Here is a 71,480-nt window from a genome sequence, read left to right as displayed (position 1 = left end):
AGTCATTTAGTGCAACGTCCCCAAACATCATTAATTGCTTCCTCCTCCTCACGCAAGTAAAGATTAAGCTTAGATTTAATTATTTTAGACCAATGATTTAAAATTAATAGATTAATTATACAATAATTGATGTCAAAGTCGATTTAGTGCTGATCACAATGAGTAATTCAAGTAGAAAAAGATTATTCGACTTAATATTAATTAGATGAAAGATCAGAATAAGAAAAGGTCACTCATTCAAGCAAACCTAATATTCTGTCATAGAAAAGGATCACTCGAGACTAAAAACAGGTCACAGCGTCCGGTTAACTTGCTAGTTGCTTGGAACGTAATAGAGATGTCATCCCAACTACACAAGTTAAAGCTTCTCAAGTTGCAAGTTAAAGCTTCTCATGTTTTTTTTCTCTTCCTAAGTAATTATAAGTAGCAACTATACACGTACATATTTCAAAATAATTATACTTTACATTTTATCTTTTATAGAATTTTGCTTTTGCCTTGTGGACTATAGGATATCTAATTCCATTCAAAAATGATCCTACATATCTTTTGCTTTCGTCTCTCAGTGTAGATATCTGTATAGAGTTGCTTCTTGGGATTTGACAGCATAGAATGCAATGAGACAGATCAAGTAAGAAAAGACAGAGAAACGTATTAAGTTTTCTGCTTATATGCAGTCACATACACCATCTCCTCCCACTCTTACCACCTCCTTTAGGACTCATCACGTATCACATTCTAACAGGATAAATTTTTCCTCGAAGATGGAGGGATGATGACGCAATATCTTCCTCTCAGGAGCCGGTCATTTGAGAAGTGAGAGTAGCGAAGTCATCTTCGTCGCATGGAACTCTGAGCATGCCTCTCGGGTGCTCGAATCCATACTCCTCTTCGGCCTTATGAAGCAAGGTTTGGAAGGAAGGGTGGTGCAGATAGCAGATAGGGACGACGAACCGCTTCTCCATCTCGCCGACGTATACCGCAAAGTGGCCCTTCGGGACATCCGCCGACGCCGTCGCCCTCTGCTGGTTCCGGAAAGATTGTTGAAGGATGTGCTTCATGCGTACAACTCCTGCCAAGCGAACTCCCATGGCCAAGCTTTTCTCTCTTCTTCCCGACAAGTATTTGTTGTTTGAGGGTATGTATGAAGGGATACAAGACATTTATAGGGGACTCGAGAGGAGGTGCAGTGGGCACCACAAACTACTTGTTCAAGTCGATAAACTCGATCCCAAGTTCAAACCCATGAACGGAGAAAAGTTGGGTATCGATCTGCTACGCTGCATGTCTGCAGGTCATGTGATCTATGTTGTCATGTCCCTGTCAAGCTGCTGAGCTACTCACGAGTAAGTCGTGCGTGAGGGAGCCCTTCCTTACATGCACAATGGCTCCCCTCTCTGTTGATAGCTTTGGAGAAACAGATGGCTAGAACCTGGTGGGTTGAAGACCCGCAAGGTAATAATGCTTCATCTATGAGTTATCATTTTCCTCGCATGCTATGATCATCTATCAATTATCATTTTGTGTGCAGTGATTTTTGTTCAATTATCCATCATTTTAATTCGATTATCTTTCTTCGGTTGAAGCAAGTTGTAGGGATCATTTTAGTTCCTTCTCTATTCAGTCAGTAATCAGGCATTCAATAGAAAAATGACAAGGATGAACATGAAAAGCATAACTTAATTGTTTGAAGTACTATTTGCGTTTGTTGCTCTCTCACAAAGACACGAAGGTTTTTATTTACTAAGTAGAAAGTTCAAAAAATATGACCTATTCTTCAAGGCATAGTATGTAAATTAGAGGGGAAGCTTTCCTTCCAAAAATAGACAGATTAATAATGTTACACTATCTCTATTCGCATGCCAATGTGATGTTCTATTATATTCCTTGAAATAGTAAAAAACAGTCAAAGGTTTGAAACTTCAAGATAAAAGCAGAGTAACGTCTAATAAGATATTCCAAATCTCCCATTTGAGTAATAAAAAAATCATTTCAAGGATAATTATATTGAAACCCTCTCGTCAAGCATGAAAAAAATCTCTTCGTCGTCGTAGCTTCTTCTTCTTCTTCGCATTGTACAATTGATAAGTTGAAGAAGAATCCTCGATGCCCAACAAAAATATAAACTCCATTAGCATCTCTGGCCATGAAACCTATGCCTCCCATCTGCAAAAAAAAAAAAAAAAAAAAAGAATCCATCAGTGTTTAATTTAATAACACCATTAGGAGGTGGTCTCCACACAAAAGTTTGTATCACCCAAAGCTTTAGCTCATATGGAATTACCACTAGGCCTACTGTTTTGACAAAAAAAAAAAAAATCATTTCTGAGCTTCCAAAAACTCTCACATGAGGCAATCTTTCCCCTCCTTCATCTAGGAACCATTAATCCAATCAAAATAGTAGTCCAATTAAAGATTCGAGTGTCCATACTGAAATGATAAAATGACATTAAAAAAAAGAAAATATATTCAATAGATTTGATTGATCTTAAAATAGGACAATCAGTGATCATGATATTAAGTCAGTCTATGATGGATGAGCTTCCAAATGTCATGCCATCTATCCTTCTTCACAAGTGTGTTTAGGACTTGGAATAGCTAAGAAAAGGATAACAGATTTAGTAGCCAAAATTTTAATTGAGGACCTATAGGAACTAAAATACAAAAAAGGTAAAAACAAACGCACCGCCTCTCTCTCCCTTATACGAAAGAGGGGCTTCCGGTGAGGTGAAATCGAGAGCAAGTAAAGGAAGAGAAGGGAAAGAATAAGAAGAAGGAAAGATAGAAGATGGAGGCTATCTGGCTGTGAGATCAGTAGAAGAATAGAGGGGAAAAAAAGAAATAGAAGAAGAAGAAGGAAAGAAGAGGCAATCAGCGAAGAAGAAGAGGATGGGCAGAGACTGAGGTGGTTGGGGAAAGACCTCCGAAAGGAAGAGAAAGAACGAGAAGAAGGGAAAAATAATAAAAAGAAAAAAAGAAAGGAAAAAAAAATAGAACGAAAAATAAGAGAAAACTATGGGTGATTCGATTTGACAGAGAATGGATTCAAATAAGTTCATGAAAATTATATGAGGTATGATTTTAAATTTTCTTATAATCTTATTAATCTAGATATTTTTTTAAATTAATTAGATATTTATGTGGGAAAGAAAGTAAGAAGAAGAAAAATGATGATATTTATTGAAAGAATAAAGAAGAAAATATGCGAAAGTATCTAATAACTCTATCTAACCTATTTTTGAAAGTATTAATACATACGTTTGAAATTGATAAATGCATATGATTTACATGATCTTTTAAGTCTTTGTTATTTAAAAGTATTAAAAAAATAAATATTTATATTGTTTTATAAGTATTTTTAAATTATCTTATCAGAATTTATATTTTAATATCTATCCAACATTATATTTGAAAATGATTGAAAAATGTTTTATTTTTATTTATTTCAAATAATATATGATCGCATCATATTTTAAAATGATTTAAAAAGGATTTGTTAAAACTTCTAGTTTTGTAAAAGTCATTGATATATTATTTTAAGTAACATGATAATTATTTGATCAGTATGGTTATGATCTAAGCCACACAAATGGAAGTTATACATTATAATATGTTTTAGAAATTAGTTATTTATGAGTTCTAACATAAGAAAATATGTTTTATTCGTACAATGAGAGTTAAATATGATTATGAGCTTTAACATTAGAATATAACGTGGTCATAGCCATTGATACTATTACGGTTTCGCATGAACATCATAGCTATATTTATGTTTATTTGTGAAAAATTAATGATATTCTTTGCGTTATAATGTTTATGCCTTGATATTTGACATTAGTTATACTTATATTTGCATTATGAAAATATATTTAAATATATTTTTCTTTGAAAAATATTGTTAAGAAGACATGATTTAAAGTGCATATGAAACTGATATCTAATAAACTATATAATAATGATGAAGAATTTGATATTTAAGCATTTATGTTCACAAGTCACGATTTTGAAATGCATATAAAGTTTAAGTTTTTGGTATAAGCATAAGAAAAATATTTTATATTCATTCATATTTCGAAACTATGTTTTGAATCATATAGAATTCATATATTTTTATAATTATTTATGATAAATTTTGTTAGCAAGTGAATCATGATGTTTTTTAAGTTATGCTTTTCTCATATCATTATCCTTCAATTTTTCAAAGCTACACAGCAAAAACATGGTGAATGAACCAATGATTTAGTTAATCTACCGAGGTTATCTCTTTTGCATGAATCAGAACCTTCTTATTCCCGATTTGCAATGAGTAAAATAGTAGAATCTGCTGGTGGGTTTTATCAGCCCATAGCCCACCTTCTCATTTAACTTAATCCTAATTCATATTAGAGGGTGTGTGATGGTTATAAAAATAGGCATAAAAGGACAGCAACTAGGGTAGATCTTGATAGCAAGGAGGAGAAGACAGAAATCTAAAGAGAAAGAAAGGGAATAAAACAATGACAATATAGAGAGACTATTCTCAATCATCCAACAGTGTTTTCATCTTAGGTTAGATCAAATCTACAGTGATTACTTGAGGAGAATTAGGGAGGATTTAGATATTGTGCACAGTGACGTAATCCTTGTATCCTGATTATTCTCTTGTGATTATTATTAGGGTTTTGGACAAAAGATTGAGATTTGTATATTCATTATTATTATAGTGGATTATCTTTTGTTTGTCCCGTGGTTTTTACCCTTCACAATGAAGGGGTTTTCTACGTATATCTTGGTGCTATATTTGATTGTGGTTCCATTTAATTCCATTGTATGTTATAGCCTGCTAGTATTTGTTTATATACAAAAGTTTATTTTTCTTTATATCCTATTAACTGGTATCAGAGCAGAGTTGTGGTGATTTAATTTTTGTATTTGAACATGGAGGCCAGTAGTGTTTCTCGTATGATTAGTTTGAATGGAAACAATTGGATGATATGGAAACCAAGAATGGAAAATCTCTTATATTGCAAAGATTTGTATAGATCTTTGTAGAGGGATAGTGCAAAACCCATAACTATGACAGGTGATGAGTGGAAGAGGTTAGATCGAAAAATAGTTAGGTTTATTCGACAATGGCTTGATGATAGTGTTTTTTACTATGTTTCTACTGAAATTTCTGCATATTCTCTTTGGAAAAAGTTAGAAAGTCTCTATGAAAGAAAAAAAGCTAGCAACAAAGTTTTTTTAATCAAAAAACTTGTGAACCTAAAATATAGAGAGGGTACTTCTATTGCTACGCATTTGAATGAAATACAGAGTATCACTAACCAGTTATCCTCTATGAAAATGTCTCTTGATGATGAGTTGCAAGCATTATTACTACTCAGTTCATTACCAAAAAGTTGGGAGACACCGATGGTTTCTCTTAGCAATTCTGCACCAGATGGTGTTGTCACCATGAGTCAAGTAACAAGCAGTTTATTGAATGAGGAGTTGAAAAGAAAAAATTCAGCAACATCTCAGAATGATTCACAGGCACTTATCTCAGAGAACAAAGGAAGGTCAAAGTCTAGAAGTAGTTCACGCATGGGTAGAAACAAGTCAAGATCAAGAAAAGATATTGTTTGCTATAACTATGGTGAGAAAGGACATAACAAGAATTAATGTAAGCAACCTAAGAAGAATAAGAAAATGAAAAAAAAGTAGAGTCTATATAGTCAAAGGATAATACTACAACTATAGTGCAGGGTGGTGATTATTTGATTTTGTCTCATTCTGATGATATTTTTTCTTTTGTATGTTAGGATCTTGAGTGGGTGATTGATACAAGTGCTTCTTATCATGCTATACCACGGAGGGAGTTTTTCATTACATACAGGTTTGAAAATTTTAGAGTTGTTAAGATAGGCAATTATAGCATGGCAGACATCATTGGCATGGGTGATATCAATATAAAGATCAACCTTGGCTGCAAGTTGGTGCTTAAGGATATGAGACATGTGGTTGACTTAAGACTGAATTTAATTTCAGTTGGAAGGCTAGATGATGAAGACTATGATAGTAGATTTTACAATGGGCAATGAAAGCTCAGTAAAGGTTCTCTTATTATAGCTAGTGGAAAGAAATGTCATACTTTGTATAGGTTGCAGGCTAAAGCTTATGGTGAGCAGTTAAATGCTACAGAGAAAGACTTCAGCATGGAGTTGTGGCATAGGCAATTGGGACACATGAGCGAGAAAGGGCTGCAAGCTCTTTCCAAAAGAGTAGTATTGCCAGACCTCAGAGGTACACATTTGAACCATTGTATTAATTATTTGGCTAGTAAACAACATATAGTTTCATTTGCTAGTCCTGCTTTGTCTAGAAAAATACATGGCTTAGACCGTGTTTATATAGATGTATGTGGTTCTTTGAGGACAAAAACTCCTGGTGGATCTGTTGATGTTCCTGGTATAAGTGATGCACTTTATTTTATCACTTTTATAGATGATTTTTCTAGAAAAGTTTGGGCCTATGCTGTGAAGAAAGATTAGGTTATTAATGTCTTCAAAGAGTTTCATGGGTTTAAAAAGAGACAGAAAGACAATTGAAATGCATTAGATCAGATAATGATAGTGAGTATACAAGATTGTTTAATGATTATTGTAAGTCACATAAGATCCAACATGAGATAATAGTTCCTGGTACACCTCAGCATAATGCTATTGCAGAGAGGATGAACCGCACCATCATGAAAAAGATCAGATATATGCTTTCACAAGCGAAGCTACCCAAAATGTTTTGGGATGAGGCTTTGAGGACTGCAGTTGATGTGATCAACTTGTCACCATGCATAACCTTAGATGGTGATGTTGCAGAGCATGTATGGTCAGGGAAAGATGTTTCCTACAAGCATTTGAGAGCGTTTGGTTGTCGTGCATTTACACATGTTCCAGACAATGAGAGGTCCAAGCTGGATGGTAAAACTAAAGAATGTATTTTTCTTAGTTACTCACATGATCAGTTTGGTTACAAGCTTTGGAATTCAGAAAAGCAGAAGGCGTTTAGAAGAAGAGATGTAGTCTTCTTTGAGGATCAAACCTTTGAAGATTTGAAGAAGAAGACACCGGTCAAGACTTTTGTAGAAAGATTAGCAGATTATGACCCAGTTACTCCTCCAATATATCAGGGTGATGGTGGAGATGTGCAGGAAGATGGTGTAGAGCCTATTGTTGATATACCTGCAGGATATATTGAGAAAGAAGAAGTTAGAGAGCAACTTCCCCCAGAACCTTAGTTGAAAAGATCTTCTAGACAATGTCAACCTTCTAGAAGATACTCTATAGATTAGTATGTGATGCTTAGTGATGTAGGTGAATCACACTTATGATTTAGTACTACTACCAAATGGAATGAAGGCCTTAAAGAACAAGTGAATTTTTAGGTTGAAGACTCAAGAATATTACTCTCAACCAAAGTACAAAGCTATATTAGTTGTGAAAGGCTTAGGTCAAAAGAAAGGTATTGACTTTGAAGAGATATTTTCTCCTGTTATTAAAATGTCTTCTATTGTGTTGCTTTTAGTATTGCTACTAGCCAGGACTTAAAGGTTGAGCAACTAGATGGGAAGACAGCTTTCCTTCGTGATTTGGAAGAGGAAATTTATGTAGAACAATCACAAGGCTTCAAAGTCAAAGGTAAAGAGAACTTTGTTTGCAAGTTAAAGAAGAGCTTGTATAGACTAAAGCAAGCTCTAAGACAGTGGTACAAAAAGTTTGATTTATTTATGACAGAAAAAGGATACAAAAGAATGGCTTCAGATTATTGTGTGTACATCAAATGGTTTGATGAGAATTTTATTATTCTCTTAGTTTATGATGATGACATGCTTATTCTTGGGAAAGATATGTCTAAAATTGATAAGTTGAAGAAGGAATTAAGTGAGTTTTTTGTAATGAAGGGCATGGGGCCAGCAAAACAAATATTGGGAATGCAAATTTTCCGTGATAGAAAAACCAAGCTGATTTGGTTATCATAGGAGAAATGTATCGATAAGGTGTTAGAAAGGTTCAGTATGAGCAATGCAAAGCCAATTGGTTCTCCTCTTTCAGGTCACTTCAAGTTGTGCTCAGAACAAAATCCATCAAGTGATGAGAAGAAGAAGAAAATGCAAAAGGTTCCTTATGCCTCAGCAGCTGGAAGTTTAATATATGCGATGGTATATACGAGGCCGGACATCACATATGTAGTGGGTGTTACCAGTAGATTTCTAGCAAATCAAAGCAAAGAGTATTGGGCAGTAGTGAAGTGGATTTTAGATATCTCAGATGGAGCTCTAAGGTTTGTTTAAACTTTGGAGGTGGACCACCTATGTTGATAGGTTACACAAATATAGATATGACAAGAGATATAAATACAAGGAAGTCCACATCAGGTTATGTACTTACTTTTACAGGGAGAGCTATGTCATGGCAATCTAGATTGCAAAGGTATATTGCTCTCTCCACCATAGAGACAGAATATATTGCTGCTATAGAAGTTTGCAAAGAAATATTATGGATGGATGAATTTTTACAAGAATTGGGGCTGAAATAAAAAAATTATGTGGTACATTATGACAGCCAGAGTGTCATCCATTTGTGTAAGAACCTAATGTTTCATTTCAAGTCAAAGCATATAGATGTCAGATACCACTGGAATCGAAATATATTTGAAGAGAAGTAGTTGCAACTTCAGAAAATTCACACAGATGATATTGGAGCAGACATATTGACAAAGACTTTATTAAAAAAAAGACGAGATATACTGACAACTAGTCGGTATGGTTTCACATTGAGGAGTCATAGGATAGCCTCCCTTATGAGCTGAAAGGGGAGGTTGTTGGGCTGACAGCCCACATTCAACCCATGGTGGGCTTTATCAACCCATAGCCCACCTCCTCACTCAACCTAACCCTAATTCATATTAGGAGGGTATATGGTGGTTGCGAAAATAGGCATAAAAGGGCAGCAACAAGGGTAGCAGGGCAGATCTTGGTAGCAGCAAAAAGGAGAAGAAAAAGACAAAAATCCAAAGAGAAAGAAAGGGAATAAAACAAGGACAACGCAGAGAGACTGTTCTTAATCATCCAACAGTGTTCGACGTGATCCTTGTATCATAGTTATTTTATTGTGATTGTTGTTATGGTTTTGGACAAGAGATTGAGATTTGTATATTTATTATTATTATAGTAGATTATCTCTAGTTTGTTATGGTTTTTACTCTTTATATTGAAGGGATTTTTCAGATATATCTTGGTGTTCTATTTGATTATGGTTTTGGACAAGAGATTGAGATTTGTATATTCATTATTATTATAGTAGATTATCTCTAGTTTGTTATGGTTTTTACTTTTTATATTGAAGGGATTTTTCAGATATATCTTGGTGTTATATTTGATTATGGTTTCATTTAATTCCGCTGTGTGTTATAACCTGTTAGTATTTGTTCATATTCAAAAATTTATTTCACTTTATTTCTCTAAATAATTATTTTTAGTCTCGTTTAGAGAACATACATTATACGACAATCTATCCTATGAAAATTGGAAAAACAAGAAATTGCCAGCTTTATGAGTTTGATCACTTGCAAGACTTGAAGTGGGAAGAAGTTCAATTCTTTAAACATATTATTTTGTTAGTGTAATTGACAAGTTAATGATAAGTATCAAAGGGAGACTTCCTTTATTTTAGCTTTACTATTTTTTACGGTCCAATAAAATTACTGAAATGCACAAAGAGATATATATGAAGATTTATTTTATCTATATAATAATAGTTCGATTTACATACGTGTAAGAAATGTGCACTGTGCTTCTTGGAGGTGTAGATGACGGGGGAAGTGGATTCTGGTTGAAGATGTCGGTGTCGATGCCAGAGTACTCTGCAGATAGCATTGCAAGCCGCTTCTTTCAGCGTATGGACTGAATCCAGGAAGATGATCTAACAAAGATAGCTTCTTTCATGGAAACGATCGGTTTAATGCATCTATACACAGAGTCGGATCAGACAATGTCTGATCGCCTCCTTACAACTCGGTACTAATTGGTCAGCCACGACTAATGCTTGATTTCTTCCTCTCACGAGCTGCTCATTCTTGAAGTGAGAGAGGCGAAGGCATCTTCGTTGCACGGAACCCTAAGCATGCCTCGGGGGTGCTCGAAGCCATATTCTTCTGCAGCCTTGTGGAGCAAGCTCTGGAACAAAGGATGCTGCAGGTAGGAGAGAGGGACGACGAACCGCTTCTCCATGTCGCCGACGTACACCGCGAAGTGCCCCTTCGGCACATCCGGCGCCAACGAGTGGTGCTTCCTGAAGGACCGTTGAAGCGTCTCCTTCATGCGGATCATTCCTGCCAATCGAACTCCCATGGCTCTCTCTTCTTCTTCTTCTTCTTCTTCTTCTTCTTCTTTCCGAGAGCTGGTGACTGCCTGTGGAGGTCGAGTGAGTGCGTCCAAGACATACATATAGAGAGAGAGAGAGAGAGGGAGAGGGGAGTGAAGTGAAGTAAATTGTTGGGCACGTACATGTTACTGAATTCCACGAATCGAGACAGTGCATGTCCCAGGATCATGTGATCTTTGATGTTACCTCCCTCTCAAGCTGCTCGCTGCATGAGGGTGCCTTCACAGAGATCATGTTTCCCAATACCCTCGTGGTTTCAGCAAAACTGAGGGCAGAGTCTACTGGTTTGAGGAGGGGTGATCATCATCTCCGAAGCATCCTTTGTCGATTCTTCACGTGTGTTCCCCCTCATCGACCTGTTCATCCTGCTATGTTCCAGTGGATACCATCATCATCTCCGATGCAGCGTTCCCATAAAGCAAAGATAATATAGAAAAATGCAAGTCTGAAGGGATGAATGTGTGCATTCGGATAGAAATTAAATGGTAAAATTAAGATACTGGATTTTTCTGTATTACTTTGGTTGGAAAAAATTGCTGAACATACACTGTCACTGTAGATTATGCTAGAAATCAGTTCATATTTCGCTGGGAAAGTACTGAAAAAGAAAGATCAGTTAGTTCATTTAGTGTTGATTTGGATGACTTTTATCTGTACACAAATACTAAAATAGTTCAATGAGATCTTCAGATTGTGTGGAAATTAAATGGATTAGGGTTTGTCGTGTTGACAGAAACATGACATGTTTGGCACGGACGGGAGCTAAAGCCAATCTTTTATGTCCCATTATTCTGCATACCAAGTCTTCCGAACATCCATAGATACAGAATGGACATAAGATCTAAGTTTCCATGACAGAGGACCCTTTGCGCTTGTCCGAGACACAACAATGACTACATTAAAGAGGCAACCAACACTTGTGCCGGTGAACACGAATGATCTGTTGATCTATGAATAATTAATTATGTTTCGCATAATTGCTAACATATGGGGAAGAAAAAGTTATTGAGTGCTGTCATTTTTCCCATCCATCTCATCTATCCTCCATTTCACCAAGTTCTTCACCATCCTTGTTCTCAGTGATTGTACCTTCCTTCTCATCTTTGGATCGGTAATTTGAATGCCATGCCTAGTTAAGCACCATAATTCATGGGTATTTATTTTCTGCATTAGTATTTTTATTTTCTGTATAGCATAAACACTAAAGAAAAGAAGAATGTGGAATGGACCACCCTTGGTGTCTTTCCAGGGGCTGCCTTGGACAAGTTTGTCTCTTTCTCGAGATCCACCAGTGCGCCCATAAAATCATTTATCAAGTACAATGACAGATCAGTGGGACAGCCACGGAAACATGGGGATAGCAGCAGCTCATGTGAACTTTTCTCTTGGTCATGTACAGATGAATAAGATGATAAAAGTTCCTACTCGAAGGCAATTTATGGCTCTATTAGCTGGAATAGCTTGAGAGAGAGAGAGAGAGAGAGGCTCTTTTTACAAACACTTTTTTGTCAGACACGAAGATCATATGTATTTATTATTTTGAGCTTACATTATTGTTCTATCAAAATCTTCCTTGTCTGATAAATTGGATCGATTCAAGAAAATGATTTTTTTTTATACTCAGCCTAAGAAAATTGAAAGTGGGACTCTCGATCGATTTAAAATATATATTTTTTTGTTTTTCTCGGTCTGACCATAATATCTACAATGGGTTACTAAATGAGAAAACAAAAAATATCTTCAATTTAATCTATTAGTGTGCAATCGATGTAAATTCACTTGGTGAAGCAATGCACCACATTACCTGGTAACAGTTCGCTAAGCAATAGTCACAAAGAGCAGATTCGACACCTACACCATTCACAACAGTACAGGAATATAGACAGACATCGTACTTCATTCACAACAGGTATCCCTCATCAGAGAGAGAGATGAAGCATGCACTAACACAAGCAAAGTTGAGTAAAATATCAGCTTATGCAGACACCATTTATTCCTTTACGGACAAATTAACTCCGACACCGAAGGCAGACATCGATCACTTTCACGGGGTGGCCATGTTTTCCATTGCGAGAGGAGCTATTTCCTCCCCATCAATGCCGGGCTCGCTACCGGTGGCTCCTAAGCTCATGAGAAACTGCTCCCACTTCTTGGCAGGTCCCTGCGGCAATCAACCGACCTATCGGTCAATGCTGATGTATAGATTTGCATCAGAGAAAGGGAATCACTTCATCGTTATCGTCGCTCACCTTCCAGGAGAGGTCCTGTTTCATGCAGTTCTGAATCATCTGGGCGAAGGCCGGAGTACGGTAGACATTAATGGCCCTTTTCACAGTTTTCACAACTTTTTCTATGTCCTCCTTGTCAACGACATTGCACTGCGAAGACACATTCGGAACCGGTGCTTGATCGAATGGTGCCCGATGCATTAAAAGGAGATCTGACGAGAAAAGAAGGATCCTTACATTGGCACTGAAGCGACCCATATGAAACCCGGTGATGCCTTCCTTGACAGTGTCAACAAGTCCACCAGTCGTGCTGCACACGGCGGGCTGCAGTAGATATTAACAACGATCAGGCTTTCCATCCATTCTAGTGCAAACGATTAGATTAGATAGATGGCGACGAGATACCCAAGGCAAGATTGGCAACGTACAATTCCATATCGCATGCCCTGAAGCTGGATGAGGCCACACGGTTCGAATCTGCTGGTAACAGCTAGAAGATCTGCTCCTCCCATGATCGCATGAGCCAAAGGTACATTGAACTTCAAGTGTGCTCTCAATTTATCCGGAAACATGTCTTCGAGCTCTGCAAGCTGACGCTCCAGCTTCTTCTTCCCAGTGCCCTGCGGGTGACGAATCAAGGCTTTTTATGCTGAGCAAATAGGCAGCAAGATGCTAACTGTGGAGCTTCTTCATGCTTACCAGCACTATCACTTGGACATTCTCGTCCATGAATTCTGGAATAGCTTTGGCAAAAATATCTGAGCCTTTCTGCTCTTCCAATCTGCCGAGAAAGGCTACAACAGGGATGTTTCGGTCGACGGGCAAACCAACTTCAGCTTGTAAAGCTTCCTTATTCAGAGGTTTTGCATCCATCACCTGAAATCAACTTCAGTTAGATCAAAATTCAATATGAAGGAAGTAAGACAAGAAGTTTGGAAAGCTCCGATCCCCCACGGTTGCTGTGTCATAATTGGTAGATATGTATTTGTCCGTCGATGGATTCCATTCGCTAACGTCCATCCCATTCACGATTCCAGTGACACCAGTCATGCGCAGGACGCCGTCCAACTCGACCCCAGTTTCTTCCCCTACAAGTTCTAGTGCATAATGCGGACTCACTGTGACGACCCTATCCGATTCTATAATACCAGCCTTCATCCAATTTATTTTCCTTCCTTTCACGGGCTCGTCGTACCTGCATGGAACACATCATATGAGTTTTCATCAAGAGAATCTTCATCGATGGCCAATCGGATTAGTATGTCCGTAGGATAAACACGATAGCATACCCGTCGGTGAAATCGAGAGAAGATTTAAATTCATCAGGAAGATTAAGCAGTGCAAAGTCCGACAAGGCAAATCGGCCCTGGTAGACGATGTTATGAATGCAGAAGGCAACCTGACAATCGAGTAGAATCCACTCAGTCATACTAACTAACAAAGGACGAACGAAACCGAATTACCAAAGACCTTTTACCTTTGCGTTCCTGTAAATCCCGCGTGATCGGTGCATGCTCTTCAAGTAGCATGGAAGAAGACCAGTGTGCCAATCGTTCGCGATGAACACAACATCCTCCCCTGCTCGTAAGATGCAATGTTAACGACATAAGCCATCGGGAGAAGCAAACAAATAAGAATCGTACCATATGGCCCGGAATAGTATTCACTGTTGTTGAGATGTAGAACCCTTGGAGCTTCTAAAGCTGCCTGGAAAGGTCATCCATGATTTTGTCAAAGGCAGAGAGATCCATAAGAGCAGTAGATGTAGGTTTCACTAATTGCTTCGCAGTGTAACTTAGAAATCGAGGATGAATTTGGTTTAGTAATAAACAATCACTGACCTGACAGAAAAGGCTGAATCTTTGCTGGTTGTCTTCGTAATCTGTTCCTGTGACAGGACCATATATCTTTCCTCCGGTCTTTCCCCACACCTTACCTTACACGAACAGATCCGTGGTAAGCTTTATGCCACTCGAAATGTTATCTGAAGTCGGCATCAGATATAAAATAGTTCGAACCTTGGCGAGAAACATAGGGTGATCAACGAAGACCCTGTCGACTCCCCTTTTGTAGCAGTGGAAGAAGCGAACTGTTTCGACTCTGTTCCCAACTTTCAACTGCACATAACCACAAACTTCAAAATGCAGCAGGATGCTTTGTGTTGCAATCGAGCTAGCAAGCTGCCCAGCAATACCTCAACCTGCACGCTTGTATCCCATCCGTCCTTGTACTGATCATAGCGTGGAGCTATAGTCATGACTCTGTGTCCATTTGCCTCGAGAAGGATCGATACCACAGAATTCAGTCACGCATCAACAGAATTATACAACAATAAAACAGGAAATAAATCTTTATGCGCCAGCATGTTGAAGTTTACCGCCATGGCTGGTGGCAGTCCTCCGAGAACGTCGCCGAGTCCTCCGGTTTTACTCCAGGGAGCCATCTCGGCACCGACAAAGACCAAGTTCATCCCTTTTCCGCATACGACGACAGCCAAAGGTCTACGGCTGGCACGCCGAGTGGCCGTCTTCGCTTGGGTTGAGGTCGCCTTGGCGTTGGACTGCAGCCGAAGCGAATCAACTATGTTTTCAGATCTCAATCCTTTGTAAGCAGTAATTTGGTTCCTCGAGTTTGGAATTCTTCTGCCCTGGAAGGACCTTGGCTCGGAATCAACGAAACCCCCAGCACTGGTGCAGGAGCCTTTGGAGAAGTGCAACACCGTCACAGTCGCCATCGAGGTATGCTCACTGCAGTAAAAGCCCGACGCGCATAGAATAAACTTCAATCTGCACGCGCACACAGTTCACAGATGTTGTTGATGAGCAGTAAAACTATCATCTGTATACCTCCACAAGAGTCTTCGCGATTCATTTCTAGAAAAGCCTTTGCAGAAATAACTTAACTGAAGGTAAAAAGAAGTGGATGTAGAAACAATTACATCACCACACAGTCTACACCAATCTATTTGCGGTGTGGTATTTGTTTCAATTTCTTGTTGTGCTCTGTGTGTAATCTTGACCTAAAACTTCATGCAAAATCAAATAAAAAGGAAGAAAAAAATTCAAAGATCATTAGTCGATGTGTTGAAACAAGAAAACCATCAAAAAGTGTTTGTCATGTTCGATGATTTAGACAAACTTCACAAAACCATAACCAAATCATCTGCCGGACGTTCTCCTCCGACGATCTAAACCTGACGGCCCACAAATTACATGAATCGCGTGAAAGGGTGACACTATATCTCTTTTAAATTTCAGGAAAACTAAGATTACCTCTCTTTGATCGACCGTGATCAAACCTCTCTCTCGCTCTCTGCTCTTGAGGCTTGCAGGTTGAGCAAACGGGAGCGCGTGGTATTTGTACCCACGGCCTCCTGGGAGATCGCCTCGAAGAAGGCATGTGCACGAGATGGTGGCGGGTGTACACGCAGTGGACGTACACGGAGGGGGAAGGAGAACGCGGGCGGGATCGTAAAGAGGGTGACTGTAACTGCCAACCGGGCGACCCCTTTGGGAGGTTGGGGAAGAGGACGACGGCCCGGAACGGCCGCTGCTGAGGAGACACGACGCAGAGCGTAAAACTACCGTATAGCCCACGTTCACCAAGACGAATTCGGGACATTTTGGTAATTATGGAAGAGCAAAAGACCAAACAGCGCACGAGAACGGCGCAACGAGGAAGACGGTCCCTGAGGCGGGGCACGAGAACCGTGCAAGAGAACGTTCACGCAACCCAGGCGGAGAAGCAACCAACAGGATCAAACGTCAGGAAACACACAAACAAGGAGCAGTAGCGCCTGATACGCCACCGTCCTGATAGATGTAACGATGCTTATGTGAGACCGGCCATGAAGCAAATCATGTCATCGATCGAAGTTTCTTCGTTGAGCAGCTACGGACAAAAGGATGGCGGAGGCGTCGAGCTCGGGCTTGCTGTAATAGTCGCTGTTTCTTCTGATCTTAAATGCCTGCAATCTTTGAGAAGCCTAACTTCTCGCACGCAGCTGCACAGAGTTCTTCTGTTCACTACCATCTCTAAGAAGGAACTAAATAAAAATATGAAAGAAGTTGACATCATTTTAGCAAAATCTATTATGAAAAATATGTCGACATAAATAAATAATATAAAAATCATGGTACGCTTAATAATGAGCACCAGTTTCTCATTTAGAGTTAATTGAGACTGTTAGGATAAATGTTTTTTATGATATTTATTATGCGTGTTCTACACATGTTAACTCCGAACTCCATACTCCTCGACATAAACTTCTGCATCAAACATAGAAGACGTTTACAGTCACCAGTAGCCTCTAAATCCTTCAGCTTCTGCTATGATTTAAGCTTCGAGCATCGCTGTCAGAGAAAGCGAGGAAGGGGCCATACTAATTCAAGGGGTTTTATTCTTAAAATCCTTTACCAATACTGCATGCCCTGAACAGCTTCTATTAACACCATCAGCTGCCTCTAAATACTTGAAATTATTGACTGTGGCAACAACAGCTGCTAGCTACAAAGCCATATCATTAGAACATCACTACCAGCTGATTAGATTGGAGAATGAGTTCATCTCAGATTTCACCTATTCATTTAATAAGATTCTCGAGTTATTCACACTCGAGAGAAGACAAAAAGGATACCACAATCAGCACTAAAACATGCAGTGTCAGCTTTTCCACCATGGAAAGTTCTGTAATTATCTGGAATCTGGGCATTGGAACCAGGATCAAATACAAACTATCAAGCTTTTCATCAGATGCATAGCAAGTAGATGCATTAAGCATTGCACAGTTGCAAAGAATTCTATCTTTTTTTCCTTTCTTTCGGTTTGAAACATGGATCCAAGTATAAATTGGCAGAGAATAAACTAGGAAGAGCCCAAGTTTGTGATTCAACAGTAAAATCTGAGAAAGAATGATCAGAGAGCTTTATCCGGAGTAAATAATCTCCAAACTTTTGTTTGGCTGCAATTTCCATCCAAGTGACTGAGGCCTTAGCTTTAATCAGTAGCACCTGCCATTCAAAAAATCAAGCATGTTGCCATAAAAGTCATTTGGTAAAGTTTCATGCATGATGCACTTCCACCACCAGACCAATATGAAATGAAAAATCATTATCAAATGTTAGATTTTCAAAATATATACCACAAATAACTGAAAGTAACAAAGGAAATCCCATATTAGGGGCTAACTAATCATTCTTTTACCTATATTCAAACCTCTAAGTAATTATCTTTACCATTGCAATTCAGTTTGAGCATAAGAAAGCAAATCAAAGATTCAAGCAATTATTCAACAGCAACTTAAATAGGACAATCAAATGGTCACTTGGGCTTGTGAAATCCCAAGCTTTTGGAGAATCCATATTACATTCCCAAGCTCGTCATTCTGACTTCAATTCCATAGTGTTTTTTTGTTCCAAACGAGCTGTTTGATTTTTGAAGAGTTTGCTTCTTGCCTAAACTTATCTTTGTTGTGATTACACCATGACAACGACTGTACTTTTACACCAATATAACCCCCTTACTAATTAGGATCCAAAAAAATGGATCACTATGATGATTTTTATTATTTTGGAGAAGAAAAAGGCATTACTATACAACTAAGCAACAATGTAAAGGTTTGTCTATCTAAATTGAATTAGCATGTCATACAAAACTTCCGAGTCTAAAGAGTTTTAACTATAGACACTTAAATTTATGAACCAAATTTAGTAAAATTGGACGTACTATCTCCTAGAAATCAAGCCAGCCCCAGAAGACCTGCCAAAATATAAGTAGCCACATTCATTATATCATCTAGATTGAAAACCAGAAATTTACATCATTGGAATACTTGAGCATATATTTATTTATATCTATATATCAGGACAAATTGATAGTACCTCTCTTGCTGGTTCCCTCCAAAATTCTGCATTCCATCACTCAGCTATTTGATCTGCAAAGAAGATAAACTGTTCTATCAAGGTTTGTTGCATTTCCGACCGTAAAATGAACAGACGAATGGCCAGTTTTGAAATCAGACGGTATACCATTAGCTTCTTGGACATTCTTTAATTTACTTGAAATTTTGACATCTGAAAGTCCCTGAATAATGTTAAAACTGACACCATTTGGTTTTTGGTCCTGTCTTATTAATATCTGGGTGCAGTCGTCACTTGAATCTCCAGCATCAATCACAGAAGCACCATCTGCAAAAGTCTTACTGTTTACAACCTCTGATTCAAGTGATTGTACCCTTTTCCGGCGGCTGATTTGAGCAACTGGAGTAACAGCAACCGAAGGAAACAATGATACATAAGGAACAGAAGATGCAGAAGCAGCAGCAACTTTGGCAACAGCTGCAGTTGCAGATATAATTTGTTGTGCTCCTTCACGAAGGTGGATGAAGTCCCCCTCAATAACAAATAACTGGAATTGCAAAGATAGAATTTTTTTTCACTTAATATAATAGTTAACATTGCCATTAATAGTTCAAATATAAAAGGCTAAAAACCTACTTCAGGATGATGAGCAACGAAATCATCAAGCTTTCCATAATGCTTCTTGTAATGGTGCCAGCGAAGGGGTGCAAGCATTCTCCCAAGCCTATTCGGTAGCTAAAACAATAGTAGCAAACAAGCTTAATAGGGAAATAGATTATACCAATTAGTAAATTCATTATACAGTTTGCATTAAATTGTTGTACTCACTGTTGTACTGATTCTGATTCTACCATCTGATCCAGCAGGAATTGCACGGACAATGCAAGCCAAAAGTGATCTTTCATCTAAAAGATTGGGCTCCAATGGTGGTTTACCAGGCATCGAAATACTTGAAACAAGTGCAGCCGTAACAGCAGATTCTTTTGTGTCATTTAAACTGACAGAGGAGCTGCTTTGCCTAGTGGATAACATGATGCTAGAAGTTGGCCATTGCTTTCCAGATTCCAGAACTTGCTCTTGTGATTGGTTCCCTGCAGCTGTAAGGTCCTTAACCTGCACAAGCGAAGAATCAACAATACTAGAGAAACTATCTTAATAATTGTAGACAACAGGATGTCAGTGTTCATTAAGATTCATTTTAGCAGTTCTGTTCTTTCAACTTTAATATCCATAAAGTGGCTTAAAAAGAGTACGAACCCTTGGTTCATTCTTCATTTCCGGAGGGTCGAATTCTTTTGCAAAATCCAGGTGAGAAGGTGCATCTGAGGTCCCTTGTGTTTGTTGGGTAGCTAAGTACTGATCACTGTTTGATTCAAGCACCTAGCAATAAAAAGTTAGCACAAACATAACACTTACCTAAGAGACATCAGACAAACAGATCAAGATAAAGGAAAAACTGTTTCTTATTTAACAACCTGAACTTCTTCACTTGAGACATTGCATGAAAGGCCAGACATCTGTTGCAGGTCTCTGTGGCTATTAAGATAGTCTGGATGGACCATTTGTATTTCACCAGGTAGATTGGAGCTATAGTGGATATCTGATCTTAAAAGATCCTGCTCTGTCTGGGATTGCGGATGCTTGCTCTGATTAGGCATCTCTGAGATATCTGGTACAATCTAAAGTGGACCAGAAATATAAATTGATATTGAAAATGGCATAAAATAATGAATAACAAGCCTTCCAAATTTCATGCTTCCGGTACCTGCTGATTTTGCCAGTGCTGCTGAGTTGGAACAATTGGCACTGATTGTAAATGGCCCATGTGAGATTGCAGAAAAGGTGAATTGGTGACAGCTACAGGCTGTTGAACACTTTGTGGAGTCATTGCATAAGTATGCATTGTAGTCATTTGGCCAGGAGGAATAAAGGCATTCATGCTAACTATAGATGATGGCACTACTGGAACACCAGGGGCATGATCAATCTGACAAGAAAAACTTAACATCAAAAAAGAGGACAATCTAATCGTACATGATACAGGTAAATATTTATCCTTAATTGTCTTTGCACAGTTATATGGAACAGGATAATGAATGTAGCCTCATATAATTTATATTTGGTTTTTATTGAATAACCCTTATATTGATCTACCTAACATTTTTTTTGACATAGGATTTGGGGATGGTAGTAACTTCTATGAACACTGTTTCAGGATGGTAGTAACTTCTATGAGCACTGTTTCAACTAGTACAAAATCAATGTGTAGTTGTAAAATTTCTTTGACAAGTTCTAGTCCACTGGCACAGGCCAAATATGTGTTCTGTGTAACTTGAGACAGCATGTGATCATCAGAATCCAATCCTCTATTCCACTAATACTGGTAAAAGGTGTAAGTAATTGTTCACTGAAACAAGGTACAATGTGTATAAGATATCTCTAGTATGACATACTCTCTGTTTAAGTTTGGGACAACCAAATGTATTTGTCATAAAGAATAGGAAAGTTCATGATTACAGGAAGCCCACACAAGCAAATGACTGAGTGAATGCAGGATAAATTAAGAAAAGGTGCTCTGACATTTTCTTAAGCATATTAGAATCCCCAATGTGAATGTATGCAAGTAATGAGAAAATATTTTATTTGAGATTATTTTTGTACAAAACTGATGGGCTGGAATCAAGTTTGTAACCAACAACTATGCCATCCATATTTATCATCTCCTTTTAAACATGAAATTAACAAATGAATAATAGGATTGTATTAGATTAGTTGGATATGTTTCATACACTGAGGCCTTTACCACTGTCATCCTTATGCCCTACAATCTTCAAGTCTTCTTCTTCCCTAATACAATTATGCATTTCACCTCTAACACTCATATTTATATTACGCATGTTTGTCGTGCATATGGTCATTTAAACTGTAAGTTAACAAATAGATAAAGTAGTCCAAAAGACTTGTAACATACAGAGAAATCAAGTTTTGAAACTTCCAATTAGTTCAGCAATAACCTTTTCCAGTTCTTCCTATAAGATGGTAACATAAAGCATTTTCCAAGAAATGTTACACTAATGCATCTAAAAAGGGTGGCCCAGCGCACAGGGTTCCCGCCAATGCGAGAAATAAATTGGACAAAGCAATTAGGAATACTGATGTGAGAGGATATAGCAGAGGACCTAAAGAACTTCATCATAAATGTAAAAGGGAATTGATGACTCTCTGACTAGATGTTGCCCTGAACAAGACTAAGGGGAAGATGGTATTCATGCAAGAAATTAATTGATGAGACTTATGGCTTGTCATTGCATCTACAAGCAAAAACTAGTTCTACAACATCCTCAAAATGGCATGCTATCTATAAAAATGGGCCAACTACATATTTGGATTCTTCCTACAGACAATGACAGTGACATTATCACATTCCACATCAAGATATCAAGTGAACTACTATGAGCAACTGATGCAGCAAAGTATTTTTCTTCCTCGGTTCTTGACAGATAAAAGAGAAATGTCAGTTGCTATCTTGCATATGAGGAAAGATATCTAGTATGAACAAAAAAATAAAAGAGCTTTAGTAAATGATCCCACCTTAGTAGAAAGATTGGCAGCTGAAACAAAAGATGAACTCCTGTCTTCACCTCCATTAGATGTAAATTCCAGGTGACCATTTGATTTGCCACCATCTTTCACATTGATCAGATTTCCATTATATAAAGATGAGTATGTTGAATTTTCATAAGTAGGACATGACCCATCTTTATGCATTCCATTCTTCTCCTTTACCTCAGCCAACTCTTGCTGAAGCTGCTGTATGGTTTTCCTGTGATGGTGCTCCATTTCAACAAACTAGCAAAAGAAGAAAACAGTGAACAACAGAAAGGAAAAGAAGCCAAATCAAAATATTATCATGGCAGGATATGATAACCAATTTAAATATTATTGTAACAAACAAGCAATTGATGCGTAGATTGCTCTGGCAGAACAGATAAAGCAATTGCAATTGAACCTGCCGCTGAAAACCAATCCAGTACTGGTTGAACTGCTCAATGCATTGTCGTAGCTCAGTTTGTAATGACTGGTTAGTGGATGACTGCAAAGCATCCATTTCTTGAACACGTGAAACCCAAGCTTGTGTCTCCCTTAGTTGTTCATCCTTGAAGAGGATAGTTTCTTGTGCAACTCTATTCTGAAAGGAAGATTTTGTTGAAAAAATTATTTTATATGTTTGCAAATTGATGAAACTAAATGATGATCTTTATTGCACAAAAATATAAATAGACAAACATTATAGAAATGTGCGTTGGAGCACAATAAACAGAAATATTAACGAGATCAGCACAGAAAATATTAATAAAAAATACCTTATAACCTTTTCCTAGTACTCTAGATTTACAACCACAAGCATCCCTGAGTTTGCAGCTTTTGTATTATCTACTCACAATTGTTTTGACCTAATCAAACAGAAGGATAATGACAAAAAAGATAAGAATATCCTATGTAACGTAGTAAATGACCCATGCAGCTTAACATATATCACAACCTAAAGAGCGAACAATGTAACCCTATTTCACACATGCCACAAACCAAGATAAGTGGATTATTCCTGCAACTGTAGATGTTGCATGTTTAAAAGAACTGTGCAAAGCATCCATATAATAAGGTATAGATGTAGAATAAAGAAATTTGAATTCATCAACGTCATGGTTCAATTTGATATGCACTAATCAGCCAAATCACAAGTTGACTCACACGATTCAAATATTTTAAGGTGGTCTATTGAGTCCAACCACCTAATTCCCTAATATTATATACATATTCAATCCTTTAAACACATGCAAGTAGGTTTTGGAAGCTTAAAGCATGAACAAATGTGCAGAAATTTGGCAACTGCATGACAAAGTGACAATAAAAAAGGCCTTATGTTGTCCAAATGCCAAGAAGAATGCCAAATATATGAATCACTATTTGGTTGTTGCTTTCCAATAACATAATTATTGGCTACTGAATAATTGTTCCGTTTGTGCAAAGTCATTTTGTTCCATATGACCTGCATGTAATATGGATTCCCAATGGAATAGTAAACAATCTAAAACACACTGTATGTTCAAGTTTGAATCCGTGGCCCAACTTCTTAAAAGCTAACAATTACTAATAGTCATTTGTAACCAAAATTAAATAAGTGCAATGTAGATGACTCTAGATCATTGTCAATCAGCATATACAAAAATGAACTCCAATAACAATAGAATATATTTCTACAGCCAGAAAAAAAAAACATTGAATATTGATTGACTAATTCTTGAATAGTGTCATTGCAATGTTAACACCCATAAATCTCAGTTGGGTTTCAACTACATGATGCATAGGATGGATTTGAAATCATGAACATGCACTTAAATAAGGCAGGGCAAATTTGAGGCATCAACCTGCTCTTGAAATGCACAAAACTGAAACTAATGCTTGATGAGTGGCATTGAGATGTTGACAGTGTCATTGAAATGTTAACGCCCTAAATATCACTACAGTAGATTAAGTTTAAATGCAATAAGACAGAGGGTAGATTGTGATAACAGACAAATGTAAATAAAGTAGGCAAAGAAGGATCAACCTGCTCTTGTAATGCAAGAATCTGATTATCCTTCTCTTGAATATGATCATGGAGATCACGAATTTGATTCAGAAGTTGTGCTTTTTCTGCTGCCGAGTTATCACGCTCCCTTCTGCATAAGAATAGTTCAAGATTCTGATAGGAGTTTTGTCAATAAGAATATTAATTCCGGGTGCAAAAGATCATTCATTCAAATAATATATTGAATACGATAGGCCACAAATATGCTTTAAAGAGAAGCAGAGCCCACTACCAAAACCTTTGTTGCAGAAAGCAAGGAGAAGATTCAATTGGACTCCCAAATTTTGCTCCTATCATTTACTTAATAAGACAGTCTATAAAACAAAGTTCTAGTTAACAAGTTTATAAATCAAAGTTGATGTTGATTTCTAAGTTTAAAGTTTAAACTACTTGCAAAATAAAGATTCTCTAATTTATTGGACAAATAAATGCTGGGTGCAACTTTACTTCAACAAGTAGTCAATGAAAGAGAACCCCAATTGATAAGTTCCCTGCTAATATGGAACTATAGTAAAGGATATTAAGATAATATAGCATATCTGTAAATATTAATCATTTAAATAATTATATGAGGACAAATGCAGAAGAAAAAACAACTAAAACACTTAAGGGAAAGCTTGCCAGTTGTTTAACTGATTAGGCATATGTCAGCAATTCATTAATTCATTACAAACAGAAACAGAATGGAAATGTTGAATGTCAGAAAATTTATGCAGAATAATATAATAGCCAAAGCAGGGCCAGCATCAGTAGATAACAATTCAGAAATGGTTAAAGAGATCCAACTACAAGTTCAGAAAATTGATTTTGGAAAAGAAATTTAACAAACCATAGAATATTACACTTTTAGTGAAGGCACGACCATTATTATTTTTTGAGTGGAAACTCACATACCTGAAGGTGGCTAGCTCCTTGTTTTGTTCTCTAAGAAGGTCATCTTTAGCCCATGCCTAAATGAAAGCAAAGGCATAAAACAAATCCTTGGAAAGAAATATATATATATATATATATAAGAAAAAGATATGCAAAACAAACTGCTTCAGTGTCAAATTTTATAGCATCTAGCTCCCTATCGGACTCTCTTAGTTTCATCTCCAGCTCATGTATGTGCTTTTCCCGTTTGTGTAGTTTCTCCTGTTCAAAGAGTACAACTAATAGATAAAAAGCACAACAGTTCACATGAAACAGTTCTTGGACATAAGTGGAATTATTACAAACAGAAAAGCACATAAGACAAAAGATTATGAATAATGTTTAGTGCAAATTATAACAAAAATTTGTGTCCATGCTTAGGGCAATTTAATTACTTGGATTTAAAATAGTAAGACAAGTTATTTCAAGGGGATTCATGAAATTTTGCACATAAATTCACCAAACTCTTGCACTTGGCCATCGTATTACAAGTAGACTTGTCCACTATGGAACCAAGCATGAGAGTAAAAAGTAGCATCAAGGTCCATAACAACTGAAAGTTTATTGTTGATTACCAACCAAGAAAGATTTGTCATATGATATATATCATCTGAAACACAGAGCTTTATTTATGAAGAAATGATACAAGAATATTGACTAGCAAAGAAGAAGTGATACAAGGCTCTGGAAACATTTTAAAGCATCATTCTCATGAAGAAAACTATAGACAAATTACGAAGAAATATCAATCAGAAGTGGTCAATGCAGTAAATGCATAGTCATGCACTGCATGATGACCTACTGCCAGTTACACACGCATGACAAAGACACATGCCATGTTGCACTGATGATGGTATCTAAATTGTGTGGTCAAGATATTATGTAAAACGAAGACACGTTGCATATTGCACTGATAATGGTATTCAAACTGTACGGTCAAGATATTAGGTAACTTGCAACAGATCACATTCAAAAAGCCAAATCAATGGTGAAAGAAACATTTAGAATCTAATCGATCAAGCTTAGATTTTGTATCATAAATGATAAAACTGAGCATGTCAAGAACCTTTAGGTTAGCATTCATATCTCTGTGTTCCTTGAGCTGCACTTCAAAACTATTCTGCACCTTCAACATATCTGATCTGCCAATCGCCTTAGCTCGTAGATCAATTTCCATTTGTTGAAGCCCTTCTCTCTGCTTCGTGATTTCTTGCAGCTTCTGGTGCAAGATTTTATTATTCAACTCACCAACACCTTCAATTGTGATCGAACGCAAGTCCCCATCCAGTGGGCTGGTACCCTCCTTCTTCACATCACACGTGTGAACCCAAAAGATTAATCCCTTGTCCCCAAAAGCACATCCTTGTATTACATCTTTTGCTTCTCACACAACAACTTAAAAGAATATATACCTCATATACTGTTCTCTCAGCTGATTGCTCCGATTTAACCTGCAGAACATAAAAATTTTAGAGAAGATACAAAAACCAATCGCAAGAAACAAGGAGAACAATAAATGAATCGCTTTTTGACTTCACCTCGCCTCCATTGTTCCCAAAGGAGTGCTCGATGACTGCCTGCCACTCCTTTCTGGCAGCCTGGGAGGAGGGCACTCCGTCGATGCCGGCGGCGGCATCCATGTGGTCTCACAGGACGATTGCAAACCCCGGGCAGGCCGATCGAGCTCGGCCCCAACACGAAGCGGGGAGCTCGGCCCAAGAAAAGGAAAGGCCTTTAGAACCAAAAAGATGACACTCGGGCCTCTAAGTACGGATCTATGAACAAGAAATGATGCGACGCCGATAAGAATCGGACAGGAAACCCTAATTTCTGAAGCGATTTGGGAAGATGAGCGAAGAAGGGATTCAAGGGCGAAGCGAAGGTGAATTGGGGAGAGATAGAACTCGATCGAGGGTGAACGGGGAATGTGGAGGGGGTGTGGGAATTCGGTGGGAGGAGAAGAGATTGGAGAGGAGGAGGAGGTTGACGGGGGTTTGGGGAGACGCAGAGGAGGAGACGAGGGGAGAGCGCCCGCCAATTTGTGCGGGTCGGATCGTGGGAACCGCGGGAGGTAAGCGGGTCGGATTACCGCCGGGTGGGGGCCCTCTGCTGGTCCACAAGGGTATGAGGCGTTTGATTGATGATCCAAGTTTTGACCCATGGAGTCAACTTGAGTTGAATCCGATCCGATCTTAATCTGGGCTGGATTTTGTGACTTTGGAATGGGAAAATATTATTTAGTAGCATATAATTAGCCCTGTGAAATACTATTTTTCATGCACAAAATATTAGTCTCATGAAATTATTTATATACAATCTATCCAATCTAATTATATATAATAAATACCCTCTGGATTTTCACCTTAAATCCACTTAATCTAATTGAGGACTACCAAACACAAAGCCCACACTAAGCTCTAACTTTAAACAACTGGATTAAAATTGGAGGCCAAACTAGAAAAAATAGCTACGTCGATTGGCCCAAATAGCATATTTGCACCATAAAAGCCCAAATGTATAGAGTCGAGAAGGCCCAAACAATATATTTTATTCAAGTGCCACATTTCTTCCTTGTTGTGATGATAAATACTATTTTGTGGTTTTCTATTTGATATTTATTTATTGGACAAAAAGATATTATAGTGTATAACATAAATCCGGTAAGTTTAATGATTTTTATGAAATAAACCTTAATTGAAAACATATTTCCGTTCATTTAACAGACCTGCCGACGCAATGCACAGAATGTATATACTCTTTCAGTTAACACATTAATTTATGACAGATACATATTCTATTAGAAAGAGACATCTATCCGTGAATCACATTCTTAATGAATATTATAATGATTTAATTTATGTTCTGTATTGATTAATAATATTTAATCAATTTATTAAATTATCATCAAATATCACATGAGATTTTAATATTGCATCACATTAAATCTACCATGATGATGTAAAAAACAAAAAGCACTATTTATATAATTAGACAAATTCCTAAAAAAAAAATTTATGGTCTTGATAATTTCTCGTAGAGTGTTCTAACTCTAAAAATTTTTCCAGAGAGTTTTAACTTTTCAAAATGGTAAAATGAACTCTCAATCTTTTTGATGAGCCAACCCATACAATTCAACCAGTTGAATCAATTTAAAATTTGAACCATTTTAAAATAATATCAAGTTATATTATTAAAAATAATGAATATGAACATAAAAAATATATATAATTATTTTTAAAAATAATAAATTTAAAACTATTTTTCAACTATAAAGTCAAGAGTAATATAATAATATTATTAATATATTTAAAAAAAAATTAAAAATATTGAAGAAACATAAAACTAAATTTGAAAGATCTATATGATAATTATTTTTTTATTTTTAAGTTTTAAAATTAATTTGTTTACTAATTTTGACTAGTATAAAGTTAAATTTATACAAAAATATCATATATATGTATATATATCATCTTAATATAAAAATAAATTAAATTAAATAATTTACTGATATATATATATATCAATTTATATTATAAAAAATAATAAATATAACAGTAAATTATTCAGCAAAACAATAAAAAATAAATATAACTGTAAATTTAAAAAAAGATTCCATTGACTATAAACTAAAGAATACTATATAATATTTATAAAATTGAAGAATAAAAATATATTATAAATTTGTTGATATTTTCAATGTTTGAATAGTTTATATTTTTTCTAATTTTTATTTTTATTAGAATATAATGGATTATTTTATTTTATTTTTTATATTTGAGCATCTAAATAACCAAGAAACCTAAAGTAAACTTTTGGCCCACAAAAGACAAGGCTGATATCTAATAAAATATTTTCTGGACGGAATAAAAAATACAATATATGATACAAGGGCTAGTTAAAATACTATAATTTTTGTATGAAAGCTTTGCATTGAACCAAATAGATATCTATGACACTTTTATTGTTTTATAATTTTTTTGATTTATTCAGCATTTAAACTTTATGTCATTTTCCTATTTTCTCCAAGTTTTTTCTACTTCCACCAAATAGACGATGGATTCATGCAATATTTTTTTTTGCATTTCAGCTTCCAAATATGTGAGAAATCTAGGGTAAAAATTTGATCCACAAAAGGAATGTCCTGGATATCCGATATACTATTTTTGGAATGAGATAAAAAATAATATATATGATATAATAACTGATCAAAATACTATAAAATTTTTGTATTACACCCAGATGGACATCTATAACACTTTTTTTTTTTTCTATTTTATAGAATTTTTTTATTATTTTTTAAAATTTATTTAGCTTTGGAAGATGTGTGTTTTTTTTTCTATATTCTTTATTTTTTTATTTCTACCAAAATATGATGAATGCTTGTAATATTTTTTGGAATTTTGTGAGGTAAAAAGTCTATGATAAAAATCGATTCACAAAACCTAAGCCCTGATGTTAGATACATCATTTTTGGATAAAAAATAATACATCATCTAATATAAGAACTAGTCAAAAATACTATGAAACTTTTATGAAACCTTCAAACGGCACCCAAATTAAATATTTTTCTATTTTATAGAATTTTTTGAAACTTTTCTGATATTTTCAGCATCCGAATAGTTTTTTTTTTAATTTCTTAATTTTAATTTTTTTATAAAAATATAATGGATTCATGCAATATTTTTAATATTTGATCTTTTAAATAGGTGGAAAACCTATCCTAAAAATTTGGTTCACAAAATCCAAGCCCTTTATTTTTTTTTCTATTTCTAAATATATTATTATTATTATTTACTAAATATATATTTATTATTATTATTATTATTTTCAATAATATGAATTGATATATATGAATAAATTATTAAATATAACTTATTTTGAACCGATTCGGGCTTTAGATTGGTTGAACCCATTTTGATTATAATATATATGAATTGTTTCATTAAAAAATAAAATATTTTAAGGGGAAAAATATAAAGTTCCCGACAGATGTGTCGGTAAATGCACAAGTATTGCCCCCTTCGTGACTGACGTCTTGAAACACCATCACGCCCGTTTGCTCCGACCATCCTCTGTACTTACTACAGGAACCTCTCCTCGAGGCTGTGGCTGAACCAAGTCGAACAGAACCTGCGGCCCGCCAGTTTGACCCCGCCCGCCGTGGTGAACCATCGCCGGACGTGTGGCGTCAGACCATGCCGTACTGAGTTGTAAATGCAGTCGGCCATTGGAGGTGAGATACAAGACATGGAGTAGATGGTTACTGTCCTCGATGTCGGGGATGAGAGACCAGGCGTCGAACAGGTGGCCTACGACCTCAATCTTCGGCTACTTGATAGTTGCTTGTCTCAGCAAGCAGATGCCGGGATTAGACACGATTTTGGAATGCAACGCAAAAACGAACACCACCTGCTGGATGAAAAAGAAGAAGAAGAAGAAGGCAGTATAAGTCATCGACTCAATATGTTGATTTAGGACATGAGAGTTTCCATTGTTTATTTATTTATTATATATATATGATTTATATTATCAATTATAATGTTTTTGGATAGACATATAGTTTTTTTTTTATACGGTGATCAAAATATTATAAATACATTCACAAAAATTATAGTTGAGGCAAACACAATAGCAACTATCCCATGTAAAAAAAAAAGGTTCAAAAAGATATTCTCATTGGTTTAGGAATAAAAACGATGAAAGATTTCTACATAGCAAGTCTCTTCAAAAAATACTATAATTGAGAAATTGATTGATTCACTATAATACTATAAATTGATTGTTTTGGCATATGCATGCAGATGGCTCACTCGACGGGTGGGTTTCATGTCGCAATAATCAATGTGAAGTATTATTATTATTATTATTAAATAAGCCATGCATGTGTTACAGTGAATCAAATAAGAAGCTTTAGTGGAGGAGAAATATAGTACATAATAAACATACATCGTGGTGGTTTGGTGGATGGCATTTGTTTCACGTGGACTTGTATGGAGGATATGGGAATCTCCAGCTCAACTTGGCCGATGTTGTCAATCGTGGCAATCAATTCGCCTCACGTGAAGCCATACGTTCTGTTGACCGCGTGTCCGGGCATTGATTGAATGTCATTTAAGCTTACTTCTCGTTCATCATGATAATAAAAATAATAATAATTTTTTTTTCTTTTTTATGATAAGAAAGATATTTTTAAAATTTTTTATTTTAAATATATATAATAATTTTTCTTTTCTTTCTTCAAAATATAGAAACACATCTTAAACAGAAAATAAAGGAAGAAGAGGGATTCACACCTTTTGAGCTATTTAAACCCATATTTAGATTACTAACTTAAGTGTCGAATGGATCAAAACGAGAAATCTCCTACCATTGATCACTTGTGTAGGTCTTCGACGTGTCCAAGGAGCACTTTGGGATGATCCAAAGCTATCTTCAGTAGATAAACTATACCTTGGGACGATCCCGAGTTCACTTCAACAGTCAAGTTGCACCTAGGGATGACCCCAAGCTCCCTTCAACAAACATGTCATACGTTGGGACGATCATAGGATCGTCATCGTGGGCTAGCAATATATCGAGAGTCCGCTTGCCATCTTAACCCCTCGTTCGAGTCGCTCCCTCGCAAGCCCCTCGGATTAATCTTTTGATGGGATATAAAGAAGAACTACTTTTTTATATGAATAAATACTAACAGGCTATAACACGTAGCGGAATTAAATGGAAATCATAATTAAATATAACACCAAGATTTACATGAAAAACCTCTCCAATGTGAAGGGTAAAAACCACGGGGCAAACCAAAGATAATTCACTATAAGAATAATAAATATACAAATCTCAAAGTTTTTTGCCCAAAACCCAAGCAACAATCTCAAGAGAATAATTGGGATACAAGGATTACGTCACTGTGCATAATATCCAAATTCTTCCCGAGTAATCACAACAATAATCTACTATAAATCTGATCTAACCTGAGATGAGAACACTATAGAACAGAGTTTTATGTAGTTTTTCTTCTCTCAATTTCATAACCCCACTCTCCCCTAATTAAAGAGGGGTGGGGTGTGGGCTATTAAAGCCCACTATTGGTTGAACTTATGGGCTGACAGCCCAACATCTTTACCTTTGGGATCGAATCAAGCTATTTTGACTCTCTAATTAACGACATCAAGATAATAATATTTTCAGTTATGATAAAATGTAACTTATCGATTATCAATTAGATCAAAAAAATAAATTGAATAGACATATATGCATAATTTTATTTTATTTTGCCCATATTAACTGATATAACAGGTTGGATGTTTTTTTTTTTTTTTTGTGACTAGTGCACGATCCATCAATCTACTCAAGGTGAGTTTTAATATCGATAACAGGGTTTTAACATATAGACAATTCGATCATCTCGCATACTATCATGTCTACATCAACATGGACTCAGATATCTAGATCCTTTCTTGTTTATTCGAGCTCAACGGTGATAACATCCGATGATTTGTTAGATGCCTCTATGATCCATTAATCACCGAAAATTTCACATAATTATTTTTTAGATAGATTGGTCACTTAATCCCAAATGGTAATCATAGCTCCTCCTCCCATAAGTTCCTTGGTGTGTTATTTGAAACCCTCAAACAATTTTAGTATATTATTATTTTTTTCTTTAATCCCCTAATTGTTTTACCAAACTTAAGTATGAAAGAAATATTTGTCAACAGGCACACTTAATGTAGTTTTATAGAATATCCCATCGAACCAATTCACTTTAACTTGTAAACTCACAATAAGATTAGATGCTAGTATACTCTAATCCCTGACATATCGAACAATCAGAATCAATTATTATAAATTTCGTTTAAGAAACCCAATATATGATATGTGTAACTCGCTTGTAAGATCAAATACCATAAACATAGGAAACACCCCCCCCCCCCCCCCCCCCCCCCCCCCCACATGTACGGACGGTATCAATTACTGTAAGAAGTACCTTACAATTTTATAAACATTAAATATATATTATCTTTACGATGTATTTTATTGTTTTTTCCTGCTATATTCTTTCTATAAGTGAGTGAGTCCAAAAGCCGTGCAACAATACATTATCCTCGATATAACAATTCCCATGTTGATGACATGGTTATATTAGATTACGTGACTATTAAACTAAACCATTGATTAGTAGTACATTATTGAAGTGAGAGAAAGAAAGATGTACAAGAATATTTATTTGTCACAATTATTTAGCTTCTCACAGGAATCAAATGTCTCATTTCACATGCTAACTCTTCCAAGTAGACAATCAATCTCTCTATATTTTATTTTAGCATATATGATTTTTTTTATTTTTTTAAAAAAACTTGCACATATATTATTTTAATAATCTTCGTATAAGGAAAAGTTAAATCTTAGATGAATATCTAATTTACATTAAGAATACTTAGTTTTATTATTTTAAAATATAAGCTATATCTCGAAACAGTTAAACTCAGTTATTTAGATGAATATTAACGACGATGACATATGTGACAAGCTAAAATTTTTAATCAACCATGAAGAAATAATAACATCATGATATTTAAAGAGTTATTACGATTATACAAATTTTAGATAATAAAAATTGTTTTGACCTCTCATACTATTTTGACTACTGCAATAAAAACATAGTAAAACTTACTTGAAGACACCATAAATAAATTAAATAAAATCAAAATATACTAGAAATCATTTGATATATTATACTATGATTTAAATAGGTATTTGCAATGGTTTAGGCATAACATCACTCGAATAAAATTTAAGATTGATTTGTTACAGTGTTTTAACTACCATAATAAAAATATTATAAGTTATACACGAAAACATATAAATTATATAGATAGACTCAGCTTAATCAAACTAACTATAAGCCTAAAAATATAACATCGGATTAGTCTATGAGTAATGACAACTAAAGAAATACAATATGATGTCACTTATAGTATTTTTTAATAGTATTTATATTTTTTAATACCTTAATAAAATATTATAAATGATATTATAAAACACTATAAATGAGTCAAATAAAAATACTATAACAGTTTAAAATTGATAAAAAAAATGAGAAAAAATTGATGAAAAGATTTTTTAGAGGTATTTTGAGTTTTTAATTAAAAATATTATATGAGAAAAAAAAAAGAGGTGCGCTTTTGGAAAATATTCAAAATAAAGATTTTTTAGAAAGAAATCGCTATATATATACACATGAAAAAATTCATGTTTCCCAATGAGCATTTCTAACAGTCAAAATTTCTGAAATATCTCCAGGCAAGATAAATATGCTATATATAAATCAGTTCAATCCCTCATGTATAAGATTTATAGTGTTAGGGTTTTTAATAGGTTTACAGTGATAAAATAAACTCAAAATCCAACTGAAATCAACTCAACTCAAATATAAAAAAAAAGTATCCCAAGAACAACCAAAGAGGGAGAGTTCCATATCAATTATATCAATTATAGTGTTTTTGAATATACTTATATTATCCTTAAAATAATATAAATCTAATTAAAAAAATACCTATAATAAAATATTAGACTAGTACATCATATGGATCAACTCATAAGGTGCAAACAATACTCCTTTAATTTTCTTATTAGGGGACATTCCAAGAATTATAATAAATTGGGAAACACCCTTTGAAAAATATGAAAAGGAAGCATCTATCGAGAAAAGTCAACAAAGAAACTTTTTTTATGATAATATATATATATATATATATATAATTAATTTAGATTAATGAATGTATTTTCTTGAAGTGCTAAAATTAGCTAAGATGCTATGTTACCCACATCTCATAGGATGAGAAGATGGCTCAGAAAAGGACGATGAAAGCTCCCTTTCAATTGTATTAACTGCATTTTCTTCAGAATAGATGGCAGCAATTCATTGTCTATGAGACCAGGAGATAAATCCCATGCAATTTATATCGTAGCTACCTCTATTCCTTGTCTCCTGGTCTCTTGGAGTATGTTTCCAGGCTTGCACTCTATTCCATCTCCTACCTGCCTCATCTCAATCATATCATTCTGATCGAGTTAGACATTGCATGCAGCTTTTCCTATCAATTCTCCTTGCTGTGATGGATTCTCTATCGTGTGTCGTGTTCGGAAGCTCTCTCTTATTCACGAATCAGTGTTGCCTACTTCAACTTTGACCAATCATCTAATGCGACAAAAGAATATAAGGTCAGTTTAGAATTCATAATTTTAATATATTAGTTATCTCTTAGATTGTGACAAATGATACAAATATCGAGGTAATGTGACAGGTTTGCTTTATGCAGAACTTAAATAATAGAAAAAAAAACGAAAAAGTACTTTCAATTTATCATATTTTAGATTTATCTTAAACGATATATTTATATTAGTTAAAATGATAAAGTATAAATTTTTTAAACAAAAAAATCAACCATGACCAAACAAAATTTTTCATTTTCATCTATTTATCTTAATCTAAATTCATATCTTTTATTATATCTAATCATAACTATTTGATTTAATTTTATCATACCTCTTTAATTCAAAGTAGTTATAATTTGAAGTTATCTTTAAAAAATAAATTTTTTTCGCTAATGCTTTTGTAAAGTTGTCGACAAAATAATCTTCGGTGCTATAGTAATTCATTTAATTTTTTTTTTATTAATTAGTTCATGAATAAAACGATGTTGATATGCCAGTGAAAACATGATTATTCGTCATTACAATAGTAGAGTTATTATTACATTAGATTTTAGTTAATTTATCTTTTTTTTTTAAGATTTACTAGAATTCTTCGAAATCAAATTGTTTGATATACGATACTTGTAGTCGTAATATACTTTGCTTTAAAGCTTGAGATAATAACACTGTTTTACTTTTTTGTTGTTCATAAAATCACCCATGTGTCAAGGCTAAGCATAAATCTCAAAGTATTTTTTCTATTGTTTACCCAACCAGCTCAATCACTATTAGCATAGAATATAACTTCAAATCTTTTATCTGTTTATAACGGATACCATAATTGAGAGTTTCTTTGATGTAGCTAATAACTCTTTTAGTTGCTCTAAATCCTTATTTTTTTATTGTATCTAATCCTAATTATTTAAATTAATTTTATCAGGGTTTACTATAGTATAATTATTTAAAATAATTTTTTTTAACTATGATTACAACATATGTATTATCAATCAATTTTGAATGTATTATTTAAGATTTTGAGAATTGAACATTGTTTTTTAGAAGGGTACACTATTTTCTTGGTACAATATGACATTTCTGAATAATTAATTTGATTTTTTTACTACATTTATTCAGAAACTTTGGTAATAAAGATAATAGGTTGCTCCATTGATATCATTTAATAAAAGGAATTAAAATAGAATTGATAAAAATGACTCCATTTGTGGTCATTCTTTAAGACAAAGATTTAACCCTTTTTTTAAAAGTAAAACATGAATGTTTAGGTACTTTAATGACAAAACATCACTTACATTGATTCTAAAAGCAGTACCATACTATGTTTCTAAAATGAATACAAGGCTGCTCAAAATCAATGTAAAAAAAATTAATATTTCATTTTCAAATGTTTCGTGCTGATAAATATTCAAACATTCACTCATGGCACTTGTTAGTGAACAAATGTGTCGTGGGTGGTGAGTCAGCACAGCCTGGTCCACGGGTCGATGTCGGGAGTCTTTTATCAGCTGAGCTGGATGCCGAGATCGACCGGGCCCTCACGATGGGGTGTTGATCAGCGTTCCTTGGTGTGTCGATCCGGGTGCAGTGTATGCCAAGCTGTGTCTCTCCTTCTCCGGGGTGGTTGGCAGCTCGTCTTTGTGAGGTGGCCGTGCCCTCGGGAAGGAGTGTGGGTTAGCATTGGTCGGGATCCGGACCGATTGGCTGCTCACCTTCGTGCACTGGATGGCGATTTTCGAGTGGTTGGCAACTCGCCATCGTGAGGTGGCCGCGTTTTCCTGTAAAAATGGCCCTTGTCGAGATCACCCGACGAGGCCCCTCCGACGAGCAAGTCAGTGGAGTGATCAATTTATTTTTTTCCACCCCTGGCCAGATGCTGGCTAGAGGTCTTTATATTACTGTACGTGGGTCGGTCGTACGCAGGTTGGCGTGGTGAACGTGCCGAACAGTGCCTTAGTATGGATTCTAACTTAGGGTGTCTTGGGGGCGGCATCGTCTCAGGGCTCCTGAGGCCGAGCAATGTCTTAGTACGGATTCTGACTTGATGTGTCTTGGGGGCCAAAATATGTCGTATCAGTACTCTTAAACCAATTTGTGGTAATCTTCTTGTCCGCATATCACTGATGCACAAAGTTACTTAAATTAAATATGAACCTTTGAAACTTACATGAACATATATTAACTGGGAATATAAGATATAATTTTTTTAAAATCTAAAATCTCTATATTATAATCTTAACTAATACAAGCATAAAGTGAATAAAAAATACATGTATTCTAAACTCAATTCAGTTGATCTTAATTACGATTAGAAATGGAAAATAACATTTGGAGGGACGTATATATTATACTAAAATTTCAAAGGACAAATTACATCATTTCCGAGATTTACAAGAATAAGTATCTCTAAGTTTATGGTTGCATTAAATCACAAGAAAGAAAAAACTAGGAAACACTTCACATCTAGTAAATTTAAATAGATTCCTTTTGTGTATTTATAGTTTTCTCATTCTTATTCATTTTAATTGGAGTCCTAACGATATATAATATTAGTTCGCGTGGTGCATGGTGCTAAGATTAGTAATATAAATGAGAACTAGGGAATCTCACCCAAGACCGGTGTGCCAGCCAATCGTGCGTAGTAAATTATTGAAGTGAGACGAGGAAAGCTTCGTTAGACTATTTCGTTGACAGCTGACCTACTTTTTCTTTCAAACCAGCAAAAAAACAAATGCCTTCTCGTAGTGGCATCCATTATTAGTTACCCAATGTCGTTTCTCCACATACGATTGAAATCACATGCTTGCATGCTACTCTCCTATAGCCAAGTGGCAATGAGATATACACCGAACGTACAATAATATCGTAGTTAATGGTAATTAATTGTTAGATAAAAATCCTCCTATTTACCTATAAAACTCTCTCGTTACATAAGCTATGTACAACGTTAGAGACCTACGTGTCATTCATTGCCTATCCCACTATTTGTTTTGCTTTGCTTAGGTGGCAGCACTCGATGGTCCGTGATAATATCTCGAATTTGAAATTAGAATTGAATCAGTTTCAATCTCAGTAAAGGAGGAATCGACGGTTTCGATTTTGAATCGAAACAACCTATTTTTTTTTGTTTTCTCAAAATATCCTTGGAGTTATCTGTTTATTAAATTATTCCAAAAAGATAAATTTATTTTTTATTTTTCAGTCTGATAACTCTAATTCTTGGTCAGTTCATTTCCCATTCGAACTGTGATCAGGTCCACTAGATACGGCTCCCACGTTTAGCATATCTAGCTTCGTTCCACGTCGATCCATCTGCAACCTACCTCCGCCAATCATGTTCGATGTCCGTACCATCTATGGAGTCTGCCAGTGCTCCGTTCGTATGGTTACAATCCAAGTGTCCTCTGATCCTTGCAACATTCCCCTTTCGTGTGGTCACAGACTTCTTGTCGTTACTAATTACTTCAAATGCCTCCAGCAAACGTCGATGTGAAGGTTGCATGCGGCGGCTCTTCCTCCCCCCCTTCTGTCGATGGTGTCGGCATTGTCGTCTTCCTCCTCCAGCTTTGAGCTAACTAAACCTAGTGGCACTTCTCCAAATGGGTGTTCTTGTTCTGTTTGATGCACTAATATAACCAATCATTTGATGAAGAAGAAGAAGGAAGTTGATGCATTGATGCCGAGTAGGTCTTGGTTCCATGTAGAGAGGGCAAGACATGGGAAAAGACCTGCGTGCTGGCTACGAAACACAACAAGGACGAGACGAAGATCATGTCGTTAGGAGGTCAGTGCTTGTCAATCCTGGCGAGGAGGGCAGCCCTGAGGCCGTCCTCGCGCTGCAGCTCGGTTGGCACCTTCGCCACCACGTCCTGCAGCACCACCTGCTCCAGGCTCGACACGCTCGCGTGGTGCACGCGGAGCTCCAGGTCGCGCAGTGCCGCCATCAGCCTCGCTGGTGGGTGGCCCCGGTCCTCCGACTGCACCCTTATCAGCGCCTCGGCACCCAGCAGCTTCACCTCAACCTCCATTGCCGCCTTGGTGAGTGTGGTGGCGCTGGTCGTGGTGCTGCTCGTCGCGGCGCCGGCGTCGGCGCTGTGACCGGCGGTTTGCTCCACTGTGATCTCTTTCGTGGCCGTCTTGCCTTCCGCCTCCAGCTTGTCGACCTTGGCCTTGAGCTCCTGGATGTAGGCCACGGCGTCCGCCAGCAGCGACGCCTTGTCCATCCGCGACACGTTGGGAACCACCGAGCGCAGCGCGTAGAAGCGGTGGTTCAGCTTCTCGCGGCGCTGCCGCTCCGCCTCGACGTGGCTCGCGGGCGCCTCGCGTGTGCCGCTAACGGTCTTCCGCCCCCGTTTCTTGGGCCGGCGGTGCTCCACCGTCAGTCCGCCGTCCGAGTCCGAGTGGCCCGAGTCGACGGAAGACGAGTGGCCGGCCCCGTCCTTCCTCACCGCAGGCGACGGGGCGGTCGCGATCGTCTGGGCCGCGCCGGTGGCGAGGGCGGCGTCGTGCGGCAGCGTGGAGAAGACGGCCTTGGCCTGCTGCATCACGACCCAGTTCTCCCCGATGATATCCGTGGAGCCGAGCTCGAGTACGCCGCCGCGTACCTGGACGCAGGCCAGCGTCTCGATCCCGTGAAGCTGGGCCTCGCGGGTGCGGTCGCACCCGCACGCCTGGAGCGCATGCGCGCCCGCCAGCCACACCGGCGCAAGCGAGCTGTAGACGCGGGCGGGGACAGCCGCAACGGCGGTGGCGTCCCCGGCCACCACGAACGAGCGGCTCAGTGACACGGCGTAGAACCACTCGGCGTCGTCGACGGCGTCGGCGCCGGACCTACGGTCGGCGACGGAGCGAGCACCGCGGAAGTGGCCGTCGGCGAAGGAGAGGAGGCGGTGGTCGGGGGAGGCGCGCCAGAAGATGGCATAGGCCCACCACTCGGGGCGGGCTTCGAGGAGGCGCTGCAGGCGGTGTTGGAGAGCGGTGGCCGTCGGCTGGTGCAAGCAAGAGGAGGAGGATGAAGGGGAGATAATGAGCTCGTCCATTACGGATTGGTTCGTCGGAGAACTCCAAGCCAAAGTGTTCGTCTTTCTGTGCGTGCGCGTGTGCGAGAGGGAGATGCAGGGGCAGGTAATTTAATGGGGCAGGGCAGAGGATGCGACATGGGGAACGGGTGGAGGATGGCAGAAGCCCGGTACAATGATTGACTGAAGTCTTGAAGGCATGATAGCATATGGATGGGGGAGAGTAGGTAGATGCATATGCCATGTTATGGAATAAGAGAATATGATATGATATATTTACCACGAGTTGCTCATGTTCTTAGTATGCATGCTTTCGACCAAAGTGAATCACTAAATAGACATTTTTGGAGAGCTCTTACCTCCATTTCGTGAAACACTGATGTCAACCTTGCATGGAACCTTCACTTGGGTGAACTCGTGTCGTGCTCACTTTGCACCTATGCCAGAACACATACAATCAAGCCTTAGATGTCAAATCACAACAACATCAAAACAATGTCAATAAACTTGTCTGAATGATATGAACCTATACCTTTACAGCATAGCATGTGTTGGCCTTGCAGGTTCATACTCTGACCTGCACAACAATTCTTAATCTACCATAAAGATGGTGTTTGTCAGCTGAAAGATAAAAATAGAAAAAGAAATGCCTCGAGATAATGGAATCATTTGGCACGTCACAAGAACTCCCTCCATATCCTTAATTTGACAGTAAGGATAAGAAGCGAAGAATCGAGGATGGTAAAGGATGATGTCAGGAAAAATAACTAGTTCACAACCCATATTATATCACATATAATCTTAGATTAATAAATTAAAAACAAAGATTCAAGAGGGATGACAGGAACAGTACAAAACATTAAAGTGAAAACCACTTCCTGTCATCCAGACACTCCAAAATACAAGATGGGAACAATTGGCAGCTGATCAACCTCTTAAGGAGTATTTCTTGCCAGTGAAGGCCTGGAACTTTGGTTCTTCTTCTTTCTTTGCAGGTTCTTCCTTTATTTCTTTAGAGGCAACCTACAAAAAACAATAAAACAATTTTGTTTCAGCTGCTATAAGTGCATAAATATTGTCACCAGGAGTCCATAAAAATATATTGCCCATATGGCTGGTCAAATGGCACCTAATATCAACCATATGGTTGGTGCAACATCATTTGGATAGAATCTAAATTTGTATTATTTTCATCCTTATCGGATAATAGAAACAATGATCAATCAGGTAAGAACAAGTTTTGCACCTTCTGTGCTTCTCTTGAAGCATGAATGGAACTTGAACCAAAAACAAGCTTTCCCATACTTTGACGAGAAGGGTTGCTCTGCAAAGTGGACGGTGTTGACTGCTTTATGCTGTTTACGGCTTCTGATTTGGGATCTTCCATTGGGGAAACAATAGTTGAAGCTTGGTCCTTTGAAGGCTTTCCATCTAACCTTCTTCCAGTACCAGTAAATGGAGTGAATTTTTGCTCATCTTTGGCTTCAGTTTGAGCATCCGGAACTGAAATATTAAGACAAATACCTCTAAGAAGAGAAAGATAAGAGAAGAGCTAGTGTTAATCAAGTAGCAATGGTTTCTGGTCCCTGTATATTGAACTAATTCTACTTATAGATGAATGATCAATTTGAAGAAAACATGTCTGACCACAGCTAAAGCACAGATTTGAAAGTCACACATATATCCAGGATTCATCTAAATGAATGACCTATCAGGAATATGGCAAATATTGACAGGCTGTTTTATAATGGAACTATATCAGCACGTGCAAATGGTTAAAACATGGCTCGCAGCTTGTACAAACAATGACGTCATATGATGGTTCCATCTTCCGTGATTGGTTGGCAAATTAACCTATGATACCGGGGAGGGTAAAAATGCAGAATGGATTTCGAAAGATCACCGATAGAACAGTTGTTCAGATACAAAATATCACAGAAGGCAAGGAATGAACTCTTGAAGAAACTTTGGTAAAAACGAAAAATAACTCACCACCAAATTTAAAATCAAAAGGGATACAGAAAGATCACCACCCTAATGATAATAAACAAGGATACAGAACTGAAAACAAAAGACTCACCACTCAAGGACGCATCCAAGAGATACAGAGTTCAAAAGAGCACTCCAAGAGAGCTTCTGCCAATATCCTCAGTTTTCTAAAGTCTTTTCTAAGCCCTAAACACCAAAATAAATACTAGTGCATGAAACAACCCTTCATGCATAGGGAATTTTGAAATTAAGTGCTTTACAGCTGCTAACCAACTCCTTTAATGTATTCCTTAGCTATGAAGAAAAGCATTATGACACAGCTTTACCTTTATGCAGGGAATATGCTGATGAGCTGTCTTATTTTAGTAGACTGAGTTGAAGATTATGAGGCAATATTGTTGGCTGAAAAAAATATCATATTATCAGCATGGTCCATATGAACAGATTGTAGCAAATTAGACACTGCCGTGTCAATCTCCCCTGGTTGAAAAAGACTTGTCCTCAAGTTCTTATTTGTTTCGTCAACATGATTATAAAAAGGACTTAAATCAGCTACATTAAATGTTGGGGATACTCCGTAATCTTTAGGTAGCTCAATCTCATAAGTATTTTTGTCAATTCTCTTAAGCACCTTGAATGGGCCATCAGCCTTTGGTTTCAATTTTCCAAATTTGCATGGCGGAAACCTCTCCTTCCTTAGATGAATCCAGACCAAATCACCTGCATTAAACTCCACATGTTTTCTGTGTTTGTTGGCAGCTTGCATGTACCTCTCATTGTGCTTCTCAATGGTTGCTTTCACACCCTCATGCAGCTTCTTTATCTGCTTAGCTCTTTCATCAGCATCTCCACTAAATTGCTTTGTTGTAAAATGAGGGATTAAGTCCAAAGGTCCAGCAGGATTAGCACCATAAACTACCTCAAAAGGACTCTTACCAATACTATCATGCATAGAACGATTATAGGCAAACTCAATTTGTGGAAGAATGACATCCCACTGCTTAATATTCTTGCCAACATAGCTTCTAAGCAAATTTCCCAAGCTTCTGTTTATTACCTCAGTTTGCCCATCGGTTTGTGGATGATGCGAGCTACTGAAATTCAAAGAAGTACTCAGCTTCCTCCAAAGAGTTCTCAAAAAATGACTAACAAATTTTGAATCTCGATCAAACACCATAGTTCTTGGAATACCATGCAATTTAACAATCTCCTTAAAATATAAATCAACAATATAAGATGCATCATTCGATTTATTGCATGGAACAAAGTGAGACATTTTTGAAAATCTGTCAACAACAACCATAATAGAATCCTTGTTCCTTTGAGTTCTTGGCAGTCCCAAAACGAAATCAAGACTCACATCCGCCCATGGAGCATTTGGCACTAGCAATGGAGTGTACAAACCAGAATTTTGACTTCTTGTTTTTGCCAAATGACACACTCGACATTGCTTTACATGTCTTTCCACATCTCTAAACATCTTAGGCCAATAGAAGTTTGATTGAATAAGAGCTAAGGTCTTATCTCTACCGAAATATCCACCCAAAACACCACCATGAGCTTCAGCTAGAATTACTTGTCTCAAAGAACAGGATGGAACACATAAAGCATTAGCTCGAAAAAAAAAACCATCAAAGATAGAAAATTATCGAAAGGAACCTGATTTACAATTCTGCCATATTGAGCCGAAATCCATATCATTCTCATAGAGATCTTTGAATGTTTCAAATCCAACCACTTTGACTTCCATTGCTGATAATAAAAAATGCTTTCTGCTTAATGCGTCAGCAACTACATTTTGAACACCAGATTTGTGCTTGATTGTAAAGTTGTAAGATTGTAAAAACTCCACCCAAGCTGCATGCCTCTTGTTTAGCTTGTGCTGGTGATTAATGAACTTTAATGCCTCATGATCAGAATATAGAACAAATGGCTTGGCAAGAAGATATTGACTCCAATGAGACAAAACTCGATAAATCGCATAAAACTCCTTATCATAAGTAGAGTATTTCTTTCTCGTATCATTCAGCTTTTCACTAAAAAATGCAATGGGCTTTCCGTCTTGGCTCAAAACAGCACCAATTCCCACATTAGATGCATCACATTCAACTTCAAACACATTGTCAAAATTTGGTAGAACTAAGATAGGAGCTTCGATCACCTTTCTTTTTAAAAGCTCAAAAGCATCATTAGCTTCACTAGTCCATTTGAATTTATCACATTTCAGACATTCGGTAATTGGAGCGACAATAGAGCTGAAACCCTTGATAAATCTTCTGTAAAACGAAGTTAAGCCGTGGAAACTCCTCACATCATGCAATGAAGCAGGTGTTGGCCAATTGAGAATAGCCTTTACCTTACTTTGGTCCATCATGATTCCATCTTTTGAAACAACATATCCCAAAAACACCACACTAGAAGTAAAGAAATCACACTTCTTTAGATTAGCATAAAGCTTTTGCTGCCTTAAAATAAAAAAGATCTCTTTCAGATGATTCATATGCTCCTTTTCGCTCTTGCTGTACACCAATATATCGTCAAAATAAACTACAACAAATATTCCAATGCATGGCTTAAGTATGTGATTCATAAATCTCATGAAGGTGCTAGGAGCATTAGATAGCCCAAATGGTATAACCAACCATTCATATAAGCCTTCTCTAGTTTTAAATGTTGTTTTCCACTCATCTCCGGGCCTCATTCTTATTTGGTGATAGCCACTCCTCAAATCAATTTTAGAGAAAATATAAGCACCACATTGATCAAGTAAATCATCTAACCTTGGAATATAAAAGCAATAGTCCACTGTGATTTTGTTGATGGTGCGACTGTACACGCACATTCTCCAAGAACCATCCTTCTTAGGCACCAACAAGGCTGGAATCGCACAAGGACTCATGCTCTCCCGAATTAACCCTTTTTTCACTAATTCATCAACTTGCTTTTGAAATTTTTCATGCTCCTTGAGACTCATTCTATATGCTGCCTTATTAGGTAGAACAGCCCCCGGAATAAGAACAATGTGATGTTGGATGTCTCTCAAGGGTGGAAGGCCATGTTGTCACGGACTTAGCTGGTTTTGCCTAAGTCGTGCGGCATCCTTGCGTGTCCGTCCGCAAAGGTCAGCCTCCCCGAAGCCTCCCATTGTCCCTTAGGACCAACAAAAGAGAGAACGAGTTAGAGAGAACGCCTCACTCGGGATCCACAAGCAAACATTCCAGGAAACACTTCATAGACAATGCAAATTACAGACAGACTTTACAAGCTCTGAACAGTTGCACAACAAAGGGTAAAATGGTCCATTACAGACCGAAAATCTCTCACACGTGTTCACATGACACAACCTTTATTTACAAGCCTAAAGCGGCCACCAACCTAACTAAAATGAGACTATTAAGCCTTCGACCGTCCCTCTACATGTTGTACAAAGCATGAACATACTAAAATACACGGACATACATAAGCATTACATCAAACATCATGTTTAGAAGTTTGTCCGTGACAATGTGGAATCTCTTCTGATATAGCATCTTCAAACTCTTCTTGGATTTGTTTCATGATTGCTGGTGTCTCCTTGTGTTGTTCATTTTCCTCTACTACTACTGACCACCCTTGTCTAATTCACCTTTGCATTCACCATAGGACATAAAAGCACTAACTTTCTTCTTTGGTACACTGATTTCATATGGTTGTAATGGAGCTAAGATAATGCCAAGGTCTTCCCAACAGCATATGACAAGCATCCATAGGAGCAACATCACACCATACTTCATCTTTATAATACTTGCCAATAGAAAATAAAACTAAACATCTTTTAGTTACATTGATGTCATTTCCTTTCTGCAGCCAACATAACTGGCATGGATGTGGATGAGGGATGGTGTCCAACTTTAGCTTTTGCACCATCTCCAAAGATGCCACATTCTCAAAGCTACCACTGTCGATGATCACCAAGCACACTTTGCCAAGAGAAGTGCATTTAGTGTGAAACACATTTTTTCTCACCCAAATTTCATCATCGGCCACATAAGACACTTGTAAACTACGTTGCAATACAATAGACAAACCATGATCAGCATAAGTAATCTCTTCCTCATCATCATCGTATTTTGGTTCGTCCTCATCTTCATCCTCTCCTCCATCACTATGATCTTCAACCAAAGCTACAATCCTCCTATTTGGACAATCTGAAGCAATATGCCTAAAACCATGATATTTGAAGCATTTTCGACCACTTGGGGTAGATGAATTAGGTGTTTTTTTGCTGCCAACAGATTCTTTACCCTTTTCTTGCACCTTCGATATCACCTTGCTTTGGATAGTAGGCTTGGAACTTTCTCCTTTTGTATAGCCTTCTTTTAAGCCGTAACGAAAACTCTTTTCAAACTTCTGCTGCTTTTCAACTTTTAATGCCAGCTTGCTCACATCATTTAAAGACTAATATGGCTGTAGTTGAACAACTTTAGCAATCTCATACTTCAGACATCCTAAGTATCTTGCAATTGTTTGCTCTTCCGGTTCCACAAGCTCTCCTTTTAATATTAAATTATCGAATTCTGCAGTGTACTCCTCCACACTAAGATCTTTTTGCTTGAAATCATATATTTTGAAAAAGATCTCTTGCCTATAATTATGAGGTAAATATTTTCTCTTTAGCTCCCTTTTCATTTTCTCTCGTGTAACGATCTTACTCTTCCCCTTACGTTCTCTTTGTTTCTTCAGATTTTCCCACCAAAAAAATGCATTCCGTCTGAGTTTGAGTGCTACAAGTTTGACTTTCTTTTGTTCTGGTGGTTCATGAAAATCGATAATTATTTCTACTGTATTAAGCCAATCGATAAAGTCATCAACATTTATTTTACCTTCAAATTCTGGAATATTCAATCTGGGGTTATATTTATTTTGCCACTCGTCTTGGACTCCATTTCTTCTCCGATATCTTCTCGACTCCCTTGGAAGAGGAGGTGTATCATCATCAGAAGAAAACTCTCGAGCGTCATTTTCATGCTGATTGTGTCTACTTTAAAATTCGTCGATTATTTCATTTTTTTCTTGTAGTCTACGCAGCAATTTTCGTAGCTACAGCCTTAACGACTCAGCGTCATCTTCATGGTCGCTACCTTCACCAACTACATCTTTTCCATTCCGCCTTGCCATGATCTCTAGCCTTTAGCTCTGATACCAAACTGATACCGGGGAGGGTAAAAATGCAGAATGGATTTTGAAAGAACACCGATAGAACAGTTGTTCAGATAGAAAATGTCACAGAAGGCAAGGAACGAACTCTTGAAGAAACTTTGGTAAAAACGAAAAATAACTCACCACCAAGTTTAAAATCAAAAGGGATACAGAAAGATCACTATGCTAATGATAATAAACAAGGATACAGAACTGAAAGCAAAAGACTCACCACTCAAGGACGCATCCAAGAGATACATAGTTCAAAAGAGCACTCCAAGAGAGCTTCTGTCAATATCCTCAGTTTTCTAAAGTCTTTTCTAAGCCTTAAACACCAAAATAAATACTAGTGCATGAAACAACCCTTCGTGCATAGGGAATTTCGAAATTAAGTGTTTTACAACTGCTAACCAACTCATTTAATGTATTCCTTAACCATGAAGAAAAGCATTATGACACAGCTTTACCTTTGTGCAGGGAATATGCTGATGAGCTGTCTTATTTGAGTAGGCTGAGTCAAAGATTATGAGGCAATATTGTTGGCTGAAAAAAATATCATATTATCAGCATGGTCCATATGAACAGATTGTAGCAAATTAGATACTCCCGTGTTAACCTAAAATACAGATCGAATAGCTTCCATTCAGTTTAGGAAGTACTAAATTTAGTTTTATATTTCTGTTTTCAGTAGTTGATGAGTTCATAAGATGTACACGTGAAAGAAAACATCTCTGGCCAATCAGTAGTCTAAGAACAAAAAGAATTAAAAAACCCCTGTTGCTCACCCATTCATCTAACTTGATCCTTTACACTTCTTTCCTAGGAGGTATGGCAGCCATCTCTCTCTCTCTCTCTCTCTCTCTCTCTCTCTCACACACACACACACACACACACACAAAACTCACTCATTATTTCCTACTCTAGTTATACTAAATGGTAAATCTATATTGTCTTATTATTCTCTTCCTCTTGTACATCAGTCTTCTAGCTCTTTAATTCCAATATTCTGCTTTTTCTATTGCATAAAATCAAAAAAAATAATCTCCTACAATTACATATATTCATGTGATGAACAGAAATTAAGTTTATATCAGTTAACTTTGTTTTATTACAAATGTGCATGCTGAATTAGCAGACAGTTCTCTCCCTAATGCTAGATTAATGTCTCTGATACTCAGATTTGGTTGGGTGTTGTTGCCAAAAATAAGCTATATGCTTACGAGATAGATGACTGAAACTAGCACATTAAGTAACAACTCCATGCCACAGACAAAACTGTAAACAAAGTGTTTGATGTAATGCTCATGTATATCCGTATCTTTCGGTTTTGTTCATGCTTTGCACAACATATAAAGGGCTGACAGTAAGCTTAGCAGCCCCATTTTGGTTAGTTTTAGTGGTCGTCTTAGGCATGCAAACAAAGATTGTGTCATGTGGGTATTTGTGGGGATTTCGGTATGTAGTGGACCATTTTGGATCATTTGTTGTGCGACCGTTCAGAGCTTGTGAAGTTTGTTTGTAATTTGCATTGGCTATGAAGTGTTTATTAAAATGATTGCTTGTGGATCCTGAGTGAAACACTTTCTCTAACCCGTTTTCTCTTTTATAGATCTTAAGAGACTATAGGAGGTTTCAGGAAGGCTGACATTTGTGGACGGACACACAAGGATGCCGCACGACTTAGGCAAAACCAACTAAGCTCATGACATATGGCATCAAAGCAGGACAAGCACTTAGAAACACTTGGCATGTAAATGTGGGGGACCTAGCAGGGCTACGTTGAGAGCAACTAGCACGCATGACCGTTTGGGGGAAATGGGCATAGAGATGTAGGGAAAGGAGTCGCTCAGAAGAGCGGGCATTTGAGATTGACATTTAGAAGACCTTTCGCGCGAGAGGCACCACGAGGACAAGCAAGCTGGGAAGAATACGTAGCACACAAAGGTTGAGATGGCTGAGTTTGAGCTACGGCTCGATGTTGATAACCATACTTGATGGTGCTTAAATCAAACGAGGCGCTTGGTAAAAGGATGAGACCGTGCAAAGTGGAATGGGTTGCTCAGTGACTGAAAGAGTTGTACAAAGCTCACAAAGGTAAAGGGAATTGTTAACTCAAAGAACTCGGTACTCATGCAAGGGCTTGTATGTGAACGATGGAATGTTCGTGGCCATCCTAAGGCGATAGAAACTCGGCACCATGGAGCATTGAAACTTTCTCTTCGGCATGGGAAGAATGCGTCCATAGAAGGCTGAAGTGTGCAGTGAGTTCAGCATGTTGCTAGGCCTTGGAGGGTGCAACGAGGGTTGTATTTATGAGGAGTCGCAATCTAGCAAGTGCATTTGCGAGAGAAAAAACAATGCACAGTTTGTTCAGCAAGACGAAGTAGTCTAACGGGATGGTGGTCTCCGAAACTTCTAAAGGAAAGAATACGAAGAGAGAAGTTGCTCCAATGGGATAAATATCTAGGAGGGATAAGTCCCGATTCTCCAGAGGGAGAATCATGTGCAACGGATCGCACATGTTGAGGAGTACCTTAAGATAACAACTCCACAAAGCTCAACGGACCGAGCGAGCGACGAGGAGTTGTCGCATGATCTCGTATGAGGTAATGCATTGTGAGATCAAGTGGGGGAGCAACCTAAGACAACACAAAATGAAGGCATACTTGAAGCCGATATAGAGATCAGACTTAATAGAGGGCTGACCTGTAGAATGGTGGGGGCAAGGGCCACCATCAACTCAATGCAAATCGAGGAGTGGAGCAACTTGGGTGTAACTTGGTGAAGTACCCAAGCCGCATAAAAAGAGTCGGCATAAAAGATAGAACATGGAGTGAAGGCATGAAGCTTTCCTTCGACAGAGGTCAAGGACATGAACTCTTGTAGTGGTAAGAACGGGATCATGTCGTTCTATGGGTCCCTCATTTTGATGGAGCGGACTCATCCTGCATGGTGCCAAAGATGAAGGGTGCTTCGAGGCACATGCACATTATCTCGAAGAAGCATTTGATGGAGGAACAAAGGCGACTCAACTTGCGAAGGCGAAGTTGGGTTCAAAAGACCTTGGCATGGGGCAAGGGGACGCGAAGGTGGGTATACTTGAAGAATACACCATAGTGCTGCCATTCGAGTTGTCATAAAGAAAGCGGTGCGCAGGTGGAGATTATGCTGGTGGGGCAGAGGCCCAGGATCTAAACAATGGTGGACCAATTTCAGCGAAGTCGGTGGAATTCGAGAGCTATTAGGCGATGGATTGTCTTAGAGCTGTGCTTTGTTTGGGTGTGACCCGAGAGCAGGTGGACAAAGGTTGATAGCCAAAGGAGCGAATACAATTGAAGGTAGAAGAGGCCCTGCAATGTATTAGCAGAGGCCACACATGGAGGGATCGCAATCCAAGTTCATTTCACAATGATCAGAATGCAATGGAGATGTCATCAAGAGGTGACATGATGTAGCAAATCGTGGTGGAATAATTCGTGGCAATACGATACACACGAAACTAGTCCCGTGAGAGAGTGAGAGATTAGATCATACGGAGGTATGATCAGGAGCTATTGGGAGCTCCATTTCGGTGAACAACACGACAGCCAAAAAAGCTATGGATTTAAAGAGTGAATGCCATGATATCACAAAGACGGGTTTTCCATGCGTGCATCAAATTTTGCATCAAATGAAACCCTTGGTTATCAACATACAGAGGCTGTGTACCACCAAGGGAGAATTTCGAATGTAAGTACTAGTGAATCCTATGGGGACTTGATCGTGTAGAGGTATGATCAGAGCGATTGGAGAGTTGGACTGCTTTAGAGCTCATATTCACTTAAGGGAACCCGACAAGTCAGAGAACAAGGCCAAGTAAGTGAACGTTGCCACCAAGGAAGCTAAGGAGAACAAAATCGACATAAGCCCTATAACATGATGGTGAAGGCCATGCATGGGAGTTGCAGTCTATCTTTCCATTGATCAAGGAGAACTACTCGGAGAACACAGAGGTGTTGAAGCAGGTAGTTGAAAATAGCGAGGAAGATGAGTCCAAAGGGACTTAGCTACCCAAAATCAAGTATCGATTAGAATGAAGGTGGACTCGGAGGAGTGCCACAGTGCCACAGAGGCAGATCTATCGATCACGAAGAAAGGGACGCAGATGCGATGCAACAGATAGTAGAGCCATGAGCATGGCAACGCCATGGTATCGCAGAGGCAGGAATTTCGTGAAGTCATCGATCCTTTGTTCACATAGAGTGAGAGCACTTAGTCATGAAAGCGGTCGAGGAGGTGGAGAATGTAGAGGCAAACCCCAAATACCAAGATAAGGTTGAAGGGCAAGGGCCAGGGAACTTCGTAAAATTGATGTTAATGAGCTTCTCATCAAGATAGCCGAAAGCGAAGGACTTCAGGTCGATAAAAGAGGGCTCGACTAAGGAACGAAGTAAGCAGTATGGAGTATTGTACCTTTGCTACTCAAAGGAGTAGGCAGTAGAAATAATAGAGAAGGCGGTATAATCCCAGAGGTGACCAAAACTATTAGAGACTTACACCAAATTGGGGTGAAAAGTTATTGCATTCCAAAAGTTTGATTGCATTGAGAAGGTGAATCATAGTAACTAACTCAATACAAGGAGTACAAACACTTTGAGTGCTTTAGAAATGTGAGCAAATAACCAGCAAAGGCTAGTAACCAACTCAATGCATGAAGTACAATCCTCGAGAAGGCGGGCGAAGTCAAGTAACCTTTGTCTTCTCAACTCTTAAGAGAATTGATGAAACTGAATATCCCAATTCTCTTATCTATCCAGTAGAGGAGCTCTGCATAAGTTCAAAGACCCTTTGAAGAAATCTAGTGGAAGATAATAGTTATTAAATCCTCACCAATAGTGATCAATGCTACTGAGAATATATTATCTGTTTCATTTCCCAATAGAATGGCTATCGAAAGAGGAAGTGATGCGAACCTACTTGGAAGTGACAACTAAGTGGAAGAATAATCGATGGGTAAATTTTACAGAGGAAGGACCCAAAAACTTTGAAGTCTGCGAAGCAATGCTCGTTAAAGTTTTAACAAGCATCCACCCAATTCAAGCGACATAAAGTATTTGAGAGACTGCATATACTAAGGATGGTCTTTTCCTTCATCTAAGGAATTCGTAGGAACTAACAGGGATCAGCACAACTCAACTGACCCTACACCAGAGTCAGAGTCATCGACGAGTTGAAGCAACATGACGGATCAAAGTTCAACTACTTAACAACAACGTGGAGTGCTACTGAGGGCCAAGAGATATTGCAACTGAAGCAGAAAATTGAAGACTCAACAAAGGTGAGGAGATGCGGCATCTGCAAAGGCTTTGACGAGGACGTCAAAAGAATAAGTGAGGAAAAATATCACAGACAAAACTATAAACGGGGTGTTTGATGTAATGCTCATATATGTCCACGTCTTTCGATTTTATTCATGCTTTGGACAGCATATAAAGGGCTGATAATAAGTTTAGCAGCCCCATTTTGGTTGGTTTTGGTGATCATCTTAAGCATTCAAACAAGGGTTGTGTCATGTGAGCACTTGAAGGGATTTCGGTCTGTAGTGGACCATTTTGGACCCTTTGTTGTGCGATCGTTCAAAGCTTTGAACGGTCTTGTGAAGTCTGTTTGTAATCTACATTGGCTATGAAGTATTTACTGAAATGATTGCTTGTGGATTCCGAGTGAAATGTTTTCTCTAACTCGTTTTCTCTTTTATAGGTCCGAAGGGATCATAGGAGGTTTCGGGAAGGCTGACCTTTACGGACGGACACGTAAGAGTGCCGCACGACTTAGGCAAAACCAACTAAGTTCATGACATCCTATCAAACAAGTACTCGAAAGCACAAGAAGCAAAATTGGTGCATATAGTTTAGACTATTCAGAGGATAACCAAGAGAAAAAAGCAAGGTTTAGCAAGGATTTGCTGATCAATACTTATGCACTATTTCCTTATAAACAAACATAAGAAACGTCAAGATAGAAACTCATGAATCCAAATTAGCATGACTAGAATTACCTAGAATCCCAACATTTAGCACGCAGGTTTCTAGAATACTGAAAAAAATGCTGGCAAGCAGGATTCCAGCACACAAACTTACAAGCACAATAGTTCGCAACTCAAAAGAAGCATGCATTTCCAGGCAAATCAGAAATGCCTGCTCCAAAAAAACCCAGATAGATAAGTATTCTTGTACTAAAAATGTGGAATTATTTTGAATATCGTTTAAGACAGTTTGCCAATTTACACTGTAGCCTAACAAAATAGTAAATTTTTTGATGTATTTTTATATTAAAGACTTTATGCCATGCCAAGAAAGGAATATCTGTGGATAAAAATGGACAGAGTATGCATACCATGGTTTAAACTTAAAAGTTTCAAATATTGTTTTGTATTTACTGATATGATGACTCACTCGTACACAAATTGCAGCAATTTTGTCCGTTTGAAATCGAGCTTACTGCCTAGTAAGCTCACTGTACCAGATCTATCACCAAGCTTAATGGGTGGTAAGCCTACTGCCAGGTATTGGTACCAAATAACTGTTTTTTCAGTTTGTTGACAGCTATTGATAGTTGTCTTATGCTCTTATCCTTTTTTCTTTCTCTCTCTTACTCTCTAGTCTCCATTGATGCCTTCTCGTCTTCAGCCACCTTTTCTTCTTCTCCTCTTCTCCTTCATCTACCCCACTGTCACCACCTCCTCTTCTCCTTCACCACCACCTCCTCTTCTTCCCCCATCTCCTCTCCCTCACTCTCTCTCTCTCTCTCTCTCTCTTGTTCTCACCAGTAACACCTTGCAATAATATTCAGTATATTGTACAGTACTGTTACAATACTGATCTAGCCGCTAAGATTTTAACCCTTGAAGCATTTTATATAGACTAATGTCCAAGACACCTAACTGTAGACAGTATGGGCACAAAAATTGAGAATACAAGAGTATGGGCAATAATGTGAGCAGCTGATATGGATATCACCAGAACAAATTTCCCACCATTTTTTAACACAAGGATTAAGTATTGGTCACAGAAAGTGTGCCGGCCTGCAACTGGAACAAAATGCTCTACATGTGGTGCTGTATTGTCAAATGGTACAACCAGAAGTGCTGGAGGAATTGGAAAGCAAAAAAAGAGAGCAAACAAGACTGTTATCAAACTTCAACCAAGATACAATGGATAGGGGAAAAAAAGGGAGAAAAACAAGGAAATCTCTCATGTCAAGGCCTAGAATGAAGCATGCCTATGCAGATTGTCTGGTAGTTTGGCCATGCACCTATGTATACAATTTGCAGGCCCATTGCTACTGTACAATATTTACTAAGAACCAAGGTTTACATACAATTGATTATAAAGCAGCACAAATCTAGGAAGACTATGATAATTAAAAAGAAAGCATATTAAGCACTTACATTAAAATACTGAAATAGCTAAAATATGATAAAACCACCCATCAAGAAACTTTTAAGCAAAGAACACTGCAAATCTGGAGAAATCTGGCAAAAAAAATAAAGAGAATACGATTTCTTAAGATGGGAAGAACAAAGGATAGTGTGCATTGAAACCTTGAACTGGTGCTTTGATCATAGGTGCAGAAGTTTGTGGACGTTCAGGCTCTTTATAATCAAGTGGTGGTGCAAAGTCAACCTCACAGTCTGTCTCAATAATGCTAACTGCAGAAGAGGGCTTTGTTTCCACAATATCTATGTAGTACTTCTTGTTGTTATATGCTACCATGATACTGTCACCAGTTGTTAAACATGAAAAATTCCTTAAAGTTGTTTCCAAACTGCAAATTTTCAAGAACATCTTGTTAGTGGCCTTACTGTAGCAAATTATTCATATTACCAAAAGACATCCATGTTAAAGCAAATGCAGAAGGGATGATGGAGCCTTTGGTTGAATTAACAATGCATCAAAAAGTTCACTAACATGGCCTTGGGGTTTGAGATATCCAAAAAGTCCTTTGTATGTGGCTGTAGCTTCACATATGTACCCTTGGGAAGCGTGGCATTTTTAACACGAACTATATCCCCCTCTTGTACAAGTAAGTTTTGCATCATCTGAAAAATGAGGAGCACATTAGATAACAGACTTCACATTCAGCAGAAACAGAATTAAAAATATATAAATTAAAAGAAAATAAACCAAGAAAATATTCTCAGTACTGCCTACCCAATACGGCATGTAAATCATGCCTTCTTCGGCAATAAACTCTAGAACACCACAATGTGAAACTCGCTCGGTTTCAACACTACGCAGCTCAAATAACATTGGGTAATCGATGTGTAGAGAAGCTGCAGAGTACAAATATCAGCATGATATATCTGGTGATTAGTACCACCACAGATCACCCACTAGACAATGAAAACAAGCTGTTGCAGAAGCAATAAGTGCATTTTACCATATTATGTAAAAAGAGATTAAATGAAAGGAAAATAGTTCAACTAACCAAGACGATCAAGAGCAGAGGGAGGCATTATAACTGAAAGAACAAAAAGCCCAAAAGATTATTTTAGTTAATAGTGCATAAACGAACAACAAATAGTTCAATAGAGAGCAAAGTCACGAGTGAATTACTTTTATCACCAATTTCCAGCTGTGGCTGCAGAGAGAAACAGAATATCAGTACTCCTTAACAGAAAAAATGTAAACACTTAGTTAAATCATCTTCTCAACAGGCAGCCTCTACATGTTAGAAAACAGGGAATATCACTTCCACAAAAAGTGTCTTATGACTGTTCACAAAAAAATAAATGATAGTCAAATGACATGGTTCTTCTATTTGAGGACTTTGAACAATTTTATTTGTTTAGGAAGAATAAGAAAATAATTATTAGAAGAAAGGACCTCAAACCTTGTCAATGAAAGAAGCAGGGTAACAACGGTAAGTCTGCTCAAATGAATTTCCATGATAACCAAATCCTTCAAAGAACTGATACAAAAAACAAAAGAAATGTTAAAGAATTAACTGTAAATCAATTAAGTAAATGACCAGGTCATAGAACAATAAACTTAAAATGAAAAGAATGCAGAAATAATGGGCAATGGCAATATTAATCACCAGAATAAGTAATGAGCATGCAACAGGAGATAAAGATGCAACCGACTATAGAACATATCTCTACAGCAATCTGGGGATAATTGGTGCTGCAAGACGTTCGAAACAAGTGATTCAACCTCCATGATTAAGTAAAACTATTTGTCAGGAAAACCTCCAACAATAATCAACACAGTCGCATTAGAGGAATAATAAGACTGGAGTAATATTAATCAGTAGATTTCCTAACATCGTCAAGTTTACAAATGTCCCTCAAAAGATCAGACAAACTCTCAATATTGAAATGGATCAGTGAAAAGCCTAAAGCCTAAAGCTTAAGCAATAAGCACAGGGAAGAACTAAATAGGTCGGCAACCGAGTAACCTGTCCATGATGAGTACGAGATACAGGGAAGATGCTGATGATGATCCCAGCTCGCTATACAAATTCATGTATGTATGAAGCACTATTAGATGAACGAGCAGGGGAGAGAGATATGACTTAATACGTCTCAGTACAAACACGACAATAGCAATGGAGTTGTACCTGGTTAATCTAGCAGGAGTGCTACAATGAGGGATCCTATTGGCAAAATATCCTAGGGAAAGTTTGAATCTTTCATCAGAAAGTCAGACTTCTAATTGTTCCTTAGCCATTTTTATAAGTTCAGAGAGATGCATGTTGATTTTTTTGGTTACTTGTGGGGTAGACTTTACTAATGGCAAATACATACGCATACTCTTTTGCTGATAATGAGTTAATTCTAGATCAGCAAGAATTTTCTCATTTATGGTAGTTAGCATTGAACCATGAATTGTAATGTGAGAACTTGGCAAAAAGACCATAGAACATTGATCAGGATTGGAGGCAAATACAGTAGAGTTGCTTTTGTCAATGTGGACTACCACTATGATTTAGAGTGGAGCCATTGGACAGTTTTTCTGAGATGGGGCACTCACTCATAATTAGTGAATCGTAAAAAATTCAAGGTACCAACTCCATCTTCATATTTTAGCTGATATTTTTCTTCTTTCCTAAAAAATCTCAACCTTTCATGTTTCCCAAATATACCATGTTAATTAATGACGCAAATAGTTGACCAAATCCTACAAGCATGAATTTTGTGCTTCATATGTAACAAACAAAGAAAATTACTTAGTTTTAGGTTATTAATTCTGGATGCATCCCCATCGACCAGATTTTAATATGTGTGCAATTAGTAAACCATGATTCACGGTAGATGTTAGTTCTTAAACATAGCTTACTACACTTCTAAATGGAAATGTTCTGATACTGAAATTCAGAAAAAATAAATAAACTTCTATAATCATAGTGAGAAATATTAAAATCATAGAGAAAGCATATATTTTGAAAGGGAAGTTGTATTGCCATGTAAAGACCCACTTGAATCTCTCGGGATTAATAAGTTTTCCCCTATTTCGATCTCATAAATTTGACAAATCTAGTTATAATTATTTTTAAAAACTATCTAAATTGATTTGAAACAAATAATCTAATGGAATGGAATCATTAGGGCACTTTGCTTGTCCATATAAAGATAAAGAAAAACAATCAAAATACTATGAATAATTTTAGATCAGAGATTAGAGACCAGGATTACACATGAAATCTAAATTAGTATTTACTGTAAATTTCATATCAAGATTTTAAAGTTAATCTTAGAAGCATTGGTTCTGTAGACTCGCCTTCCACTCAAATCAAGAGGACAAGTCACTTGGCATTGGTCCAAAACCCCTTCAATATCGCCTAGATGATGACTTCCTTAGGCAAAAAGCAGTAACTGAGGTCTCATTCTTTCAATATTTCCTAGACAGTGTCTTTTTTATTTTTTATTAGATTTTAATTGGATTACATCAAACTATTTTAATTTTTCCTTTTTGACAAAAATATTCTGAATCACAGGGACTTTGCACCTGTAATTAATGAATTGCTATAATATTGGAAACTTGTTGAACCTAATGAATGCATTAAACCCTAGTTTCACTGCCTTGACATGAAAACATGTATTACAATGAATGAAACAATAGAGGTTGCTATTAAGTTACATCATGAATCCAGCATGTGCCTTTCTCTCCCACATAGTCCTTCCAAGCATCTACCTTAACCTATGCCTTCCCTTCTTCCTCTTTCAAAGCTTTATTGACTGACCACACCAAATCCACTTCTACCTCTCATTATTCCTCTTCTCTACATCTCCTCTTTGTTAACGTTCTCTGGCTTTCTTTATACTTTCTCTTCCACTGATACTCGACCACCTCTTCTCATTCATTGAATGTTGATTACAATGTTTATACCTTTTATGACTTGCTTTCAATTATATTTTAAATCTGATCATAGTTTGTTTGATGATTTCCTTGTTCATCATATCATACTAGAAATGATCTAAAAGTTTACTCACAGAATCCTATTCATTTAGATGAGTACCAATTTATTTTTTGCATATGCAACTGGATATTGCTATGCCCTTATCTGATGCCGTAGTGCTTGCATACCAATCATTCAATATTGTGCCATCACAAAACCACGACAGAGGCTGGTGATGTACCCAAGGTACACCAGCACACCCAAGCCTTCTTATTGTTACTTGGGTTGATTCAGCTGACATGTTCCCCATGTTGTAATGTGCTGGCATGCGAGACACTTGCTTGGAGGTGAAAAGGATGTTCTTGTTGCACCATAAATATCCAACACACGATAAACTTGTCTACATCCATCCTTCAGCATCCAACAACCAACCAGATGACATGTACAAAGTCTAAGTATTACTTAGGGAAGCTTAAAGTAATTGACAATAGAGATGCTATGTCAAAAGTTCAGAATCTACACAGAGAAGCTTAGGCAACATGCATGCAAGTTCATAATGAAAAGCTCTAATAGAAAAAGTTATCAAAATTTAAAGCTCTGAAATTTCCTCTTGTATGTACCATTTTGCTTAGATCCAAGTAGTTCGCTCTTCAGATATCCTGAAAAAACCATTGAATCAAAATAGCATTACGATGGGAGCTAATTATGATACTTGAACTTCACAAAGAAGTTAACAAATAATAATCACCATGGATACCAATATATGATAATAAGTTGGAACTATATATATATATATATATATATATATATATATATATATATATATAACTTGGATGACAATATGGATTGTATGCAGCTTTCGCAATAGAAACACACTAGTTAAGAAGCAACTCTAACTTCTATATCAAGAAAGAAGTCATTTTTCATTTTGAAAGTTGATTAAAAAAAGACTATCAGCAATTATTCCTAATCTTTTAATTGGATACAAAACACTGTGTTATTCAGATAGGTTTGAGCCTCCAATGCCAATATGGTGTTTGCTTGGTTTGTATGATGCTTCCATATTTTGTTCGAAATTTGTGATAACTTCCAACCATAATCCTAGTGGTTGCTTTACACAACCAAATAAGTTAATAATTTAACTGCAACTTGAGTTGTAAACTCAAAGTTAGGTCAAACAGAAGTCTTAATTAACCATAGAACTCATAGCTTATCTACATAGGTTTATAATACAAAACAGGAAAGAAAAGACATTGATCGCATCAGGTCTCTTTACAGCCTATAAGGTGGACCCTTATTTGGTAAATGATACATGTCTAAATTACTAATGTTGTAATAAAAAATATATCATGAGAATCAGTTAATTTCAACCTAAGAGCTCTATGACTAGAAGTGTATCTTGCTGTTTTACATTTTTGTAGGGGTGATCTGTTGTATATGACTTATTAGTATAATCCCCATTTTCTATCTTCAATCCATTGACTTGAGTAATATCTTCTTTAGTGATACACCGCACAACCAGACTAAATTTGACTTCTTTAAAATTGAACTTTGACCTAATTGGGTGCCTCAATCCAATCTACTCTCCTCAACTTGATTTGTCATCACAATATCCAATTCAAGCCAAATACAATATCCAATTAGATCTATTTTACCTAATGTAATCCTAAACTGAAGTTAGCCAATAAAGAAACAAAAGTCCAACTCTCTTTCTCCACAACTTTATATGCTTTCCAGCTAGTATATCTCAATAACCACAAACAACCCAAACACATAGGTTTCTCTTGGTTGGCCTCAGGTTTAATTTCCATCAGCCAAATTATTTTTCTAGCATGCAGAGCCCTCAAGATTAGCCATCTTTATCTTGAAAGAACGATCAGAAATATGAAACTAAGACCACTAACCCTTTAATGATCCTAGATTTTTTTTTCTCAGTGAATGTTGAGCACAATATTATGAAACACAGCCAAAATAAGCAAATTTGAGGAATATTGTCAATATCAACTAGGACAATTGCAATTGTGCTCATCTAACTGATACTTATCCTTAGTTCCTCCAAAACATTATTGTATAGGTCAAGCTAAAACCATATTGCAGAGGCCAAGAATAGCACAATTTCAGATAAAAAATTACTTGGATAAACATATCTATATGGAGACCTCCCATGGAACTTATATTTTTACAATTAGAATTCTCCACAAGGAATATACAGACACCATAATCTGGATGACCATATGATCTACTTTCCCTTGGACTATGTAATTTATCATATTACCCAAATTTCAAATCATAGTGACCATGCCGGCATGCCCTAACACATAAACCATTGATGGGATGCTCACAAGGGCCTTACTGACCATTTAACAGTCGATCACCAAGTCAGCCAGATGATAGCTAGCCTAACAGAAACTGCTCCTCTCTACCCTACTCCACCATGATAGCTACTGGTTGAAGTATAGTTTGCTATGTTCCATTGCTTGCTCAATTGGCCAGGAAAAACATGCCCCAAAAGGACTTCTCCTGCAGACAATTACATTCTACCTAACTCACCGGGATAGAAAGACTTCTCCTTGTTCTTCCCAGCTATCTTCCCCAGTTCCATGTATGAAAGATACTTTCTTCCTTCTCAAGCACTCGAGAGGAGAAACACTGCAGATCATCAGCACATTGGCACTTTGTATTGGCATGACATTGTCCAGTACTGACAGCCGGGTAAGATTCTGAGATCCTACTAATCCAGATGACCAAAAAGACATCCATCAAGCATAAAATCTATCCACCTACATCATATTTTCGTTTTATCTTCAACGTAATCGTAGTTTCGTGCTTCTTAATTAGATTTCCACTTGAATCACTTTCATCTACAATTAGTTTATCCCGACATGGAAATATATCTACCGATGCTTTGCCCTAAGTAAAAAAATAAAAATTTAGCAAAAAAGCTCCTAAATTTCAGTCAAATATGTGATCTTTTAGAGGAGACTAGCGATAAAAAAAACCTAAAATTTCCATCTCTACGGTTCGATGTAACTGAAATCAAGGATGCAAATAATATAAAGAACAAATAGAAAATTAATAGGAGAAACAGCATAACAATTTGGGGCAAGAGATGGAAACCTCACAAGAGACGGAGAAACCGAGGGGATTCGAAAGAGGAAGACGACTTCGCTACGAAGTAATCGAGGATATAGAAGGGAGGGCGTGGCCTGGTGTCTCAGGGGTTCAAGTAGACCGATACCGAGTCGGAGACCGGCCCCGACCGGAGAGTTTAATTGAACGGACGGTCTATAAACAATTCAGTTCGACAGGCGGTTTAGTGTTGAGATATAGAGACTGTCAACGGGTGGATCGACCCGTTTGGTTCACTGTCCAAGATATGGTTCGATGAATTATTTGTACTAACGAGGGGAGTTAATATAGTCAATCGGTGTAGAGATCCCGTTAGCGAGGTGGTTCGTTGAGAGCAACCTGATCTTGGTACGATGAAACCGGATACAAGAGATGGATTCTCCTGGCTATTGAACCGCCTCCTGGCCACATATTTGGATGGCATCAAGGGTTCTATACAATTGGTCTGTGCTGAGCGCATCATTGCTTAACCCATTTGATGCTTAAGTTAACGAAAGATGAAGAGAGAGAAAGATAATAATATGAGTAGTGTAAATGAGAGAATAGAGGATTTCTTGTCCAACCCCCTCCCCCCATCTTGGTATAGGGCTTAGCTTTTATACTTTGACACTGAGTAATCTAAACGTGTGTTAGCCAAGGCCCCCATTATCTTATATGGTGGAGGTATTAACGAGGGTGACTTGTTGGAATGTGTCTACTAGCACTTTGGACGGACCGTTGGGATGCCTCTAGGCTGACTCCCTTATTGTTTTAGGTTAGGTAGGGAGTGGTCCTTCTATCGGCCATCTGGAAGGGAAGGCTGGTGAAGCCAAGTTATGTTATTAGTCATTAATGCGAAGGCATGACTTCTGTTGAGATGTCAGCTACGAGGCCACTAGGGAAGCTAGGGCATGTTGCCAATCATTAATGTGAGGCATGATTTCTTCAACTATGATATCAATAAGGTGTGGGTCTTACATGCCCACTTTGGGAAGTCGAGACAGATAGGGCAGATCCTGATAAGACCCTAAAGTCTTATCGTAAAAAGAAGAAGAGAAGGGGATGATCACTTCGAGGGGATCGACTTCCTTGATCTCTTCGAGGGGATCGGCCCTCCTTGATCGCTTCGAGGGGATCGACCTCCTAGGGTTTGTCAAAAGACAAAATAGTATTTGTCATAGATAATTGAAAAGAAGCAGTTACATCTCTATTTATAGAGTTCCGACTTTAGCTAAACTAAACAGACTTAATAAATACGTAGAAAATAAAAGAAAAGCACAGAAAATAAAAGGAAAAATAAAAGGATCCTAACAATCCCGCCTCCTTCAATTCAGCCTTGTCCTCAAGGCTGAGCAGCATCAAGTTCTGGAAACTTCTCATTTAGCATGTTGTAGGACTCCCAAGTGGCATCTTCCTTTGGTAAGTTGGCCCATTGCACCAGCACTTCAATTACAGGATGTCTGCGGTACATTACAACTCGTCGATCAAGTATGACTTGTGGTTGAGCTTGAACTTCCCCAGTAGTAGAAGTGTCTGCCAAGTGGCATTGCACTATTGCATCGTCACCCAATTTCCTTTTAAGGCATGCAACATGAAAGACTGGATGCAGTTTAGAGCTAGCAAGCAAATCCAAGCGGTAGGCCACTGGTCCAATGCGTTCTAATACCTTATAAGGCCCAAAAAACCGAGGAGATAGCTTCATGGAAGATCGGACCTTTATGGAAGTTTGCTTGTAGGGTTGAAGACGAAGGAAAACCCAATTACCTACAGTAAATTCTCGTTCACTTCGGTGTTTATCAGCTTGTTGTTTCATTCTTGCTTGTGCGGCTGTGAGGTTATCCTTTAAAAGCTGAATAATCTTATTTCTATCCATCAATTCCTTGTCCACTTGATCAACTTTAGAAGAACCAGGTACATACTTTGTAATTGTAGGTGGGGGTTGGCCATAAACTGCTTCAAATGGAGTCATTTTAATAGAAGAATGGTAAGAGGTATTATACCACCACTCTGCCCAGGGAAGCCATTTGACCCATTCCTTCGGTTTGTCGCTAATAAAACATCGGAGGTAATTTTCTAGGCACCTGTTTACCACTTCAGTTTGCCCATCTATTTGTGGATGATAAGCAGTGCTCATATTCAGCTGAGTACCTTGTAAATGAAAAAGTTCTATCCAGAAGGAGCTAGTAAAAATCTTGTCTCTGTCACTAACAATGGAACGGGGACTCCCATGCAATTTAGCTATGTTTTCCACAAAAGTACGAGCAGCACTTGCAGCAGTATAAGGATGTCGTAAAGCACAGAAATGAGTATACTTTGTAAGTCTATCCACGACTACAAGTATAGTACTCTTTCCTTGAGATGATGGGAGACTATCAATGAAATCCATAGATATGTCGGTCCAAGTACCATCAGGAATAGGGAGGGGCTGTAGTAAGCCCGGGGTGGCTATTGTCTCACTTTTGTGACGTTGGCAAACATCACATTCAGTAACAAATTTCTTGATAAAATTTTTCATACCTTTCCAATAAAAAAGTTGTCGAACTCGCTTATAAGTGCGGAGAAATCCCGAGTGACCAGCAATTGGTGATGAATGGAACTCCTTCAGAATTATTGCTTGGCAAGAAGAATGTGGGGCAACCACTATTCGGCCTTTATAGCGCAAGTCCATCGAATCCCAACTATAATTTGAGACAGAACCTGGGGCTTCTTCTAATTTTTTAATGATGTTTTGGATCTCAGGATTATTTGACCATTCCTTTCTGATAACTTCCAAAGTCTTGCAAATAGGAATAGAAATAGCTACTAGTTCAGCTTGTTCTGGAAGACGTGAGAGGGCATCGGCTACTAAATTCTCACTCCCCTTTTTATAAATGATCTCATAATCGAATCCCAACAGCTTTGTGACCCATTTCTGTTGCTCTGGAGAAGAAATCTTTTGCTCTAAAAAATATTTGAGGCTTTTGTGATTAGTGCGTATTTGAAACCGTCGACCAATTAGGTAGGGTCTCCACTTTGTGACTGTATGTATTATAGCTAGCATCTCCTTGTCATAAATAGATAAACTCAAATGGGAAGGGGAAAGAGCCTTACTAGCATAAGTGATAGGCCAACCTTCCTGCATTAATACAGCCCCTATTCCCGCTCCAGAAGCATCAGATTCAATCACAAACATCTTGTTAAAATCTGGTAAAGCCAGCACGGGTGTAGTAGACATTGCAGTTTTCAAGAATTGAAATGCCTGAGTTGCCTCTTCTGACCATCTGAATGCATTTTTCTTTAGAAGTGACGTCAAGGGGGTACTAATTTTGCCATAATTCTTCACAAACTTTCGATAATAGCCGGTTAATCCCAAGAACCCCCTTAAAGCTTTGATTGACTTTGGAATTGGCCAGTCTGTCATCATTTGGATTTTTGAAGGATCAACTGCAACACCCTTTTGAGATATGATATGGCCGAGGTACTCAACCTCAGGTTGCTCAAAACTGCACTTGGATTTCTTGACAAAAAGACCATGCTCACGAAGAATATTAAAGACAGTTCGTAAATGTAATAAATGACTTTCTAAGGAATGACTGTATATTAAAATATCATCAAAGAAAACCAAAACAAACTTACGGAGATGAGCCCGAAATATATCATTCATTAAACTCTGGAAGGTAGAGGGCGCATTGGTTAACCCAAAAGGCATTACTAGAAACTCATAATGGCCATTATGTGTCCTGAAGGTAGTTTTCTGAACATCCCCTTTATGTACTCTGATTTGATGATAGCCCGATCGTAGGTCCAATTTAGTGAAGACCTGAGCTCCTCCTAATTCGTCCAATAGTTCATCCACTACTAGAATAGGATATTTATCTTTCACTGTAATGTTGTTAAGTGCTCGATAGTCAACACACATCCGCCATGAGCCATCCTTCTTTCTGACTAGTAAGACTGGGGAAGAATATGGGCTAACACTAGCTCGTATAACTCCTGTTTTGAGCATCTCTATGACAATCCTCTCTATCTCTGCCTTTTGGAAATGTGGATATCTATACGGTCGGACATTAGTTGGTGCCTTCTCGGGTAATAGTGGAATCCGATGATCATGACATCTAAGAGGTGGAAGTCCGTGTGGCTCTGCAAATATATTCGCAAACTCTGTTAGCAATGATTCAATATTTCCAGCCGGAATGTTCACTGTCATTTCCTTTTCAATGTTATGCAATTGCACCAAAAATCCGGTGTGTGTCTTCCGAAGGACCCGCTCCATCCGATGGCTCGTGATAGTTGTAACCTTATCCTCACGTCTTCCTTTGAGAGTCATCTGTCTTCCATTAATAAAGAACTTCATAATCAGTTTAGAAAAATTCCAAGAGACATCACCTAGGGTTGATAGCCATTCAATTCCGAGCACCACTTCATAGTCTTCCAAAGGTAATAAAAAGAAATCCATAAATAATTCTTGACCTTGCAAAATTAGTTTTATCTTTGAGCACTTGCTGTCACAAGTTAAAATCCGTCCATCGGCGACCTTGACTTCAAATTTGTCGCAACATTCAATATGGTAAGCTAATCGGGCTGTAATTTTTCTATCCATAAAATTATTAGTGCTACTCGTATCAATCAAAATAGTGACAGACTGGTGTTTCAGAGTTCCCTCAATTTTCATAGTTTGTGGATTAGAGTAGCCAGCCAATGCATGCACTGTATGTGTGACGGCTTCAACATCATCATTAATTTCCACTTCTTCATGATCGGAATCTGATACTTCTACTTCCGGTTCCTCCTCGATCGGTTCAATCATCAAAAGTCTTCCTTGTTTGCATCGATGCTCCTTACTCCACTTTTCATCGCAATGCCAGCACAAACCCTTCGCTAACCTTTCTTTGAGTTCTTCTTGGGTTAGTCTGCTAGTGTTATAGTTTCGACTTGGAGTAGATGAGGTAGGTTGCCTGCTAATCACCTGTTTATTGGCACCTCTATTTCGACGATATTCCACACTGATTTTTTTCTTCATGTAGGCGTGCAAATGAAATCGCAGCCATCATAATGCGAGGTTGACGAGCCTTAACCTCACACCGGATCTCGAGAATAAGCCCTTCAATAAATGTACCCAGAAGTTGTCATTCTGACCAATCTCTAGCTTGGTCGGACAATCTTTCAAATCTACTCTGATATTCCAACACTGTAGAAGTCTGACGAATTTTGGCGAGTTGGCCATCAACATTCTCATATTCGGATGGGCCAAAACGAACAAGAAGTCCTCTTTTAAACTGCTCCCACGAAGGAATTCCATGGCAAGTTTCGTACTAATCATACCATTGGATTGCATCTCCATCGAGCTGGATTGAGGCCACTTCTACCTTAGATTCTTTTGGAGTTCTGTGAAAACGAAAAATTTTTTCCGCCCTAGAGATCCAACTAGTCGGATCCCCATCTTCCCATCGTGGAAATTCTACCTTGATACGTGGGTAGTGTGTGTCACCATCCTGGGGCCCTTTTCCTGTATCTCTTGATCTGTTTAGCGTAGAACTTAAGCTTCCATCTTGTTGAAACCCACTAAAGTGCTCTAACAAGCTCTTTTTGAAATCATGAAGAGTTTCTTGTAGCCAATTTTCAATTCTGGTTTCCAACGCTTCCATTTGTGCCTTCACTGAGTTATCGGTAGCCATTGCGTATGATTGCAAGTCGGTAATCCCCAGTTCTTGTTTCTGATGTCTAGTCAAGGGCATTTGCACAGTAGCTGGGCAGTAGCAGCGACAGTGGCGACAGTCGGCAGCAGCAAGGGAACCCACGCGACTATGGCGCGGCTGAAACAAGGGCAGAGCAAGTGTGCTCTGTTTCGGTTAGATGCAGAGCAAGGTGTGGCGTGGCTGAAACAAGGGCAAAGCAAGTGTGCTATGTTTCGGTTAGATGCAGAGCAAGGTGAAGCGGCGACAGTTGGGAGACGAGCGGCGGTCATCGCACGGTGGACCACAACGGTGATGGGTCGGCTGGGCGGCAACGACACTCGAGGGAAAGAGGAGTGCTGGAGGAGGCGCGGCTGGAAACAAGGGCAGCAGCGGTGAGTTGCCCTGTTTCGGTCGCTGTGAAGAGGGGCGGGGCAATCGGCGGCTGCGGCTGCGACCCGGGGGGGGGCACGGTGGCAGAGAAGTTAGGGCAGCGTCGCCGAGAGTCTCAACGACGAAGGGGTGGTCCGTTGGCAGGGAGACGGCGCCAGTGATCCTTCTCGCTCGAGCAAGACGGGAAAGCGAGGAGGAGAGGTCGCCGGCTGGGGGGCAGCGGCGGCGTTGGTCGATCAGTTGGGACGCAGCGCCGGTGGTGGAAAGGAGGTAGTAAGGGAGGGCGCGGCCTGCCGGAGAGCAGGGGCGGCGGTGGCTGGCCGCAAGCAGAGGAAGCAGGGATGTGTGGCTGCTGCTTCTTCTTCTTCTCTCTCTGCTTTCTCTCTTCCTTCCCTTTCTTTTTTTTTTTTTTAGTTACGTTGCAGCGGGAACGTGCAAGGATCGCCGCTCTGATACCAATTGATAAGACCCTAAAGTCTTATCGTAAAAAGAAGAAGAGAAGGGGATGATCACTTCGAGGGGATCGACCTCCTTGATCGCTTCGAGGGGATCGGCCCTCCTTGATCGCTTCGAGGGGATCGACCTCCTAGGGTTTGTCAAAAGACAAAATAGTATTTGTCATAGATAATTGAAAAGAAGCAATTACATCTATATTTATAGAGTTCCGACTTTAGCTAAACTAAATAGACTTAATAAATACGCAGAAAATAAAAAAAAAACACAGAAAATAAAAGGAAAAATAAAAGGATCCTAACAGATCCCTATAGGCCCAAGTGGTAAGGGGAGTTGGTAGGGCCAAGCTTTTCCCTATCATTCATCCCACGGAAGGTATGCTTGGGGCTATGCAAAGGAGTCTCGAAGTACATCATTTTGCTTGTATTTACTACACACTTGCATGAGTGCTATTTTTGCTATGAGTTCCTTGCTGAGGTTGTGATGGTTGGTGCAAGGTCCGTCGAGGCGGACAAAGCTCTTTGGTAGGGGCGATTGTAGGAGTGACAGATGTTGACTTAAGGGAACCTTTCTTTTTTTTCTTTTTTTTTTCTTTTCTCTCTATCTTTATTCTCCACTGTTTGCACGGGAGTTTACTCTCTCTCCTTTTTTGACCTCCTGTAAGAGGTTTCCTTCTTCGTTTTTGCTTCCCCCTTTTGTCCCGAAGTTTAGGTCTTCTTTTGGGCCTACCCCCTCTTCCACTTTTGAGGGTCGGTACTTGATCGTGTGAATGAGAGGATCGCTATCAGTCTGCCATAGAGGCTTTCATTATAGTGAGTTATAATTCAACTATCGTAGCAGGAGTATTGGTATCAATCTGCTATGGTGGCTTTTGCCATAACATAACGGGTCTTGATTCAACCATCATAGTGGGAGTATTAGTATCGATTCAGCATAACGGGTCTTAATTTGACCGTCATAATGGGAGTATTAGTATCATTCCGCCATAAATGGGATCTGATTCGACCATCGTAGTGGGAGTATTAGTATCAATCCATTATAATGAGTCTTGACTTGACTGTCGTAGTGGGAGTATTGGCATCAGTTCGCCATATCAGCTTTCATCGTAGTGGGAGTATTGGTATCAGTTCATTGTAGCATGTCATAATTCGACCCACTATGATGGGCTTTGGCTCTACCATATAAGCGGGAGATCAGACCCATTATGGTGGGATTTGGCTTGACCGAATTGTTAGGAAAAGAGTCGGCACTAAGAGGAGCGGGGGGTGGGTGGTGAATTAGTGCAACGGTAAAATGCGTCAGTTTTGAAAAATTCTTTCATACGATAAAAATCGATTTCGGAAACTTAACTTGAAACACGAAGTAAGAGCATATTGAAGGTAATTTAAATAGAATTATAAACTTAGACTATAGGAGGGGATTTCTCTAGTGATTGCAATAGCATTTTCTCACTTTTAAATACTCTGTGCTTGTATCTATTAACTAGGGATGAGGGGGTATTTATAGGCCTCAAATTGATTCAAACTTAGAGCCTAAAAACATCTCATCCTGGGTTTCCTGGGTTTGAGCGGTACCACCGCCAGTGTCAGTCTGACACTGACACTACACTGGGTGGTACCACCGCCTGCAGCCTCTCGGAGGCTGTGTTTGGGAGGTACCACTGTCCAGACCGATGGTACTACCGCCTGACAAAGTCTCGAAGACTGTGCCACGATGGTGCCACTTCTTGGGTCACTATTTGAGCCTTTCATTAGGCCTAACATAGTCCTTACATGGGCCCAACTGGCCCATAATTGGGTTGGCCCAATTCCAATCCTAATTATGTGCTAACTATGAAATCTAAGATATTTCCTAAGCTAAACAAGTCCATAAGTCTAGTTTCTTCCGGCGAGCTTCTAGCGATCTTTCGGCGAACTTCCGACGATCTCTCGGCAATGTTCCAGTGGACTCCCGGTAAGCTCCTGGACTTTACGACGATCTTCTTGGCAAGTTCCGACTAGCTTCTCTGGTAAGTTCCGAGATTTCTCGGTTGGTTCCTGCAGAACTTCCGATGAACATCTGGACTTCCGACGAACTCTCGAACTCCCAACGAAATTGCGTTCTTGACTTTGGGACTTCATTTTGCTTTATGCCTTGCTATCGTAGTTAATCCTGCATATGTAAAAATACCCTTTGATCTAGACAATTATTACTAAGCTTGAATCATGTTGTCCGGCATGTCATTGGTCCATCGACGCTTCGTCCGATTCTTCGGCGCATCGTCCTCTCTTGTGGCCTATTGCCCAATCGACTAGTTGACTCTGCAACTTCTATATCCTTGGCGCAATATCCGCTCTTTTTGGCTCGATGCCGGAATCCATGGCCCAAAGCCTTCTGTCAATACGTCGACAGATCCTCCGGGCCGATGTCCAATCTTCTGACATATTTTCCTCTGGCCCAACATGATTCTTCCTGCTTTAATTACCTCATCATGATCGAAGCATCCTATGTCACTCAAAATGCAGATCAAATCATAAACACTTATCAGTTGGTTTCATCATCAAAATCCGAGATTCAACACGAATAAGAGAGAGGAGGGACCCACTGCGGGTTTTGGTTTGACCGCATAAACAAGAGGATGGACCCACTATAACAGGCTTTGGCTTGATTGTGTGAACGGGAGGCTAGACCCACTATGGTGGGCTTTAGCTCAATGGCATAAGCGGGAGGATGGACCCATTGTAGGTTTTGGCTTGACTACATAAGCAGGAGGTTGGAACCACTATGGTGGGCTTTGTCATCCTTGTCATGGCATTTTGCCAATAGTGGACACTAAGGTATAAGGCTACTAAGGTTCGAGCCATAAAGCTATTCTTAAAGCTGGTGCTAGCTCCTAAGTGGTCCAGGGAAGCCACGTACAAGGAGTTAGAGGAATTCCGCTAGGGGCTATGGAGGGATTCTGTCACTATAAGCTTATTGTGAGCAAGGGGTCCAACAAGGCGGATCATGCTCCTTTTGCTGTGGTTAACCCAATTTTGACGGTGAGAGTGGTAGGAATAGTACCTAGCATAACAGTGAGGAGAGCTG

At 38.1% G+C, this 71,480-nt stretch overlaps 6 protein-coding genes across 13 annotated transcripts; all 6 read right to left on the bottom strand.

Annotated features, from left to right (window-relative positions):
- Positions 1-794: 794 nt before the first annotated feature.
- Positions 795-1,091, bottom strand: LOC135594113 (auxin-induced protein 15A-like). The gene has a single exon (XM_065084531.1). The coding sequence runs from the start codon at positions 1,089-1,091 to the stop codon at positions 795-797; it is 297 nt and encodes a 98-aa protein (XP_064940603.1).
- An 8,984-nt stretch (positions 1,092-10,075) lies between these two features.
- On the bottom strand, positions 10,076-10,366 carry LOC135594111 (auxin-induced protein 15A-like). Its single transcript, XM_065084530.1, has one exon. The coding sequence runs from the start codon at positions 10,364-10,366 to the stop codon at positions 10,076-10,078; it is 291 nt and encodes a 96-aa protein (XP_064940602.1).
- Positions 10,367-12,228: 1,862 nt separating this feature from the next.
- Positions 12,229-16,436, bottom strand: LOC135593534 (granule-bound starch synthase 1, chloroplastic/amyloplastic-like). Of its 2 annotated transcripts, XM_065083648.1 has the most exons (15): positions 15,901-16,436; positions 15,532-15,653; positions 15,006-15,414; positions 14,823-14,903; positions 14,647-14,745; positions 14,470-14,559; positions 14,272-14,335; positions 14,106-14,206; positions 13,918-14,027; positions 13,583-13,823; positions 13,328-13,504; positions 13,057-13,248; positions 12,866-12,952; positions 12,650-12,778; positions 12,229-12,561 (listed from the first exon to the last, which is right to left on the bottom strand). In XM_065083648.1, the coding sequence occupies exons 3-15, from the start codon at positions 15,360-15,362 to the stop codon at positions 12,445-12,447; spliced, it is 1,845 nt and encodes a 614-aa protein (XP_064939720.1). In that variant the 5' UTR covers positions 15,363-15,414; positions 15,532-15,653; positions 15,901-16,436; the 3' UTR covers positions 12,229-12,444. The 2 variants fall into 2 exon arrangements, with proteins under 2 accessions (XP_064939720.1, XP_064939719.1); XM_065083647.1 differs by lacking the exon at positions 15,532-15,653 and having other exon boundaries at positions 15,901-16,435.
- An 856-nt stretch (positions 16,437-17,292) lies between these two features.
- LOC135593532 (uncharacterized) lies at positions 17,293-27,061 on the bottom strand. 6 transcript variants are annotated; one of them, XR_010479680.1, is made up of 17 exons: positions 26,569-27,059; positions 26,443-26,481; positions 26,097-26,336; positions 25,154-25,252; positions 25,013-25,068; positions 24,098-24,209; positions 22,496-22,675; positions 22,078-22,335; positions 20,252-20,473; positions 19,962-20,165; positions 19,744-19,866; positions 19,315-19,599; positions 19,123-19,221; positions 18,655-19,033; positions 18,508-18,560; positions 18,353-18,385; positions 17,293-17,637 (listed from the first exon to the last, which is right to left on the bottom strand). XR_010479680.1 is itself a non-coding variant. In XM_065083646.1 (16 exons), the coding sequence occupies exons 1-15, from the start codon at positions 26,668-26,670 to the stop codon at positions 18,544-18,546; spliced, it is 2,415 nt and encodes an 804-aa protein (XP_064939718.1). In that variant the 5' UTR covers positions 26,671-27,059; the 3' UTR covers positions 17,293-17,637; positions 18,508-18,543. The 6 variants fall into 6 exon arrangements, 2 of the variants coding, with proteins under 2 accessions (XP_064939718.1, XP_064939717.1); XR_010479679.1 differs by having other exon boundaries at positions 18,508-19,033; positions 26,097-26,333; positions 26,569-27,061; XR_010479677.1 differs by having other exon boundaries at positions 18,508-19,033; positions 26,569-27,060.
- Positions 27,062-38,903: 11,842 nt separating this feature from the next.
- Positions 38,904-40,417, bottom strand: LOC135584507 (transcription factor MYC1-like). The gene has a single exon (XM_065083643.1). The coding sequence runs from the start codon at positions 40,279-40,281 to the stop codon at positions 39,028-39,030; it is 1,254 nt and encodes a 417-aa protein (XP_064939715.1). The 5' UTR covers positions 40,282-40,417; the 3' UTR covers positions 38,904-39,027.
- Positions 40,418-41,028: 611 nt separating this feature from the next.
- On the bottom strand, positions 41,029-62,096 carry LOC103998557 (uncharacterized). 2 transcript variants are annotated; one of them, XM_009420049.3, is made up of 10 exons: positions 61,927-62,096; positions 59,430-59,468; positions 56,302-56,379; positions 56,025-56,049; positions 55,897-55,929; positions 55,620-55,741; positions 55,377-55,507; positions 55,010-55,233; positions 41,507-41,763; positions 41,029-41,283 (listed from the first exon to the last, which is right to left on the bottom strand). In XM_009420049.3, the coding sequence occupies exons 2-10, from the start codon at positions 59,430-59,432 to the stop codon at positions 41,188-41,190; spliced, it is 969 nt and encodes a 322-aa protein (XP_009418324.2). In that variant the 5' UTR covers positions 59,433-59,468; positions 61,927-62,096; the 3' UTR covers positions 41,029-41,187. The 2 variants fall into 2 exon arrangements, with proteins under 2 accessions (XP_009418324.2, XP_064939716.1); XM_065083644.1 differs by having other exon boundaries at positions 61,932-62,049.
- Between the last annotated feature and the right edge of the window lie 9,384 nt (positions 62,097-71,480).

The sequence above is a fragment of the Musa acuminata genome, chromosome BXJ1-9, assembly GCF_036884655.1.
Source record: "Musa acuminata AAA Group cultivar baxijiao chromosome BXJ1-9, Cavendish_Baxijiao_AAA, whole genome shotgun sequence".
In the NCBI taxonomy this organism is placed as follows: domain Eukaryota; kingdom Viridiplantae; phylum Streptophyta; class Magnoliopsida; order Zingiberales; family Musaceae; genus Musa; species Musa acuminata.
Note: the sequence above shows the minus strand (reverse complement) of the source record. Positions and strands in the feature narration are given on the sequence as shown.

Excerpts from the sequence above, each read along its gene's own strand:
- LOC135594113 (XM_065084531.1), bottom strand. The coding sequence starts at position 1,091 with ATGGGAGTTCGCTTGGCAGGAGTTGTACGCATGAAGCACATCCTTCAA.
- LOC135594111 (XM_065084530.1), bottom strand. The coding sequence starts at position 10,366 with ATGGGAGTTCGATTGGCAGGAATGATCCGCATGAAGGAGACGCTTCAA.
- LOC135593534 (XM_065083648.1), bottom strand. The coding sequence starts at position 15,362 with ATGGCGACTGTGACGGTGTTGCACTTCTCCAAAGGCTCCTGCACCAGT. Across the intron at positions 14,746-14,822 it reads ATACAAGCGTGCAGGTTGAG|TTGAAAGTTGGGAACAGAGT; the intron begins GTATTGCTGGGC and ends GGTTATGTGCAG. Across the intron at positions 14,560-14,646 it reads ACCCTATGTTTCTCGCCAAG|GTGTGGGGAAAGACCGGAGG; the intron begins GTTCGAACTATT and ends GTGTAAGGTAAG.
- LOC135593532 (XM_065083645.1), bottom strand. The coding sequence starts at position 26,670 with ATGGATGCCGCCGCCGGCATCGACGGAGTGCCCTCCTCCCAGGCTGCC. Across the intron at positions 25,253-26,096 it reads ATATGAATGCTAACCTAAAG|GAGAAACTACACAAACGGGA; the intron begins GTTCTTGACATG and ends CTCTTTGAACAG. Across the intron at positions 25,069-25,153 it reads TAAAATTTGACACTGAAGCA|GCATGGGCTAAAGATGACCT; the intron begins GTTTGTTTTGCA and ends GCTTTCATTTAG.
- LOC135584507 (XM_065083643.1), bottom strand. The coding sequence starts at position 40,281 with ATGGACGAGCTCATTATCTCCCCTTCATCCTCCTCCTCTTGCTTGCAC.
- LOC103998557 (XM_009420049.3), bottom strand. Across the intron at positions 55,930-56,024 it reads GCTGGAAATTGGTGATAAAA|TTATAATGCCTCCCTCTGCT; the intron begins GTAATTCACTCG and ends TTGTTCTTTCAG. Across the intron at positions 55,742-55,896 it reads CTCTGCTCTTGATCGTCTTG|CTTCTCTACACATCGATTAC; the intron begins GTTAGTTGAACT and ends TGTACTCTGCAG.